Source organism: Ostrinia nubilalis, chromosome 6 (genome assembly GCF_963855985.1).
Source record: "Ostrinia nubilalis chromosome 6, ilOstNubi1.1, whole genome shotgun sequence".
In the NCBI taxonomy this organism is placed as follows: domain Eukaryota; kingdom Metazoa; phylum Arthropoda; class Insecta; order Lepidoptera; family Crambidae; genus Ostrinia; species Ostrinia nubilalis.
Genome location: NC_087093.1, coordinates 5,666,864 through 5,727,268, shown reverse-complemented (window position 1 = coordinate 5,727,268; position 60,405 = coordinate 5,666,864). Strand labels below are relative to the sequence as shown.

General features: G+C 36.8%; 3 protein-coding genes across 4 annotated transcripts; 2 read left to right on the top strand and 1 right to left on the bottom strand.

The window, feature by feature from the left end:
* The first annotated feature begins 1,433 nt into the window (after positions 1-1,433).
* LOC135072462 (acyl-CoA Delta-9 desaturase) lies at positions 1,434-23,377 on the top strand. 2 transcript variants are annotated; one of them, XM_063966373.1, is made up of 8 exons: positions 1,434-1,512; positions 13,493-13,669; positions 14,236-14,366; positions 15,453-15,658; positions 18,486-18,671; positions 18,966-19,072; positions 20,723-20,834; positions 23,240-23,377. In XM_063966373.1, exons 2-8 carry the CDS (start codon positions 13,528-13,530, stop codon positions 23,322-23,324), a joined length of 969 nt encoding a protein of 322 aa, XP_063822443.1. In that variant the 5' UTR covers positions 1,434-1,512; positions 13,493-13,527; the 3' UTR covers positions 23,325-23,377. The 2 variants fall into 2 exon arrangements, with proteins under 2 accessions (XP_063822443.1, XP_063822444.1); XM_063966374.1 differs by lacking the exon at positions 1,434-1,512 and adding an exon at positions 10,130-10,348.
* A 4,055-nt stretch (positions 23,378-27,432) lies between these two features.
* On the bottom strand, positions 27,433-44,282 carry LOC135072741 (uncharacterized). The gene is made up of 11 exons (XM_063966779.1): positions 44,126-44,282; positions 34,379-34,548; positions 33,482-34,055; positions 32,501-32,702; positions 31,316-31,486; positions 30,681-30,901; positions 29,649-29,860; positions 29,415-29,566; positions 28,998-29,117; positions 28,225-28,391; positions 27,433-27,677 (listed from the first exon to the last, which is right to left on the bottom strand). The coding sequence occupies exons 1-11, from the start codon at positions 44,280-44,282 to the stop codon at positions 27,583-27,585; spliced, it is 2,241 nt and encodes a 746-aa protein (XP_063822849.1). The 3' UTR covers positions 27,433-27,582.
* Positions 38,702-52,982, top strand: LOC135072457 (acyl-CoA Delta-9 desaturase-like). The gene is made up of 6 exons (XM_063966365.1): positions 38,702-38,851; positions 45,415-45,759; positions 46,761-46,891; positions 47,329-47,534; positions 48,980-49,162; positions 52,618-52,982. The coding sequence occupies exons 2-6, from the start codon at positions 45,423-45,425 to the stop codon at positions 52,871-52,873; spliced, it is 1,113 nt and encodes a 370-aa protein (XP_063822435.1). The 5' UTR covers positions 38,702-38,851; positions 45,415-45,422; the 3' UTR covers positions 52,874-52,982.
* The last annotated feature ends 7,423 nt before the right edge of the window (positions 52,983-60,405 follow it).

Here is a 60,405-nt window from a genome sequence, read left to right as displayed (position 1 = left end):
ACATGATCGCTTCGTTTATCTGTAAACAAACTTTTGAAAATAATGACTAGATTTCGAGTTTAGAGCAATTTATTTAAAAAAAAAATCCGAACTCAACATTTTTTTTTAGAGCTACCTCCCCTATCAGTTTGATTCACCCATTCTGGGACACCCTGTAGATGAACTACACTGAACTGTCCCATCAAACACATTGACAGGGGGGCGCCACCATCGTTGTACTACATAGTTTCCAGAGTGGCAAAAATCGGAACCAGTGATCCGGTATTGATGGTGGCGCCCCCCTGTCAGTGTCACGGGTGGGACAGTTCTGTGTAGTTCATCTTAACAGCAGTATTTAAACATTGACGTGTATTTTATTTCTTTATTTCGTATCGAAATGGCCTAGTCCGTTAATATAGTTCTTAAAAATCGGTAGACAATGCACGTGGGAAATCGATGCTATAAGTTAATAAATAAGTATTTCACATTAAACAAACTCTTTTATTTCTTTGAAACTATACATATAAATAAATAAATATCTTTGGCCATTTTACACTGCGCCTCTAGTCCCAAACTAAGCAAAGCTTGTACTATGGGCACTAGACAACGGATATAAACATACTTAAATACCTTTTTTTTTAAATACATAAGTACATATTATGTATAGTAACACCCAGACTTTTCACAGAAATTAAAATTCATCATTTCAATTTCTGCCCGGCCGGGAATCGAACCTCTCGGCATAGTAGTCCGTTCATATCAGTACAATTTATCATCGAGGATGGATAAAGGAAGAGGAGTATTATTGAAGATTCAACGGCAGGAAATGTAATGTCGATTTCGATCGATATTTACAGAATTAAAATAAATGATGTAGCGTCGGTGGTTTAAAATTACATAAGGACCGGCTTTTCTTCTCCGGAAAATCCTACATTTTACAGAAAATAGATTTTTCTTGTGGAAAATAGAACCAATCGTCGTACATCTGCCTTAATCCTGTGCGTATCTGTATTTTCGGCTCTGCTATTTCAAGTGTTTGTCTATGCTCAAAGTGTGCCCAAAGGTCCAAAGTTCGACCACTCACATTGGAAGGAAAAAGAAATTATTAAGAGTACTTACATAAATAGAGTAAAGATAACAGCGTAATTTGAATAATATTTTAGCTAAAAACATTTTATAACGTTTATGCTTCATTAATAATGTGTTACTGAAATTAACACGCTTGTATTTTTATACGGGTCAGCTTTTCGTAATTGCGTAATACGAGTACATAGGTATACTTACTGAATAATTTAATAGGAATAAAATGTTATAGATTTAAATTTTGTTATATTTTACTACAATCATGCTCATACTTTCTGTACTCGGTTGCTATTGCTTTACGCACTAACAAAGTCAAGTTAATTACCATTTTAAAATACGACTTGACATCGAGTTCAGCGAATGAATTATTTGGCGCGATTGCTCTGCTGGCGACACTTCGCTGGGCGGCCTGGCCGTGGACATACGGACGGATTCTAAGGAATAGTCAAGGTAAGTGAAAAGTTCAAATAAATACGTCCATTTTTATCTATTTGCATAATTATACGAGTACTCATAGTGATCAGATAAAATCTTATCGATCATTTTAGACAACAAATGTAAATGGGTTTGTCGCGTAAAATCGACAAAATGGCGCGATAAATGGTTATCATTGTGCGCATCCTAGGCCTACTGGGCTAATATTCTGGTGTTTAGAGGCTTCTACACCTAGGTATCTATCATTAAACTCGTATAGGTACGGACGACAGCACATCAAGCTAGACACAGTGGCGTCTTATCTCGTTGTAATGCAGGCTATTTTGTAACAAAAATGAATAGTCTGATGAGCTGTCGCTGTACGTTGCACTTCCTAAAAAATGACACTAGACGATTTAAAGTGTAGTATTTTGAGAATTTTCTGACTTAATTAGTTTACATAGGAATACGCAGACAGTCGTCTGGAAGTTTTCTTAAATAGGTACACTACAATGTGTTTTTTTATTTGAATATTCAAACGAAAACTAAGTAGGTGGGTACTCGTATCCCACCTATGTTTTGAGTATATCAATATCATTGTACTTAATTAGTGTTTGATCTTTTATTTTACCAATTTTGTTTTAGTTTCATTTGGGATAGCAAACATTTGCGCAATAATGCACAGGATCTTTCTGATAACGGGTTCATTGCCCCAACCTAATACCGTCCACAGCTGGACAAAGAACTTCCACGGATTTCCACAACGACCTGTTAAGTTAATAATGGGATCAATTCAAATAAATAAATAAATCAATAAATTTATTCTGTATAAAAATGTATTAACTTTAAGAGATCACGCTCAAAAGCAAATGTAAATGGAAATAATTCAGCTCCAGGCATTAACTTATTACAACCTAAATGAAATATCAATAGCGGAATTATTAGTTCGGTAATGGCTCGGTAGAGGAAGCACTGTCGAGTTATTTATTTATTTATTTATTCATTCATTCAATTCCATAATTTTAGTAGAAACTCGCGGTTTCTCGTATAATAGTTTAGTAGAAACTAGCGGTTTCTCCCATATCAGCAGGTAATATTTTGGTGTTATTTGAGTAATGCGCTTTTTTATTTCTCGGAAAGATAGTTGTGTGTCAGTCTAAATCTAAAGGCATTATAATCGATTTAGTTATACCTTAAAAATATTGAGTAAGATATTACGTAGAATATTATAAGTAGGGCATCCAATGTGCAAGCGTGCACACAATCCTTACTATGTATCAATGATCATAAAATAATCGGATTAATTTGCACGCAACTCATTCAGGTAATAGTTTTATTATTATCTAATACTAGCTTTCCGCCCGCGGCTTCGCCCGCGTGGAATTTCGTTTGTTAAATTTTCCTGAATTTTCTTTGCTATAAACCTCACGGAGCCCGAGACCTTTCCAACGAATGCAAAACCGTGGAAATCGGTTCGTGCGTTCTGGAGTTATAGAGTCAGGGAGGAAAACCCGACTTATTTTTATATAGTAGATGTACCTAAGTATAGCGGATATTAGTAAGTCGGATATTTGATGAAAAAATATTTTCAAAAGTAAGTAAATAAAACTATAAATTATTCAAACACGCCGTTTAATAAATGATCACATTTAACATGGTATTGGGTCAGGTCAGTGGAAATTAAACTCCGTATAACTTTTCAGCACTTTCACAGTATATTTCACACAACACTTTTACAATATTAATATTTCGTCCTTAACTGTTACTCCGCTCAGCGCTCGATCAAGACTGACTCTCGCTCTGCTATCGAATGCCCCGCTCAATCACCCCCACCACAAGTCGGTGTGCTGTGATTGGTCGACGCTTCCGATTGGCTGACGTCTCTGATTGGGCTTTTGTAATTGTAGTCAAATTAACAACTCGTAACAGAAATTGATTGAAAACTAAAGAAAGTGTATAATAATAAAATATTTCTAAAAATAGTTTTATATTTTACCATTATAATCGACAATAAATATTAATAAAATTACCGGTAGTTATTAAAATAATATTTGTTGCAATCCTAGTTAATTGAACCAAAATAAACGGAAATCAAATAAAATACATTAAATAAAATAGGTTAATTATTACTTCATTGTTACAATCAATTTAAAAATTACGAAAATAACAATAGTTATTGTATAAATATAAATATGACGCTAACAGCTCGGCCATCCTACTTAAAGCGAGTCCCATCGCTTATTATTTCATTTAAACAAAAAATATAACATGCAATATAACATAATCGACATTTCATGGAAAAAAAACATCCTAATAGACTTAAAATAAATATTAGAACTAATTCAAATTGGTTTTATCTACAAAACTAATCATAAAGAGTTGGTGTAAATTATAATTACCTATTTCATTTAGATATATTAAAAGCATATAATAAAGTGGATATAAAGTCACCGACATCATACTATTTATTATTACAACAGACAATCAACATGTTACAAGTGTTTCTGAGAGAGGACATTACCCAATTTAAACTTACTATTTACTCATCTTTTGCAATGTCATTTTCAGATGATTCAGACTCAAATTTTTTTTTGAAATTCATCCAAATCTACCCACTTTTTCGAGTAAAAGGTGTGTCCTTAATAACAAACCTGTCAGTATCGAGGACTATACGGTAGGGATCTTGATAGTTTACTACAGGTTTCCATCTTTTTATTTACCATCGTGAGGTAGGTACTTGCCTCTCCACGCGTACCAGGTCTCTATCATTGTACTGTGTGGCCAGTGCTTAAAAATTAATGGCATAAGTACTTTACCTTCTGTTCCACTTTTACAATTCTGAAGGGCTCTTCGGTGTAGTCTTATGTTAGTAATGTACCAATACCAACCTGTATGTTTGTAGGTGCTTATCCTATCATTTGTCGTCGCCGCCATGGATGGATGGGGATAACGCATCTAAAATAGTGCGATAATCTAAAATATTTAACCTGCCCACTAGTCCTGGGCCTTTTGAATATGCTTTATATCGTAGGACACGACAAAGTCTTGAAATACTTTATAATAGGTACATATCGGTTTCTGTGAGACATCTATAATATTTTTATAATTGTAAGATAATATTCCTGACCTCTCAAACCACGTAACGTGACCTTTACATCAATTTTAAAATCTAGCAATTCGCAATCAGCAGAAACTTGGATTGCGCGCATTGTATACATACATGAGAACCTCAAGAGTCAAACTTAATATCGTTAGGGAATTATAAGGATGTCTAGTTTTTCAGTAAAGGGATGACCTTACAAGACGTGGCGAAAAAGAACACAAGTTCATCGCCATTAATAAGAGAAGAAGAAGAAGAAGAAGGAAGACCTTACAAGACAGGACGCGCCAGAACGTCTTCCACTAAGTACGAGATGATATTATCTGATATTATATTGATCTTCTAGGTACCGTGGCAACTACTACTCCAAGCGTAATGACCATATTAGCTCCTACACCACTGAGGGTTGGCAAGGTTGCGTCATCATTTAGATAAACCATTTTTAGGTTCAGAGAATTGGAATCTGAATTAAAGAGCATTTACTCCCTAGATTGATGCGACAAGAAATTATAGACCCATTTACTTTTAAATCCATTACATACCGTTACACACATTTTTTGATACCAGTAACCTCTGTCATTACTTAAGATACAAGTTTCTGTTTTGAAGTATTTTCGGACTCATTAGAAACTGACTTTCCTATGTTTTTATAACAGTTGGAAGTAAGATGACCAACCCGATCACATGTCATGCATTTAGAAGGAGCTTTATCGCACTTATAACTACGGTGACCCACCTCATTACAGTTGTGACATTTCACGGAAGATGCCGTCTTTTCACACTTGAAACTTGGATGCCCGATCTCGTTGCGGTTGAAGCACCTAATTATGGGGTTGGTGTTACCTGATTTCGAAGAATCTGCGCAATCCACGTTGTTTTCAGAACATCTCCTCATCGTATCTTGGTTGTCTCTGCTCTGCCCTATTTTAACTGTTTTGAAATATTTAAGCACCTGTTCTGGCTCTCGAAATTGTGCTGCCTGGGCACCAACTTTTACTGCCCGATCCTCTATACTGTACAAAAGACAATCTACTGCTTGTTTGCCGGTGATTTTACATCTATTTATCAAATTAATTTTTGCATAATAGTAATGCTCTAAAGAATCACCATATTTAGCCTTCTTAGATAACATTTCGGTTAAGAGTTCGGCATAATCTTCTCTACATGGAAAGGATTCAATTAGTTTCCTTTTCCATTCTGACCACGTATGTAATATCGAAGTTAGACCCTGATACCATGTTCTAGCAACGCCGCTTAATTTTGGTAGGGAATAGTGGATAATCTCCCTTTCTTCCCATCCATAAACCTCGGCACATTCCTCTACTTTAGTGATCCATGTCGAGACAGTTTGATCTCTAGATAAAGGGTCGAACTCCGGTATCACACTCGAATTAAAAGTAATTTTCGGCTTATCCGAACTCTTAACTTTTTCTAAAATAGACAGAAATTTATCTACTAACTTGGTATCCCGTTCCTCTTCTCTGTTCTCCACTGGTCTTTTTCTTTTCGGAGATGGCGACTGATTTCTTGATTCTGAAGATGAATAAATGACCCGTGCCCTTTTCCTTGAGTCACCAGTTCCGCGCCTCTTCCTAGAGCTTCTTTTCTCCCTTGGTGGTGGAGAGAGTGGCTCTCCTTCAGTTTCCGACGACGAAGTAGTATGGCGCCGTCTCCGCAATACTGGTCGTGAAGATCGGTTTGTTCTCCCCTTACAAGTAGCATGTCGTACGCCTTCTTGCCTTGAAGGTAGTATAACACTTCCTTCTTCATTAGATGTATTCCCTTCCTTATCCCTTTCCTCAGGTACCCCTTTGTACCTCATCCTCAACCCTCCACCTAGGGCTGTCCTCCTTTTAGACCCTCCACCTAGGGCATCCCTCCTTTCAAACCCTCCACCTAGGGCATCCCTCCTTTCAAACCCTCCACCTAGGGCATCCCTCCTTTCAAACCCTCCACCTAGGGCATCCCTCCTTTCAAACCCTCCACCTAGGGCATCCCTTCTATCAAACCCTCCACCTAGGGCATCATCGCTATCCTCCATCATTTTTCAATTATCTGAAACTTACAGAGACCAGCTTAATATATGTCACATCAGTACCATCTCAATTTTATACTTTAAAGTAGATACCACTGCCTAATAGGAACATCTATGCGTATTATAAATCGAATATTGTATTTTAAAATTACATTTAAACCTCATAGTAATTAGAGCAATGTAACCTTCATAAAATTAGCAAATGCCAGGATAAATTTAATCACCTAGCGGCGTAATAAGTCAAATATTTCCCAGTTGCAAGACAATATATATATTTTTTTTTACTTCTCAATCACTTCACAATTTATCAGAGGAATTAAAAAAAAGTTTGCCCATAAATAGCTTAAAAATAAGTGAAAAACCTTTTCATATTTGTTGATCAAGTCAAATAATAAAAGAACAAGAAGGGAGTGAAAGAAGAAAAAAAAATACTCGTACATTAGGTTAACCATTACAAATTTACTAACGTACTTACGTTTGTTTTCTGGCTCGTGGGCGTAAGAAAATGCAAAATTTTCTTGGTAATCCCACTTCTGACCTATTGGGTCAGGTCAGTGGAAATTAAACTCCGTATAACTTTTCAGCACTTTCACAGTATATTTCACACAACACTTTTACAATATTAATATTTCGTCCTTAACTGTTACTCCGCTCAGCGCTCGATCAAGACTGACTCTCGCTCTGCTATCGAATGCCCCGCTCAATCACCCCCACCACAAGTCGGTGTGCTGTGATTGGTCGACGCTTCCGATTGGCTGACGTCTCTGATTGGGCTTTTGTAATTGTAGTCAAATTAACAACTCGTAACAGAAATTGATTGAAAACTAAAGAAAGTGTATAATAATAAAATATTTCTAAAAATAGTTTTATATTTTACCATTATAATCGACAATAAATATTAATAAAATTACCGGTAGTTATTAAAATAATATTTGTTGCAATCCTAGTTAATTGAACCAAAATAAACGGAAATCAAATAAAATACATTAAATAAAATAGGTTAATTATTACTTCATTGTTACAATCAATTTAAAAATTACGAAAATAACAATAGTTATTGTATAAATATAAATATGACGCTAACAATGGACTCATAAATTCAGTTAAGAGTACATTTAAAGTCAAAAATATGTGTAATAGTATCCTGCGTGTAGGCAACTACTTTACTGAATTTTTTTTGTAGGAAAACTTACAGCTGTTAGCTTTAACAAGTTAACATTACAAGTTTCCCTTACAACAGGACTATTCCCACCTCTCGTTCCCACCGCTGCAACTCCTGTGTAGCCAGGATCTACAGCTTAACCGCCAATAAAAGTTTCTCCTTACAAACGAATTATGATAGAACTCTTCTTCTGCTTACACAATACACATAATATCTGATAAAATTTCCTGAATGTATGTGAATTTCACGACGCAAAAGAATACTATCGTATGTTTTCAGCAGAGTAGGGGATGTTTTTGTTGTTAGTCGTAATCAATAGCTAATTAAAACGATATCTTCGTATCATATTTAATTGAGAAAACATAAATCTTCCGCCGGACATCCGATGTACACTAAGTAGTAGGGTACAAGAGGATCTTTCGTAACAAAATTACTTAAATTCTTAACGCGATAATAAATAAAAAATAATAGGTTTGATTTATATGTAAAAGCTTTCCGCCCGCGGCTTCGCCCGCGTGGAATTTTGTCTGTCACAGAAAAACTTTATCGCGCGCGTCCCTGTTTCAAAAACCGGGATAAAAACTATCCTATGTTCTTTCCCGGGACTCAAACTATCTCTATGCCAAATTTCATCAAAATCGGTTGCGACTTAATTTTTAACACCTGTAATATGTTATTTACCTATGTTCCACAAATAAACGAATTTGATTTGATTTGATTTGATTTGAGGTTTAAGCGGGAAAGCGTAACAGACAGACAGACAGACAGAGTTACTTTCGCATTTATAATATTAGTTGGGATAAACGTATCTGAAGCTTTAATGACTAAGGCTGAGTAACACTATCTTAACTTTAACTTTAACAAACGTCAAAACTATGTCAAATTCCATACAAAAAGCACCGGTTATGGTTATAGTCACGGTTAAAATAAGATGGTGCAACTCAACCTTAAATTTTCTAATGAAGCACTAACTGGTTAGACATATTGAATGAATTTCCCAAAAGCAAAGTCCAATATTTGACCAGTGCAATTCTTGGCATAGTTAGGTAAATATCGCCCCGTTTAAGTCCTTTGCAGATTAATCAGCCAACAAAACTGAAACTCTCAACTCTAAGGCTGGGTTGCACCATCTAACTTTAACTTTGAAGTGTGGAAAACACTTCGTTCGATCCGAATTCGTCAATATACAGTCTTGAAAACTTCTAGAGAAATCGGATGAAAGATATCGGATCTAATGCGTAAACTACCGTTAAAAATAGTTCTACTACGGGCCGTATTGACATGGATACAGATCGGACATAGTACGAAAGTAATACATTACCTACAATTGCAAAAAAAATGATTTGATTTGGATTTGAAACCGCTCTTACGATATAGGACACCGAGTGACCAAGTGACAATCGCCCTATAGCAATATACAACCTAAATAGAGGTAGAGAAACTAACCAGAGTGCGTGTGTGACGCAACACTGAAATGCCTCTAATAAACGCTACATTCGTGTTAATTTCGATATGATCTACCTAAGTACTATTTTTTTCATAACGGTGGATGTGGCGAAGTAATCACGATCTGAAATCGAACTTTAATATTACATTATGTACAGGTGGTCTAGGTACTTAACAACGAAAATAATAATATTGAAAAGTCTCCATGGGTATTGTTTATGGATGAAGTATTCAGAGAGTTATGATTAATTTTATCAATGCAGGATAGCTTTCTTTTAAATATAATAAGTAGAGACGGATGTGGACCGAGAATCTGGTGAAGGTCGAGGGAAGAGCCTGAATGAGGGCAGCGCAGGACCGCTCGTTATGGAAATCCTTAGGGGAGGCCTTTGTCCAGCAGTGGACGTCATTTGGCTGAAAGAACAAAAAAAACGAACGACGTCTTTACTTCGTCGGTTCGTTCGTTCGTTCGTTCGTTCGTTAGCACATAAAACTTAAGCATGCTAAATATATTTAGTCTTTAAGGTGACTCTACATTTGGCTCGCAACACTGCTAAATATTATAACTGGCGGCTATACATCATGGTGAATGACATGAATATTGAATTTTAAGTATGTATTTTAGATTATACAGTTCACATAATAGCAATTGATTTAATTTAAAGATGTGACGTAAGCATACATTACTGTACTTTTTAGGAATCAACTACCCATATTCCAAAATCCTGAAACCATCTTCTAAAGTGACATCTTTAATTTTAATAATCAAAGTTAAACGTTAATTTATATTTCATTGTTCTAATGACGTGACTTGAATGCAATCGCATCATTCAATAGCCGCATTTAATTATAGTAACCTTAGTGATGTAATTGAAACGTAAGGTTAATGCCAGGAAACATGATACTGCACGAATACTAAGCGCAGTCGATGCTACCTACAGCCGGTCGTTAGACGCGTAATATGGCATCAAATAAAATGATTTAACACGTGAACTAATTTCAACTTTCCACGTAAGATTATGTGTTATGTGATACGTCATCAGTGCCATCTTAAGCATTTTCGAAATAGTTACCAACGCATTGTCCAGTGAATAACAATCCAGTGGCCAATAAGTTCAAGGATAATTAGGTAAGATTATTGTTTGTTTTGTTTTCTAGACTACCTGCCACATGCATTCATTCTGTCCATTGCAAGCGCAATAACAACGATAAATATAATAATCCAACGTAATAACCTTGGTAAACAAGTTTAGCTAAAATCGACGGTATTGAGCATTTAGGTTTCATGTTTTCTACAACGCAGCAATTATGGTATATTTAGTAGGATTTTTAACTATTCATGTTAACCAGAATGCATAGAAGAAGAAGTTTTGCTTGCTTAAAGCACTAGCCTCATTTCGTAAACAATTTAAAAACTTAAAAATATAAAACTCACATACTTCTTGATTTCTTCAACCGATTTCGTATCGTATTTGAGAGCATGACGTTTAAATAGCACGCGGGTAGGGGAAATATACAATATTTGGCGGTACCGGATGTAGAGTCTTTCATGTTTTAAACAAAAAGCTTCAATTGTGCAAAATTAAAAGCTTCAGTTATTTCTCCTTGCTGGAGAGAATACCATTTAAAGCATTCTTTTATATGTACTTTGTTTTAATTTCAATAAAGTTTTAAGTAACTAAATCAAAACTGCTATCATAAAATACTTGGAAAATACCAGTAAAAGTAATCTAATCTCTATTACAAAGGGGGAAAAGCTCTCTGATCGACCCCCTGTAGCTTTACAATGATTGGCGAAAATATACAAAAGCACAAAAAGTGTTCGTTGCTATTTTCGGATAGGTTTCAAAGAAATCAATTATTGATAGGTAACTTATAAATACGTTTTCTGCGTGAGCACTGGCGTAGAAAACATCAGGTAAATGAATGAGGATTTGAAAGGTCAAAGTGAACGCAGCCTGTACGAACAACATCATAGGTCTATATGTATTGATGTAATTTGATCGTGCGGGCACGAGCAAAGAACGCAATCCGTGCGGGCTGCGTTCACTTTGACTCAACCGCAAATCCCTTAAACCCAAGTTAATGAGAAAAATCATTTGCGTCGACTTATCGGATCGATGGTGACCTGCCATGGCATTTTGGCGTGAAATATCAAGTTGAAGGTGCTTAAGATTTGGATAAGAGTTCTTCGAAGCGGCAAGAGCCTCTTGTAAGAAGTTCCCAAAATAAATTTCAAACCATTATAAAGATATAGAAAATTTTGACTCTTTTGCACGTTCTAACTATAACTTTTGAATGTACTCAACACTGCTTCTGGTATTATTTGGTAAAATGCTGAGAATAAGCAGAGAAAGCAACTCAGTAAATTGTCCAGACTCCTTTCCAATAACTTCGCAAGTTTTTAATATCTGCAGCGAGGCTGCGAAGCCCCACAATAATAAAATCCACGCGACATCAAGCTACCTACTTACTATTGTATAGTTTCGTTTTTTTTTTTTCAACTCAGATGGCACTTTTATTTTTCTTCTATCAAATACACTTACCTAAACAAAATTAATTTAATTTTCTTGACAAGGTTTCAATGTAGAGTCTATTATTAACTAGCAAGAACTATATGAAAATATTGATTTTAACTGTGCACTTTTACCATTTACATACAGTTCAGCTTTTGTACCATAATATTAAATATTATTATAAGGCAACGCTGCCAAAGGATTATGCTCATTAGGCGCCAATTTTACATATTTTTCTCTTCTAATAATAAGTCATAGGATTTAAAATGGCTCGGTGAACACCTCTTTTTTTGGTTTATAAGCGGAAACTTTAAAAACAAATTTGCGAGAGTGCAGAGAAAAGAACGTGCCGATATTAAATTTTCTTTTGTCTTTATAAAAACAAAGTTCTTGGAATCAATATTATAGATTGCTTTACCAGTGCACCGTGGCAGGCTAAATTCCATAGCTATGAGAAAGCAAGCTTTGTATTCTGCAGAGCTTGAGAGCCCTGTGGAATCCTTTTGAAGTACTTTAAAACTTTTGAAGTACCTACATAGCTTAGCTACATAAAATAATGGAATATGTATATCGGGCCAACTCCTACGCTTTACAACTAAGAGGGGTGAGCATTGTTACAAAAATAAATAAGTAGCGTCTCATGAAACAAAGTCCTAGGGTCCTTGCACACCGCGTTTTTAGGCGCCTTCGACACACATTCCATGCAATTGAAACGCGCTGTATACGCGATTTATGCAGGAAATCAATGTAAAACAACCACGATTCAACAATCACGATTGTAAAACAACCGTCGACTACGCCTAAAAAAGGTGGTGTGCATAGACCCTTAAAGAAGAAAATACCATTACAAAAATAAATGTCACTCCGAGAAGTCTAAGCACTGATAACTTGAAGAAGTGAAAGCTTATTTTAATTTTGTACTGAATTCGATTAATTTCCGATGCAGAATTTTATTTGCGAAAACCTTTGATAACCTAAATGAGCATTTTTTTTTGCATTAGATTGAAAAATTGCCTTTACTTTATTGTTAAATAATGTTTTCAAATTGAACTCATCAAAAGCCTTTTACACATACTTACTTTTCATCGTAATATCCTGATAATGAATTAAATTAATTGACTAATCTTGTGAGAGTAATGATTCCTACCGAACAATACCAATTAGTGGTTTTACGCAAACGCTTGCATACGGAAGGCTCATTGATACAGGTCGTTTGTAGCTTAGTGCATAAACAAGCAATTTTAACTATGTATATGCAACAGAGTATGACGCCGCCTGATTGGCTTAATTGAAGATCGATACAGAGCTCTAATAGATGCCGAGAGCTTCAAAGTGCAGTGCTAATAGAGATTTGGAATTTCGCTAACAAATAGAGGCGAATAACATTGACGATTGGTGTACTCTACTCAATCTCAGTTTGAGTATTATTAACATAGTTTAGTTACAATTTGTTAATACATCGATTGCTGGTCTATTGACCTTATTCCTGATGGTTCTGTTAAGTCCCTAAGATAAAGGTACAAAACAAGTAGATGTACCTATGCAACTTTATCAAAATTAATAATGTATTAAACTTAATCTGGCAACTACAGGCTATCTGCACTTTAAGATAGTACATATAATACATTCTCTCCCATTTATCAGAGTAGCGTAAATCCATGTAATTAAAAATAGAGACTTGAATTCTGTATGTCTATCTATCTACTAATGTAAATTTTTAGCACAAGCAGTAATAACCTGTTATTTTCTATTTGCAGTGTCTTCTCCGTGTTCCGTTCTCCGTGCACATAAAATGGAGTCAGAAGGGACGAGCCTGAGTAAAGTGAGAGAGGCGAACTGGCCAGCGGTTCTGTTCTTCATTCACATCCACCTCCTTTCCTTTTATGGTATATGGCTGGTTATATTCGAAGCTAAATGGATGACTCTATTGTTATGTAAGTAAAGATGTTATTTTCATCAGTTTGGAAACTTTTCTGCCCTTTGAAATAGAGGTTAAATTAAATATACATACATATAGTTATATCATCGTTTCAGAATTGCGTAATTTTGAAATCACATATTGCTTTGCAACCTCTAAACGTACTGTACCGCGATGAGACGTCTGGCAATTATTGGTATTTACTTAAAGCATCCGCTTTAAATTAATTTAAGTTATTGCGTTAAGCTAGTGTTTGACAAACGAGAGATTAGCGTGATGGCAAGCTATAGGCTAAGGCTGAATTGCACAACCTAATTTTGACCGTAACTATGACGATAACTGCTGTGTTTTTGTATGGAATTTGACAGATTTTTGACGTTTGTTAAAGTCAAAGTAAGATGGTGAAACTCAGCCTAAGTTACGTAATTAAGTTGCAACAAATCATGGCCCGTGCCTAAAGCTACACGCTGCTCAAATATTGAGCAAAAGAGGCTGTTCAAAATTTAACTCTGTCGCCAATAGTTAGGGTTTCTTTTTGTATAGGTACCTACCATTGTACTTATAATAACATTTGTATTACAGTGGTAGTGCTATCGTTGGTAGCAGTTCTGGGGGTGACGGCAGGCGCCCACCGACTCTGGGCCCACGGGGCGTACAAGGCCAGCACTGGGCTTCGAATCGCGCTGATGATATTCCAAACATTGGCGGGTCAGGTAAATACAGTACTCTATGAAATCTGTGTGCTTACCATGAGTTTACGTTAGGTGTGCTCGCTAGCGACTGCGTAAAAAAATGTCATTACTTGTATGACATATTGTTCAGCGCCCCTAGCGGCTACTTTCAAGAAACAAAATTTTCATAGAGATTTTTGACGTACTCGCTAGCGAGCACACTTATCGTAAACTCATGGTAGGTACACTGCAGCGCGACTTGCAGCTGATAGAGATTGGCAGTTTGCGGTTGCAGTTTGCGGTCTGCGGCCCGTCTTGGAATTGTACCTTTATTCGTAACAACTAAATCATTTTATTTTTAACCCACTTCAACAAAAGGAGGTTCTCAATTCGGTTGGTATGTTTTTTTTTTCTATAAATACTTACATTACAATTTTGATTTTCCAATTTCATTCTATTCAACATTGCGGAAAGAGATTTTGAAGCCCGGCGGACTCATTAAATCCAAAGTGAACGACAATGATATTTGATTGCGTCAAAATTACGGAAAGAGGGTTGTTAGCCTACAAGACGAAGAATATATATAATAAATAAATTAAAACTGTACTTTTTATATTCATCTGAAATTCTGTAGGCAGATAATTGATGACATCTGACTTGATTTGATTTTAAATAAAGCTGCAGACTGATTCCTACATCAAAAGTTTTAGATGTTAGTGTAGTTCCTAGCCCTAGCTGTACCTACATTAGAACATAGTTTGTGAAACGCTTTGTTAACTACAATTCTTGTCAGCCGAAAGTCGTTTACTGCTGGAATGGTCTCCCCAAAACTTTTCCTGCCAACCGTTCACGCAATGCGAACCCTTCGTTACTTTGTTACCTTAGATTAATAACGCGTTTAATTCTATGTTCGTTACACTACACAGTTAGGGACTGGAATTCACTGCCTCTTCTGTCTTTCCAGAACACCATAATCCTTTTTAAGGCGAAAGTAAATAGGCACTTACAGGGCAGATAATTATGTAGCATCCTAGACTGCATCTCACTTAACACCAGGTGCGATTGCGGTCAAATACCTGCCTTGTTATCCTTAAAAATAAAAAATAAAAAAATATTCCTGTTGCTTAGGGCACAATCTATGACTGGGTGCAGTACCACCGTCTGCACCACGCCACGTTCGCAACAGACGCGGACCCGTTCGACTACCGGCGAGGCTTCGGGTACGCGCACGTCATCGCGCGCCTGCGCAAGCTGAGCCCGCTCCAGGAGAAGCTCAAGAGTGAGATCGACATGTCGGATCTTGACAATGACCCTGTTGTGGTCTTCCAGAGCAAGTGAGTTTTATATCCCGTGCGACAGAAGAAGGCTGACTGAAAATCGTAGTTCCCTCTTTACTTCTCTCGCCTTCTTTAGGCTTGAAATTCTTTACATGACGTCGTTACGTCATCGCGCGCCTGCGCAAGCTGAGTCCGCTCCAGGAGAAGCTCAAGAGTGAGATTGACATGTCAGACCTGGATAACGACCCGGTCGTGGTCTTCCAGAGCAAGTGAGTTTTATGCCCCGTCTAACATTGAGACAAATGAAGGCTAATAGCTAAAGAGGATTTTCTGCTTCTGCCTTCTTTTGGTTTGAAGCTTAAGACGGCGAATTCTGCACAATTATTGCTACAAATCACACAAAGCGCGAAGGCAGACCCATAATCAAATTTCAAAGCCTACTAAGGTTTTTTTTTTTCACGTGATTCATGTGTGATGTGAAAAAACTCGTTATTAATTTAAAAGCTCTCCGAGATAGAATTAAAGCCATGTAAAGTTCGATCTGTATGCTAATTCAAATTACAGCGCAATTGAAACCCTTTGTGCGTGCATTCGACCAAAAAATCTAGATAAGGTTCACGTTCGTAGTCTACACGCAGCGGCAGACGACATCTGGTATGTACTCGTACGTGTGTACATATTTCAATGAAATAACTTCAGGCGACGTGTCGCTAGCCACGGAACTAAGAAATTTCCATTTCCATTTCGTTCTTCGCAGAAACAAGTTTCTGCAACATGGAATGGAAACGGCTACGAAATCATACCTATAACTTATTTTATTTCAAATTATGTTATAACCAACTAATGCGCTGAGTTCGAAACTCAGTGTCGCATTAGAAATTCACACACACAAAGTAATCAAAATATGTGCCCATTATTCACTGCGGTACCTATTAGTAGGGTCAGATGTTCAACAATGAAACAATGGTACACAATAAAACACTGCAATATTTCTTAAATGCTGCGTTGCCATATCGTGCACTATATCGCGTAAGGATACTTTCGACAATACCCCGCCGCACCTCAGTTCGTGTCGGCGCCACGTGTGAGAAGACGTGTCTGTGGAGCATTATTTATTTTTTTCACCAAAAGGTAAGTATTTTTGTCGTTCTTTAAAGATTTTTGATAAAAATATGGTTGATAAATTTGTATTTTTCATGATTACCTAGCATTACACATATATCATAGACTAAGTGGATGGAACTAAATTATATGTTAAAAGTGTTACAAATTAGTGATTTTTTTTGGGGTTATTAAAACAAACCCTATGTAGTCAACAATGAAACAGTTGCATGATGGACACAATGAAACAATTTTTCATTGTGTACCATCTTGTTCCATTGTATAATACCATATACCAAACAAAATCTACTGTCCGTGCAAATAATCATTTTTAAGGTTATCCTAAAATTTGATGTTTATTTTTCATCTAAGATGGCGCGAACTAAATCTCTAAAGAGGAAGAAAGGTGATCATTTAGGAGATAATATAAAAAAATATAATAGTAAATAGTAAGGAGTTATCTTAACTACAATCGGCATCAAATAAATCGCACCTCCCGCGACAAGCACTTATGAAACGTATGCATCCCCACTTCCCACCAACATTGGTACCATTTGAAAGCCTAGTTCTAAACTTCATTTCATTAAAGGAAAGGTTTTTACCCCAAAAATGTGTCTTTACAAGGATCCAGAGTCACTTCTTCAAAAAATAGGTAGTTACGCTATAGCCATTTTTTCGCTATCCATCTGTTAAAGAGGACACGTGAGATCTTTATTTGGTTTTATAACCATAAAAATTGGTCTAATTGATCCCAGAGGTGAGCCCAAAGTGAGGTCTATTTTCAAGTCACATTTATGGTATATGTTTATCATTTTTTATTTAGAAATGAAATGTATTTTTCTTTAAGAATATTTATTGGGCTTTTAAATAACACCAATATTGTTGGGGTACCATGATTGTGTCAGAAGAAAATCTTTAAAGTTCGCGTCGCGGAAGGTGCGGTATTTGATGTTGAGTGTAGTTATAGGTAATCTGATGAGTCTGATTAAATTTCAATTATTAATAAAACCTTTTGATTGGACTCGGGCATTTTTTATTATTCACTTACTTCATAAATTCAATAAATATGAATCAATCACTCAATTATAATGTCTCATTGTTGAAATTGTAGTGTTTCATTGTGCACATCAGAACGGACACAATGAAACATTTCCAATATGTTTGTTTTTATTGTTTTGCTAATTGATTACAAATTTATTAAAAAAAACATAAATGACATCCGATAACTACCCAACTAAGTTAACTATGTAGCTTCAAAAAATTAGACTATCTGTAAAAACAAAAGGTGTACGAGATATTGAATTGTTAGTGTTTCATTGTTGACACACAATTAATTATTATGTTTCATTGTTGAATTTGAGGTGTTTCATTGTGTACACAGCAGTGGACACAATGAAACATTTCCAATTTATGTGAATTTATTTTTTTGCTGATTGATTAAACATCAATTAAAAAAAACATTAATGCCATCCTATACCCAATAAAATTGCCTACATACCTGTCAAAAATTAGACTTCTATCTATGAAAATAAGAGTTTTATGATACTTTGAAATTTTAGTGTTTCATTGTTGAACACATGACCCTACTCATCGTTCGAATAATCTTGAGTACCTACTACGCAAGCAATGTAAACTGTTTACATTATGACGTCGCCGCTGTCATCATTGCTTTCACGAGCAATGTGTTCTGTTTTTGGGCATATTGCTGTGACACCGGCCCCGCTCCTTTGTCACATCTCCCTTTAGTTTCTGTAATCTGTAGTTATAAACCACTATTTTTCAGAGCATACTGGATCATGTACGGGATATTGTTCGTGCTGCTGCCACTGAACGCTCCGCTCGAGTACTGGAATGACTCCATCCTGAGCGCAGTATTCGTGATCGGGTTCGTGCGGTACCTCGTCATCCTACACGCCTCCTGGCTCGTGGAAAGCGGCATCTGCGTTTGGGGACTCCAACCGGGGGAAAAGTAAGCAAGTTCTTACCCATTATAGTATAGTATTAAAGCCAGCAGCTGGCGCTAACTATCTTTGAATTCGATAAGCAGCTTTGATTTTCAGTAAATAAAATTATGAATTGGATATTTTGCGCTATTTACAAAGTTGAATCTTAAAGCGTGGTAGTTATCGATAGATTCGAGTGGCACTTCGTCCACCTTCATTAACTTTTAGCAATCTTTTAGCGTCAGGTTTTAGGGTGGCTCCACATAATCCTTCATCGCCTTGTGTTATACCTTTTTTTTTTATTGTTTTCTATTTTTTAGATGCCCACCAGATTCCAACTGGCTGTTCATACTAACCAAGACATTCTGGCCTCACTACCACTACATGATGCCTTATGACTACAAATCAGACGAATATGGCACTTATGGTAAGGACCTACACATAATTAAGTTTAATTTAGTTAACTTAATTAATTAATGTGGTATCCGTATTAGCTATGTACAGGCGATAGTAGGTACATCAGTCTACCTACTATTTTCTTCCAAAATCGAGTGCAGAGCTTACCTACACAAAAATTAATTAATAATAATAAAATCTTACGAGCATGTATTAATTAAATATTTATGTGGTTTTCTAATGTTCTATTGTTAAAAAAACGACGCTGAAAAAGTATGAAACAAGATTTTCAGAATACTGAACTGAACAAAGTTGCTAATGTAGTTGCATAGTAATTTTCATGATTGGAAAACCGCAGTCACACGTTGTCAAAGTGCTAGGGTAGGGTCCTTTCCAAACATGAAAATTACTATGCAACTACATTAGCAACTTTGTTCAGTTCAGTATTCTGAAAATCTTGTTTTATACTTTTTCAGCGTCGTTTTTTGTCGTAGTTGGGTTTTAGTTTTTTTACTTTTTATTATTTGTACTATTTTGGTGATAAAGTGTATTTGTGGCGCATAATATTAACAAAAGTTAAATTGATGAACTAATAAGTAATAAAGAAGCTACGAACGAAAAGATGTGAATTATATGCAATCAGCCCATGAATACAGGTAAAGTCACAAGCAAATGCTAGTAATATATACAGGGTGTTAGGTAAATGGGTATATGAGACGACACTAGCCCATGTTAACATGGTCATATAAATGGTATGGTGAAGTCAGAAAACTGATATCTTCATTTTAATTACTTTAATTTTCATACAAATCGGATTTTATAAAATTTATTTTGTATGAAAATTAAAAAAATTAAAATTTCTGACTTCACCATACCATTTATATGACCATGTTAACAAGGGCTAGTGTCGGCTCATATACCCATTTACCTAACACCCTGTATATATTCAAAATGTACAAGTAAAGCACTTTCAAATGATACCAAACACGGCATATTTATCTTAACTTTATTTTTTTACTCTGTATGTTTTGTCCGCTAGAGGGCGCCACATTAGATTTTGTGAAACCCCATATAGCCTAAAACCAGCGGACAATTAAGACGCTTCTAATGATATGTCATTTGTCGAATTCTGATAAGTAGTTTAGAAGTTACGAGGGAACACATGAACATACATACATACATACATAGCCTGTCAAAATCATAACCCTCCTTTTGCTTTGCCGTAGTCGGGTAAAAATAGACAATCATATTTCATGCTACGAGTACACACAGAACCTAATAACTTTGTTATTATACAAACTGAACTAAAATTAATTAATAGTTTGATCTTCCGCCAGATTTCACAAATTTAACATCAAATCTGACTATTACTATGGGTATAAACAAACTTGACCCTACAACGTAGAGCTTAAATTAATTAAATAGACCTCACACCAATTTTAACTTTAAGCTGTGAAGATAAGTTTGAAAACCAATAAATATAATTTTCTCTTAAGTCTGGTTAAGAGCTAAACACAATTATTTTGTTGTACTAGTGGTGACTGGAGTTTGTTCCGTAGGGCCCAAAAGATAAGGAGACATGTAAAGCGCCTCACAAGGGCTACCTTTTTTTTTAACTGTATTTGACGTTCATAAGTGCCACCAGTGGTCTAAATTGAATAAAATATGTTTGTTTTTTTAGATTCCGGGTGCACCACAGCTTTCATCCGGGTATGGGCGGCCTTGAACCTGGCCACAGACTTGAAGACTATAGACACACCGGTACTCCAAAAAGCTCTCGCTGAAGCAGCTAAGTAAGTCACAATTTTGACATTATTATGATATTTTCAACCGACTTCAAAAAAAGGAGGAGGTTCTCAATTCGACCCGTATGTTTTTTTTTTTTTTTTTTTCTATGTTTGTTACGCGATAACTCCGCCAATTATGAACCGATTTGAACAAATCTTTTTTCAGCGTATAGGTAATACCTCAAGGGTGGTCCCATTTATATTTAATAATAAAAAAAACATCCCCCAAGGGTGGAAAATTGGGGATGAACTTTTTTATACGCAATATCTCCGCCGATTATAAATCAATTAGAACGATTACTTTTTTGTTGAATAGGTATTATCAAAAGGGTGGTTTCATGCGAATTTGAAGAAAATATTTCACCCCCAAGGGTGGAAAATTGGGGATGAACTTTTTTATAATATACATTAAGAATATGGTCTCAATGTACTGCCTACCTTCAGTGGTAACATCAAGGTAATAATTAGTTAACTAAAAAGTAAGAAATAAGTAAAATTTTATAAAAAAAATAAAACCGACTTCAAAAAACCTACACTAAAAAGTAGAAAAATAATTACTAATTACCTACTTATTTATTAGGACGAATTATTAATATTTATGTAGGTATACCATGATTGATACTTTTGGAGTCGGTGCAGGCAAACTTTACATGTTTCATAATCTTGGCACCGACTCCAGAAGTATCAATCATGGTATACCTACATAAATATTAATAATTCGTCCTAATAAATAAGTAGGTAATTAGTAATTATTTTTCTTTTTAGTGTAGGTTTTTTGAAGTCGGTTTTATTTTTTTAATAATTTTAATTACATAACAAAAGAAAGAAGGTTATAATGCCCTAACGAAGCCTGAGACTCAGACAGCATATCAGACTACACATTTTTATTGCAAAATGGAATGTATTACAACGTATTATTATAATGAGTATAGTTCGTAAATAAATTACGATCATTGTACAAAAATTATACTTGTTGTTTGATAACTGCTTTTCTTAACATTCTAAACGTTCTCTAATGTAAGTTGAGAAAAAAAAATTCTAATGTAATAAAATACGCGGCCAAATACAAATTCATGTTTTCGATATTTATTAACTTAACTTAATTTTCCGCTCGACGAAACGCAAGCATAATAAAACTCTACAGGAATAAGACGGTACATCAGTTACTTTGTTCGAGTTATTATTTTTAAAAAAAGCTAGTTAAAATTATTTGTAAACTATGCCGGGTTTTTTTTTCTAATTAGTCTGTTAGTATAGGTGTACCAGAATCTCATGGCAAATAGGGAAAATAAACTTTGTTGAGAGCAATACTGGGGAAATTGGAATAAACGATCTTGATACTGTTTAATTTTTTACTTTTATGACTAATATTAATGAACATGAAGTACGAATATACATTTTAGGTAGGTGTGTATGAAGAATGTTGTTATACATCAGGTTTTTAACATAGGAAAATGTCTTGGAAATTAAATAAATCGTCTGTGAGAAAAGAAATGTCTGAGAAATTAATTATTTAAATTACCTACATATTTTCGCGTGGAACTGAAACATAGGCGGTGCCGTTCTTTTTGTATATGGCCAGGTCTGGGTTATTTAAAAAAAAAGGTTACAAAATTTTACTAAGAAAGAATCTTGAGTGACCCTAGCTGAAAAATTAAAAACTGAACTGAAAAAAAAAATGAAATTGCTGGATCAGGGGTGATTTACTGTTTGTACTCCGAATGACTGTGTGAATACACCGATCAAAATGGCGTGAATAGTTATGCGCAACTTTAGGGCCCTGTAACTTATTTATTTGTAGAGATATTTTCATGATTATTTCACAACTATTATTAGTTCTACTTATATTTATTTCAAGTTTATTTCAAAGAAAAAAATTGGAAACTTCTCCATTTTCAATCTTGCTTTATGAAATCTTTTTCAATTTTCTTTACATGGTCATAACATCTGCACCAATTTGTGAGATATACCTGAAAACCCCGATAAAGCAGCTATTAAGTAAGAATAATATAAAAAAACACAACCCTCCTTCTGATACAGTTGGGTAATAAACTAAATGTATCAAAACATTTCAGTCCAACTTACTGTCAACTCGACGCGCGCTTTAGAAACAAAGATCGACTTTGAATTATGCCTTATTTTACAATTCACATTGAAAACAATATGCCTTGCTTGAACTTTTTCGACTTTTTCACAAAAATAACAAATAGTCAAGAAGAGATTACAAAAATTTTGCAGCGGCTGACAGATTTCATAATTTTCTTTGACAGGTGACAATTAAACCATAGACAATTGCCATATGAAAAACACATTTTTCCAATATTTTTGTTTGCCATGAGATTCTGGTACACCTATACTAAGTTTAGTTTCGACTAATATTTAACAAATAAATTAATTAACAAACTTTTCAGGTCGAAACGTCCTATCCAGACGTGTCTAGACGAAGCTGTGTCGAAACAGAGCCTTCCCGCGGGCCATTATCTACAACGAGGTTGATGCTTGCTGATACTTAGATACAATTATTAATATCCAGTAAAGTATAAACTAAAGTGTAAAGTTTCATTTATACTTCAACCACACCAACGCGTGCAGATCGCCATAGATCAATGACAGGTCGCGTGGACTGTCATGGGTCGCGCGACCTGTCATTGGCCTATGCTCGCGCTGGCGATGGCGATCTGCACGCGAGTGTAGTTGAAGCTTTATTTTGACAGATATAACATCATCATTTAAAGAAAATAAATAAATCTCCTGACACAACTATTTACCCGACTGCGCCAGAAGGAGGGTTATGTTTTTAGCATGAAAACAATTTTATTTTCAACTAGCGGCCGCCCGCGACTTCGTACGCGTGGATCCCGTTTTACCCCCTTCATCTATCTTACGCGGTTTAGATTTTTTCATACAAATGTTTTTTCCCGCTAACTCCCGTTCCCGTGGGAATTTTGCAATATCCTGTTGTAACTAAGCTTTAAGTTTACTAAGGTACCTGCAAGCCAAATTTCGAGCGTCTAACTTAAGCGGTTTAGATTTTTCACACAAAAGGATTTTCCTGCGAATTCCCGTTCCCGTGGGAATTTCGGGAATTCCTTGTTGTAACTAAGCTTTAAGTTTACTAAGGTAACTACATACCAAATTTCAAGCGTCTAACTTAAGCGGTTTAGATTTTTCATAAAAAATTATTTTCCCGATAATTCCTGTTCCCGTGGGAATTCCTAAGTATACTATAACCTGCCCAGGAGTATAAAGAATAATTGTACCAAGTTTCGTTAAAATCCGTCGAGTAGTTTTTGATTCTATAAGGAACATACAGGCGGACAGACAGACAGATAGACAGACAGACAGACAAAAATTTTACTGATTGCATTTTTGGCATCAGTATCGATCAGTAATCACCCCCTGATAGTTATTTTGAAAATATATTTCATGTACAGAATTGACCTCTCTACAGATTTATTATAAGTATAGATATAGATTATACTTTTTTAACTTAATCAATACAAAATAATCATATCACACTTTTGTCAAGAAATATGCCAAGTTCTTAATGTGAGTGTAAAACTGTAAACGTGTATAATTTCTAATTAGGATATTAATGTAACAGTCAAATGTATAAACATTCACAAATTCTATTTTATTATATTTAATTAAAGTAATTACAAACAAATCTAATATTACTAATGAAGTGTTTTAGACAATTACTCAATTCTACAATTACTCGTGCAGTGAATTTTAAGTACTTATTCAACAAGAAAAGACAATTAAGGATACATTTCTACCGACCATTTGGTAAAAACGATTTTACTCTAGGAACACACTCATTACCTACTCGTTTCGTAAAATGAGTTTTCAGCAAAAACGGAGTCAAGAACTTTCTAATGAGCTCATTAAAACACCATTACATATATTAATTATTCTTCCAAACGCCCGGGGTTATAGGTAATTATCTTCAGGAAAAACTTCTCATGAAAGTCATACTCGTAGATAAGGAAGGATTTTGACAATTTAAAGTATGACGTTATAATAGTACGTTTTCATGAATATGGGTAAACAACCAGAATACATTATTTTACTCTATCTTTCTTGATAAAACCAGCAAAAGAATAAGATCTTCCATAATAGGTACAGTCAGAGTCAAGTAGTTCGTGACACAAGTAACCAAAAATTTCGCCAGTCATTTGGTAGTTTTACCTGGTTTATCTGGAGTTCTGAAAATTGATGATTTTATATGTAGCTTTCAATGTACGACCTCGTATGGATTCCGCGTGAGCCGAAATATCGAAAAAATAGCGCCTTTTAGAAAACTTTCCAGGTAAAAGGTTTCCATTATTTTGAACCAAATAACTGGATGTTTTCCAATTTGTTTTTGGCCACGTTGGGTGTCACGAACCATTTTACGCTGACTATACCAGTATTTTCAATGAACACTTTTCTTTTGAAGTTTAAAGCCTACCAGTCATTATCTACTCAGTGATTTCAGTTAGATACACTTTCCGAAAATAAAATTCCCCCACCGAAGGGCACCGATAAAGCGACGAAACCTCAGATCATAGAAGGGAATAGATGTGAAACGGGGGCGTGGCGCGTGTCTCCGCGATATGCCCAGAAACGAACATCGGCCGCGAAGCCAGGTTAGTCGCGATTCAGTCGTACTGAGGTAATGTTCTCCAATATTTTTGGATAATGCGTTGTTACGTGCAATAACACAAGTGAAACGAAGAACTAGAGGAACAATGGAGTCATTTACCACATGTAAGTATTGCAAATCCATTGGTTTTTAGCTTATTAATAAAAAAAACTAAACATTTTTACGAACAAATTCAGTGCCGTAACAGTTACTGCGATATCGCAATTAGTGGTGTAAAAATTCAAATACGTTGTACATTGACGATTTAGTTAGCAACCACTTTATGTCATGCTTAACTACTGCGCAATGTATTTTATTGCTTCCGATATCCACTGTCGCGTGAAAATACACAGTACGGCCGCATGTGCCGGTCGTAACATAGTGCAGGGCTCGTGTTCTAATGCGGTTTCCTATTATCGATAAATAGAAGTAAATTATTATTTTCTATTTTCTAATTTTGAATGAAAAAATCATGAGTTGCTTGCGATTTAAGTTTTTAAAAAAACAATAATAATAGTAGAAGTGATTAGTAAATGTCAACTATGTAATTGCTATAAGAGCTAGTTGAAAGCCTAATATAGGCATTATTTTTAATAAACATAGGCGGTACGAAGTTCACCATAATTAAAAAGTTAATGCGCAATAGTAGTTAATAATAACTAAGTATAGTGATCCTGTCGACATTGAGCTTTGGTTGGGGTAAAATGTGAATTATAAGGAAACTACATTTAGTCCCAATTGATTCTGAGTTTTTCGTCCATACAAAATGGAACTGACTCCTTTATGCAAAAATTATTAAAGAACACAATAATAATGTATTAATTAAAAGGTTTTCATACATAAGTATTTTTTAAACCAGTTTCGAGTCTTGCCTCGAAGGATTTAAAGTATCGATATCTTATCGACTCCATTTGATCTTTCTTCTCTCTAATTGCTTTTTTCAAAGTGTGCGTGACGTGCCTTAACCAATCACAACACTTTTAAGCCTTTTGCACATGTTGTCGTAGACTCTCAGTCGCTTTGTTTTTACACAGTTGAATGTGTGTGTGGGAGCTGTGGTGGGGGAAATGTGGGGACACTGGTTCTCGTTGTAGTTACGCGCGACTTCATATCTATTCCTTTCTATGATCTGAGGACGAAACGGAATATTACAGGTTTTATGAAAATAATGACTACATTTTCAGCTTTGTAATTGTGATGCCTCTATTTCTAGAGCCTTTTCAAATTTTCCAGTTGATTTCTTTCGTACAAATCCAATGCCTGCCAAATACAGGGTGCTATTTTACAAGCTTTATATTGACTTCACTTGTTAATATGTGTGGGACAAATCTTGCAACTGAATTTAAGAACACTTCTCCTCAACCGATTGAGCTGAAATTTGGTATACTTATGTAAGTACGATGACAATGCAATGTTATGGTACCATTGAGCTGGTCTGATGATGGAGTCAAGAGGTGGCCATAGGAACTCCTAAACCAAACGGCGGAATCGCATCGAGTTTGGGTTCGTTGGATTTGTCTTTTCGAGCAGTTTAGTGCTAGATGATGTCCAGGGTCCTGATAATGGATTAGGGAGGTGGCCACCATAGGAACTCCTAAACGAAACGGCGGAATCTTATCGAGTTTGGGTTCGTTGGATTGGATTCGACTTCTGGAGCACTTTGGTGCTAAATAATCACCCAGAGATTGAGATACAACTAAAAAGTGTAAAATAAAATTATAATTTAAAAAAACTTTTTTAAAAACAAGCTTTATCCTGAAATGCAGTTGTACTAAAACTAAAAATAATTATATGCTTGGTTCAAAGAATTTCAAAAGCTTGTATCGCGCATGGAATTTATTCCTCTTTTTTTCTGTTTGCGCTACAAGCTTTCGAAATTCTTTGAACCAAGCATATAATTATTTTTTTTCGTTTTAGTACAACTGCATTTCAGGATAAAGCTTGTTTTTAAAAAAGTTTTTTTTTATTATATTTTTTTATACTACATCAAACAAAAAGGCTTTATTGTATTGTATTGCTCAAATACAACAACTTTGATCAACTCTTTGACTGATCAACTATAACAATCACTACGTGAATCATGTTGGATTGAACAAGGACTAGTAATGAAGGCCTACATTATTATACTTAATTTAACTTAGCAAAATTAACAAGCCGCCTCCAATATGTCAACAACGCAATTTGCAATGCTTTCCGATTCTTCCAACAGTATTCTGCAAGACCTTTAAAATATAAAGGAAGTCAAATTAATACATTGCATTGTCATAATAAGGGGTCATCCATAAAGTACGTCACACGTAAAGACGGGGGGAGGGGGTTGACAAAGTGTGACATGGTGTGACAAGGGGTGGGAGGGGTCCTAAGTTTCGTGACATCACATTTCAATTGTTTCAAATATTTAATATAATGTTGATTTCATATAAAAAAAATACTTAATTTAAATGGAAATAAAACTAATTTCGGAACTGCTGTTAATTTAATAATTTTTCGATGTGAAATTGCAAAACATGTGACGTCACACTAGGGAGGGGGGGGTCTCAGAAATGTGACCACCTGTGACAATGACGGAGGGGGGGTCAAAAAATCATGAAATTCGTGTGACGTACTTTATGGATGGCCCCTAATATGTAGGTACCTACTTATTATTTCGGGCTCAGGCAATCAGTGACTTGAATCTACGCTAGTTTATGAACCTTACCGCATCAATTTATATTCTAGGCCCTATACAGTAGAGCTCAATACACAAATCGTACTTTAAATCTCACTTACCTATCACAAAAGCAGCTACCAGCCCTCCAACGACCAGTATGAGTGCGGATCGAACGTCATTAATGCGAGCTGAAGCGAAGCCAGATGGCGAGGAACATTCCGGCATGGACGGCACCAGCGCGGCTTTCAACCTGCCCAAGGCTCCTGTGTTGTGCAACTGAAGGAGACTGGAAATAACATTATCTTCTTATGTAGGTATCGTATTATTTGCTGCTTCCAAGAAGATATTCCCAGACTAGATAACCTTCACTGGTTGAGTAGGTATCATTGGCTATAAGCTGTCTTGCCTTTGCAAGAACTGCAGCCGTTTAAACGAGAGGTACGATTAGTCACTGGCATATTTAATTTTAGTAATTTAATAAGTCGACTTATATCTATTAGGGACCTAGGAAACCAATGAATTTTTCCAGGAAATTCACGAGATTTTCGTCCTGTAATTTAATTTCTACGTTTACTTCCATTAATTTAGTTTCGTTCAAAACTTTCCTTCCATACTTTATTATATCGTTTGTCCTATCAATTCAAGATAATGATATCGTCGCTCGGTATATTGATGTTCTTAATGCCCAGAGCAGAATTAAAACTCTTCACATATTTTAAAGCCGATGCCGCGATGAACTAAAGAAAGCACCCAAAACCCTCTAGTTTCGGAAGTGCATGACCGGTTATGGCTTGAAGATATTTTTATTTTAATTCTCAACAAAAGGATGACAAAAGTGACTACACTTATTCCGTGTTTAAGTGGTGATAGGGTTCAAAAAAGTTACATTTACCATATCAGGGTAGGTCTGGCGTAAGGCGATCGGTGTGGCAGAGGGAACGCAAGCTGGGCCCGCGTGGAATGGACGGGCAGTTCTCTCACTGCGCATCTGCCTCTCGCCTGGCTCAGGTTCCTTGGCAAAAAATATAATACAGTTATAAGTAGTTCGTTTCATCCACGAAGACGCGCCCTACCAATTTTTAATAGATCCGAGCAATCCGAGCGTCATTAATATAGTGTGCGTGTGCACTCATGGATAATTTAGCATATACCGATAACACTCAAACATTAGCGGAAGAATGGTGGGACGCGTCTTCGTGGATGAAACGATCTATACTTAATTTAATCTGCCAATGTAAAATAATAATCTGCTTTCCCGATATTAACCAACATTCCATCTAAACTCTTTGTGAATGAAACTCTAACATACCGCAAAGTGGCTCTTGCAGCTCGTTGGCCAGCAAAAAAGGCGTAGTTTTGTTTTGCAGCGCGCGCGAGGCCCTCTTCGGCTGAAGACACCAGGTTTTCGGAGTCCGAGTACCCTCGAATGTAGAAGGCATTGAGTTGGACATCTTTTGTGGACTGAAGGAATTCAATAATAATTATTATTACCAGAAAACTTTATATTCAAACTCAAATGCAAAGTAAATAATGTCCAACCTACCATCAGGTACAACTGATCAGCTCCATTCTTAATGTACCCTATCTTCAAGTCTGGTGATTGAAGAACAGCCGCAACAGTGTCAAGAGACGCTACTCTCACTGACAGCACCGATGTTATGAACGCTGCGTACGCGTTGTACGTCACCACGGCGAACAAAAGACAAACGATGAGGAGGATGCTGGCTGCAGGGTTCGGAGGAGTCCATGAACCACCTAAAAATATCAGTGATATTATTTAAAACTTTCATGGTCACTAACAGAATTATTATTATTGACGGAATTGCTACTATGTCCTACCCGATATTTCAGTTGCAAGCGCCATGATCACGGAGTAACTGAGGAACTAACTGGCGGGTGAGAAATTAAGGTAGGTACATGGTAGCAATCCCGTCAACCTATAAAATTGTTCAGTGATATAAGGTACCTACTAGGCAAATCTAAACAAACCTATATTTTTATTCAAGTTATTGAACGAAGATATATCAGGAATACGTAATAAATAAATAATTATTAAATTTCAGCGTCATGTTTTATAGCATCTGGCAACATCACCTGCCGTGAATATAAAGTAGACGTGTTTCCTTACAAAATCACGCGTCTTGGCATCACTAAAATGAAATTAAACGTGTCGTTCATGTTTATTTGTCGGCCGTTTGGTGTAGTAGTTCAGAACGGACTACTATGCCGAGAGGTCCCGGGTTCGATTCCCGGCCGGGCAGAAATTGAAATGATGAATTTTAATTTCTGTGACGGGTCTGGGTTTTACTATGTATAATATGTATGTATTTAAAAAAAAAGTATGTAAGTAGTATATCCGTTAAGCTAGCACCCATAACACAAGCATATTAATTGCTTACTTTGGGGCTAGATGGCGCTGTGTGAGATTGTCCAAAGATATTTATAGATATTTATTTATTTATTTTATTTATTTGTCGCTTGTAGGCTGATTTACTTGACGTGACACACAATAAACGTTGACATAACCGAATTACGTTAGGTTACATAACTGTTTTTGTGCTATTTTGGTCTTTACCTTGCTGGCAGAGTATCCCAGTGGACCATATTAGGGCCTCGGCATACTCCATAGGGCGTGCCTTATTATGCACTGAAGGAGCCAGTCTGCTGATCAGCACGACAGCAGAGGCTGCCAAAAAGGCCACAGCCACCACACAAGCCACCAGCCGGGCGCTGAATGGGGCCATGAAGATGTCCCGGACCGTGGATGTCTCTTGCTGGCGAATATAAATATTACACCTACAAGAAAACAACCCAAAAATAGCGCCTTAAATTACATGGTTATTTTAGGGATAAATGAGAGACTTAAATTACGGCGAGTAGCGGCTGAAATAAGGCGTATTAAAATCTACTTTGTGTTGTAACGAAGACAAAGTGTCTAGAATATTTTATTTCCTAGACAGAACACATCCACATGGGCTTGAAACATGTTTAATATAGGCGACGATTCCTAAACCTCAAATCTCTTACCATTAATATACATATTTATTACATAATTTTACTTTAACGAAAGTAGCTTAGGTCCTAAACTTTAAAGTTATTAGACTGACAAAATCAATGATTATGTAAATACTTAGTTGTACAGCAGGCGCTATAACTTCTATTAATCAAACCCATCAATAACAACTCAATTTGTTAGTCCTCAAGCCTCACATAGTCTCAGCGATAGGGAAGATGAAGTCCATGTCGTTATGCAGCGACGGGTGCGCAGTGACCGGCTCCAACGCCAAGTCCACCGACTGGTCCATCAGAGCCCCCAGGAGGCCAGTCCAGGAACCTTCGTACGTGCGGAACCCCAGCTTCGCGTAATATCGGGTTACAGGACTGGAAAGAGTCAGTTTGTACATAAATACTAATAAAAAGTTTAAGAGATGACTCTACATTGATTGGATTGGATAAAAAGGAAAAATAGTGTCTAGGTTTTATTTGGTATTTTTATAATTCTTGTAGATTTCTTTTCAAAATTATAGGAATGTTTTCTTTGAGTAATATTTCTATCTACAGTAATTTTTTTTTTTTTGTGTGACAGGAGGCAAACGAGTGATTACCGTCGCCCATAGACACCCGCAGACCCAGGGGCGTTACATTAAATTAATTATTAATTAGAATACTTTTCCTCCAGGTGGCATTACAAAATTCCACCCTGTATACAGAACACGCAAGCAGCTCGCGCGATTTGACCAGCAAGATAAGTACGCAACTCAGCTGACTGAGCATTCTCCAATATGGAACCTGGCACCGCTATACTTATTGTGGAAATATCTGTCAATTTCTTCTACCTACATTTTTAAGATCTCAAACTACGAGTACAGCAATTTCGGCTCACATCATTTCTTTTCTATATTCCCAATAAAAAAAGAACTATTTTCGGAGTAGGTACCTACTACGTTCATGACCTCAAACTTTATAATAGATTTTGTTGCAAAACCAAACATTACTTCTTCAATACTTTCATGAAAATTCCAAATATGGTACAAATTGTAGGCAAGGAATGACGAAACAACCCATCAAACTATATCCGTCCATACACAAGTGTCCTCCATCTGGCTATCAACAATGCATTCTGCTGGACTCTAGTGCTCTATAACAAGCAACCTCAGTTTATTTTCGGGCCAGATACTCTACGTAAAAGGAAAACTTAAAATAGGAGTATAAATCGGCGAAAGGAAATACCTAGTTCAAAAAGCTAACACTTTTCGTCTTCTGAATTCAGCAGTACTTCGGCATTATACCTAACTTAGCGAATTCAATTAGTTTCGTTGATTCATTGATCAAACTGTTTTTTATTGATCTGCTTTTTAAAGCTAACTGGTAAACAATTCTCCCTTTTTTACTCACGTAGCATTTAGCTTGTTGGTTAAAAAATAGAGTACGTCATCAAGTAGAGCCGGAGCCGAAGGACCTTCATCGTCCGGAGTCGGAGTCCTATCAGTGGAAGCGTTCCTTCTTCCCACCACGATCTCCTCACCCAGAAAGTTCCGCACGTCATCTGGGAATGGGGTGTCTACCCCTGACATCGAAGTATCCCTGCTCCAGAAACCTAGAGCAAAATTCTAAGTTAATAAATGATCCATATGAGCTTGGCTGTCTCCGATCGACGATAAAATGAGTGTCATGGATGCACTAAACTAAGTACAGTTTTATTCTTATTTACCAAAATAACTTACAGTATTCCGAGGTAAGTTTCACAAATCGTTATTTGCGCCACGCAACTGATTCACTTTGTGCCCGCCTCAGATCATATGATCTGAGGTGCCCGCATTTGCAAGGTTCAACTATATCCATGTCACACGAGTTGAATCCCCTTGGGTATTTCAATAAAACCACAGATAAAACTCAGTAAAAGCCTACAAAATATCCTAGACGAGTCGTAATACTTTAGCGCTTTACAATGTGACCTTCTGATAAAAAGCTTTTAAGGTGAGCTGGGATTTGTGTGGGTAGACATTACTAACTAGGTTCGTAATTCATCACCATCTTATTTCACCACTTATTCAAGCTAAGTTGGTATACTTAAATTAATTAATCCATAACTGATAGTCATCAGTACAGCTTTTTAGCTTCGGCTTATTTTTATTTATGAGTTCTATTTTTATCATTATTTATGAGTTCTAAGTTCTAGTAAGGAGTAGTAAAATATCAAATTTTTGGAATCTAGCTGGCATAAAGTTCTTAGTTCGAAATGAAACCGTTATTCTAATGGATTTTGATTTATGTTTTACGTAAAACTTGTCTGTCATTAGAAGAAGCAAAATTAAAATATAGTACTCAGATAAAGCATAGATGAGTAAAATATGTACCTACTGGATAAAGGCTTACCTAAATAGCAAGCATACAGAGTAGAGTTAGATCGCACTTTGAAGTATTGTACAATGTGCACGCCGCCTTTGTTTCTGTCGACTCTATTAAATCTGTTCCATCTGTTAAAATGATACTTCAGAGAAAACCGGCTAATATTTGTCATTTCGAAGGGTCTTGAATTATTAAAGTTCAATTCTCCCGAGTGAAACAGATTCAGTATTCTCCCGAAGCTTTTGTACGTTTTGTTTACAGTCAGGTTTTTGAATCGAATTGTGGAGCGGTAGTAGCTGATTTCTCTCACGTACTGTTGACAGGCTCGCTGTTTGTGATTCCCGCACTTGTTTTCTCGGCTGTAAAAAGTGTTGCGGGACTTCCCCTCATATCTAGAGTATTTTTTGTATACGAAGTTCATATCGCACAATCCGACACGTGTTTCTGGATTACGGCCGATGGAAGGATAACCGACAGCGATGTTCTGATCGAACCGCAATGAAGTAACGTTCAATAAAGCGTTCATTCGATCAAAATCCCCATCGGATCTTACTGTCAATAGCCAATCGTATGGCGCTGTGTTCATTTCGAATTCGTGGAGCTGAAATGATAATATAATTTTGAATAAATAAGGATATTAGATATACATTTACATTTACAGATACTCACGAAATCAAACATTTTCATAACCTTTATACGTTGTCGTTGTACTTCTGAATGGAGAGACCTATATTAAGGCTTGTATTCATAAGAAATTATTCTTGCAAAACGTATATTATAAGTAGAATGGGGGGGGTGTCATACTTGCTATCGAACGTCGAAGTATCTATTGTCTAGAGGGTGTAACTGAATGATGGGGATGAATATATTAAACTTAAGGCTTTCTAAAATTAATGAACTTTTAAAATCTACATAATTATATACCCTTTTCAGCAGCTCTATAATGGTGGTAGAAGCGTTTCCCTTCAGCCGCGGCATCAGCACCAGAACACCAAGGCGCGTGCGCACCCGGGGTTGCTGCGCGGGGTCGAAGGCAGAAGCCACGCCGTTCACGCTCAAGCACTTCGCCAGTCTTATCTTTGCCCATTGACAACCTGAAAATAAAGGACTGTTGAAAAAAAAATCTAGTCATTGTCTGGTGCAGAGACTGATCACGGGGCCTTATCCACCCCCATGATGGTCCGTCTCTGGACCACAGGGTACAATTTTCCTTTGTTTATGTTTATTACGAACCCGCATAATATGGACTTTTTTAAATTGTCTGAAATAAAGAATAATAATTTTTAATTTCATTTAATTGAGTACGATACCACCTATGATCCACCTGCCACAAAATACGATATTCCCCAATGGTTTTTAAAGTTAATTGAGGATATGTGGTGATTTGGTGAAGATCGAGGTCGAGGGAGATCATAAATAAATCTTTCAAAAACAAGCATTTTTTATGACATATAGAAGTATTAAAAAAAGTAAAAGATGTAGTTTAAATGATAAGTTGAAATAGGTATCATTTATTATTTGATATAGGCGAGGTAGCTAAATGGCGTAATTCAACGGCGCCGTCGAGACCTATCAAAATGGAAAGATAAAATAATTTCGAAAAGAAAAGCTCGTATGGCAAAAACCATTTTAGCGGTGGGTTTGGCGTGTACGGTTTTTCAAAAATGTTAAAAAAAACAGTTACTTGGGCATTCTCGAGCGCGTCAGATATTCATACTTCGTATGCCCCGAGTGCCTCTGATAACAACGGTATACTAATCTGCCGGTTTGCGTGGTGGGGGTAGGCATATAAAGTAGTCAAAAATGAGTAAAAAAAAAATTTACTCGAGCGCGTCAAATTTTCGGAAGGGGTGTTAAGTAGGCCCCAAGGAAGGCTCCCTTTAAAAAAACTGACGATTTCGGCGTGACGATAAGTTACGATGAATTTTTGAAAATGCAAAAAATTCAAGTTTTTTTTAAATACTCGAGCGCGTCAGATTTTCATAGGGGAGGTTTATCTCGGTATCCTGAAAGCATATTTTTTTAATCTGACAAAAATGTTGGTGGGTTCTCTTAATCTGACCGAAAAAGGTTTTTTGGTTTCTTTTTTTTCCTTTCTTTCTCCTTGATAAAATGGGGAATTTAAGAATGTTAATAAAGCGATAGATACAACCAACGTAAATGTAGATTTAAACTTTTTTTTTTGTAAAATGTATCGCTTGCGACTTATATGCCGTAACGCGTTCTTAGGAAGACGAAATGGCTTCTCCACACTTCCGGTCATGCGGAAACCGGCAGATTTTGTATTTTTAGTAAGTTTTAGATTATATTCTTCGAAATAAAAAATAAAAAAATCGCGCTCGAGAATGCCGGATTAACGTTTTTTTTTTACATGTTCGCGACCCTATAACTCGGCGGCGTCAAGGACTTATCGTCAGATTAGTTAAATTTAGTCTTTAAACACTAAAATCAACCCCCAATATCTTAATCTGACGCGCTCGAGTATTTCAGACTATCCATTTTTTTTACTAATCTGATCGTCTATCCTAGGCGCGCGTCACTACATATAGAGCTAAATACTTTACAAGGTTGTTTTATTAGGTCTAAGGTATCTCTCATATCTTAAACTGCCCCGCTCGAGTATTGCCGAAAATTCCCCTATTCGCCTCCCTAACCAATATGCATGCATGTAGCTTCCAAGTCTTTATATTAATAAGGTATTTTATCAACACGAAATTTTGAAGAGCTGAGTTAGGAAATCGGTGACTTCTTTCCCTAAACTGGATTAGGTTAATTGAATCGCTTATCTGATACACAATTTAAAAAGGTACGTATAACTTTTATCAGTCTATTTTCATCTCAATCATCTTAAGTCCTTATTTGAAGACGAGCGAGGTTTGACCTAGAAGGGACAAAGGGAGGTTGGTTGGCTACTGGAAACTGAAAATGCCTGTAGTACCTGAAAGATCATACCGACGGTTGCATTGTTAGATTCTTGGAAATGAATTAAATATTTGTCCATTTCTTCAAGTAAAATGTTTTTAAAAACATGTTGTCCAGAAAATGTTTTTCATTGGACATTTGGAATTGGAAATCGTACTCGTATGTCACAGATGAGTCGAACTGTACTCGTAGGTGGATTCCCCTTTATATTTCTCGGGTGTCATACTTGCTATCGAACGTTGAAGTATCTATTGTCTAGATATCGACAACTATGCATCAACGGGTCGCTACATCTACGGTACTCCATATTAAAAGTCATGAAATCAACAGGTCGCTACATCTACGGTACTCCATATTAAAAGTCATGAAATCAATCGGTTGTTTAATCAGTGTCATGACATCAAAAGTCGCGGTGGGTAAATAACGAACTTTAAAATTATTCATGGAAAACATTGGTTTTAGGCTTTACTTGCTAACATTATCAAGTAATGAGTGCCATTACTGTGGCAGTACTAAATGTATGGAAGCTAGTAACATTGAATTTTCGGATATTATCCAGTCTGTAACCTATTACTGATATCGTTTGAAAGAGCTCGTGAAGCACTTTCAGGATCAGTAATCAGTTTTTCGGTATCTTGTGTAGTTTAGAAATAATCGAGTTAGATGACTTATCGTTTCCACCCTGTATAGGTAGGTACTTAATATTTGAAATGTATTACTAATTATTGCTATAAGAATTTTGACCGAATAAAACTTTCAATTCTATTAGAACTTTAGACATTTCTCTCACTTTAAGCGGCATTGGATTTTTAATCGGATTTTGAAACTGTTACAGATATATTAAAGATAGCTTTCCGCCCGCGGCTTCACCCGCGTGGAATTTTGTCTGTCACAGAAAAACTTTATCGCGCGCGTCCCTGTTTCAAAAACCGGGATAAAAACTATCATAATTATGTCCTTTCCCGGGACTCAAACTATAACAAAGCAAGACAGACAGACAGAGTTACTTTCGCATTTATAATATTAGTATCTAGATGATCCCATATTGCTGTCAACGGAACGGGGCAACAACGACTAGGCGCTGCGGAGACATTTGAGTACATACGGGTGCGTGTGTGTGACGAAGTCCTTGCGAGCAAATCCGTGGGTTGCGGGCGTACGTTAAAAAACCCATGCCAAAGCGGGAATACAAATAGATACAGCAACATTCATTGTAACGTACCTACTAATTATTATGGAGTACTGTAGATGTAGCGACCCGTTGATGCATAGTTGTCGATATCTAGACAATAAATACATCGACGTTCGATAACAAAACATTCATTGTAACGTACTAATTAATATAGAGTACCGTAGATGTAGCGACCCGTTGATGCATAGTTGTCAATATCTAGACAATAGATACTTCGACGTTCGATAGCAAGTATGACACCCATATTTCTCGAATGTAAGTTCTCTATTATACTCGAAGAGTCTGTTAGCACGCTTTTCAATTTGTGTTGCATTAAAAAACGTAGGTAATAATAACATGTTTTAATATCGTGTCTAAACACCTAATCCAATTATGTTTTAATATTATAACACATGCTATAATTTTAATTGAAATAAATAATCGACAGCTAAAAATAAGTATTGTAACGAGAAACCATATTTATCTACATACTATAAATAGCTAAGCAATAATTGGCTTAACCATTAGCTGAATAATGGTGTAATCAGATCTTCAATCTTCGTCACAATCTCAGCCCACATCCATCAACAACTGATAATACGAAAGCCAATCTCTAGCACCGTTTGTGAAGTTTCATTATACTCGTATGCCCCATTGAATGAAAATTTTATGCGAAATTTTTTAATCAAGATATTTTTGGTATGAATGAAATCAACTCAAAAATTCATTTTGTATGATTATGACGAATGTAAATCCTAATTCCTAATGCTTGTGTTATCATGAGTTAAAAGAAAACCCTGAAGATGAAGAGTTAAAAAAGGCTCATGCTATTTCATCTGAATATTCAGGATTTCACAACTGTTCATCAGACGTTTGATAAAAAAAGGCATAGCTAGGGGAAATCCTTGTAATTCATCACTAGCCTTGTCCATCTATTTTCAGGATTCAATTAAGCAGGGGTGACGATGACACCAAGATTACTGGGGCATTGTACGGCGACCCTTTATCTCAGACAAGAAAATAAATCCAATATCGGATAATCAATCGAGTCTTCTTCTCTTTTGTGAGTCATTAATCAAATTGCAAAATGTTATCAGTTTCCGAATGGCACTGAGATTTATTTGTTAATAAACTGGTATAGTACGTGACGAATAGACGTTTTGAACACGTTTGAGCTGGACGTGAGAGCTCGCGCTGCGACAGCATTTTGCGCGGGCGCATCAATGCATCAGTTGCAATAGAACCGAACCTTGGAGTGCTGTGTTTCTTATGAAGTGCATAATATTTCGCCTGTTCAGTTCAAGGTGAGTTTTTTAACTGTTTTTCTAAAACTATAGCCATGAAAGTACCTGCTGGTCCAAATTGAACTTTAACTAAAATTAAGGAACTGGAATCTTGAGCCAGATTTTGATTAAGTTAAAAAATAATGTAAATAAATAAATAAATAAAGTTGTTTATTCAGTACATAGATAGGGCTCTAGGGCAATTATACACGTCCCAATTATAGCTTGCCCTACCACCACATCGGGAAAACATGGTGCTGAGAAGAAATGGCGGAAGAAACTCAGTCATCTTGTCACATAGAGTTTTTGAGTGATTAATTATGATTATTTTTAGTAATTTTAAGGAAATATAAGATATTTCATTACAAGTTAATATCTAGTCTAACGGAAAATTAAACATAACGTACACGTCATATTCACAAAGTAAACGTTATGTAATCAGAAAACTTCTAGGAACGATTTTAGTTGACAGTTTACAATGTAGGTAGGTATGTTATCAATGCGATTATCTTTGAAAATAGTGGGAACTGATTACTAAAAGCCCAAGCCACACAGATAGAGGCACTGGTTCATGAAATTAAGACAGTTGATTGACATCTTGTTTAAGTGGGTGAACAATTAAGTTTAATTATTTGTAGCATAAGATAAGAAAATACATTTTAGCAAGATAAGTAGATATCATTTCATTACACAATACCTATACTAGCAAATTCATAAATAAAAGGTATATCATAATTAAATTAAGCACGTAATAATATCTGCAAAACGCACGTCGTGTTGATATTCATCTAGGTACTTACGAGTAGGAAAATTAAGAGCATCTGTGGGCGATGTTTTGTGATAATCTTTCTTTCTTTCAGAGCAAAGGTTGCCATAGTGATTTCGAAACATCTGCTTTAGTAACTCATCAAATCTGAGTAACTATAGCAATAGTTAGGTTTACCAATTTTTCACAATAAAATTAAATATTTAGGCTGGGTTGCACCAACTTACTTTAACCGTAACTATAACAATAATAATCACTTTTTGTATGGAGTTTGACAGATTTTTGACGTTTGTTAAGCCTTAATTATTTCAGTTTTTGTCTGTGTGACTCGGGCCTTATTAAGATCTCAAGACAATAACTTACATTAGGTACTATCGGCAACAGTTTTAACTACCCATTGCCGGTCATGTAGTCTCGTTCTATCGCAAAGAATCACCATTTGATGAGAGCGAGAGCAAAAACGGAAATGGATAGTTAACAGTGTGGCCGTGTGTACCTACCGGAACCAAAATTTATGTAAGTAAACAGTTTTGAACTGCCTATCCGAAGTAGGTACCTAACTTCGATTACACACGAGCCGAAGTAATTCCACATTTTTCTTATTCCATAGCATTTTGCATACCAAATTGCTACCCAATTTGTCGAAAACAACTTTCGACTGAATCCTCGCAAGTTTCAAAGGCACTAAGTAGAGAGTCTGTGCCGATAGAAACTGACAATTTTGCAAATAAAAGCCAAACAACATTAATACTGTCTGTAGGTCTTTATTGATTGGAACAAACTTTTGATTGTAAAGTTAATTAATATTGAGGATACTGGAACAGTTAAATCTCTGTTTGAGCCGTATTTATCTTACTATGTAAATACCGGAGTTTCATCATAGCGGATTAAACTTTAAAATAAATTTTCCGATTGCGGTGTGTGAAGAGACATTAGGTATCAATAAAAGTCTTTTATTTTCTACAAATAGGCTTTAAAAAGTGTTATTACACGTCCCAGTATTACCACTACTTCGGGACAAGAAAAGAGCGAGTGCTGAGAAAAAGCAACGCAAGAAACTCTTTTCTAGGACCATTACTTACCAAATGGACTGCTTTGCAAATTTAATAGCTTTTTTACAAGAAGGCGGAGTACAATAGAAAACGTTTTTAGTTAAGTATTTTGAGTAAGTCAAAAGTAAGCTATAACTTCCGTCAAGAACTTATCGAAGATAGAATCGTTTTGTAATCAAACAGTAGGTAAGCTTAATTTCTAGTAATTAAGACACACCTAGAAAAACTCATATTATAAGTATTTCTTATTTACAAAATTAATGCCTAGGCATGGAAACTGAATACAGTAAACGACCACATCTTATTGACATTAAACAAGCAACTAATTTATTCATTTGTTAATCGGTAATTATGACAACAAATCAACAATACTGCCTCTCACGTCAAGTACATAGCCATTAAGTTAAGCACTTCGATCAATATTGTACCATTTAACTTGTCGCTATTTGTTAAAGTAATAGTACTTATTACATAATAAGTAAGTTGTCTGAAAATAAATTATTTTCAATTAATACTATTATTCATTTAATTTAATATTTTTACGAGTATTATTAGGAAAACACACAGTGAAACAATAACAGACAAATAACAACTGCCTAAGAAACTATAGGTACACCATTTAACATATTGTTTTGGCACAATTTATAACAATAAAATTAATCAACAAAAGCCAATTCGCTAAAAAGAGAGAGATAAGATCAATCCACTAAGTTGATGAACCGACGAACCAAGATTTAGCCAATGTGTCCCTAAAGAAATTTGGTTTCGAGTTAAACATATCGAGTTCAGGAATATAAAATTAAACGAATACCTACTTACTTATTCTGGTTCTGGAAAAGTAATCCATTTCATTGCAACTTTGTTTGATTTCAAATTTAGTTTCCACATCATCAAGAAAAGAGGAAAAAACGAGCCTATACTTATCAAACTCAGATAGAAAACTTTTTTGTCAAACACGCTCTTTTTTCTTTTTTGTGCTCTTTGTGTTACCATTTCCTTTTAATTCACGTTTAAAGTATCTAAAGGCACAGAATAATAATAAGTACTACCACAGAATAATAATAAGTACTTCGTACAGAAGTTTTACTTCGCGAAGGTATTTAAAAAAATGTATGCTCAATGTCATTAACAATATGGTGTAATTTAGCCTGTCTCAAGATTCAAGCACCATTTTGTTGACAAACGTCAGTGATCGGCACTGCGCCGAAGCTATAGGGCTGACTTTGGTAAAATGATGTGACGTGAGGTGCCAAATTGCGGAAAATGGCGGAGGAAATACATGATTTAGCATGAATTATCATGAATAATATTAACTACTTATTTACCTCTCAGTTTCTTGAGGCAACTTAAAAAAGTACATTCTGTGTTTTTATTATTATTTAGGCAGTTAAATACTGCACAGTATTTAGTACACCATTTTCTTTATTTTCTTCCATCATACACAAGAATACGCGTGCGTGAGTCAATGTTCGCTCGTATGTGAGGCCTTGTCGAATAGTATCCTGTAGGTGGGCCATCGTGCGTGTTTTGTTTTCGATGTAAACTCGCGGAGATGAACAGGCCTGGTACTACGTACAGAAGTTTTACTTCGCGAAGGTATTTAAAAAAATGTATGCTCAATATCATTAACAATATGGTGTAATTTAGCCTGTCTCAAGAGTCAAGCACCATTTTGTTGACAAACGTCAGTGATCGGCACTGCGCCGAAGCTATAGGGCTGACTTCGGTAAAATGTTGTGACGTGAGGTGCCAAACTGCGGAAAATGGCGGAGGAAATACATGATTTAGCATGAATTATAATGAATAATATTAACTACTTATTTGCCTCTCAGTGTCTTGAGGCAACTTAAAAAAGTACATTCTATGTTTTTATTATTATTTAGGCAGTTAAATACTGCACAGTATTTAGTACACCATTTTCTTCCATCATACACAAGAATACGCGTGCGTGAGTCAATGTTCGCTCGTATGTGAGGCCTTGTCGAATAGTATCATGTAGGTGGGCCATTGTGCGTGTTTTGTTTTCGATGTAAACTCGCGGAGATGAACAGGCCTGCTAAAGGTAAGGAATAAGAGAGACGTCAATAAGAAAACAAGGTATTATCACAAACAATAAGGTTGTAATAAAGAGGCAGTTGCCAGAATGATGTGGAGTTTCATTCGGAAACTGTATATGTTGTCTATAACAAATATAAATAGGTTTAATTGGTTAAGAGCACCACTAAATATTTGTATTAATACTAATAGTAACTGCGTATTTTTGGCTCTATTTTTTGCTCATTCTTCATTCATTGTTCACTGTAAGTGCATTTTTTGCTCATATAGTTCATTAATTGGTTGTTTGCATGTGCTTAACCTAAAGGATAGTGCCAGGGTCTGGACCAAGTGCTGCCCAGAATCAACCCATAGTGCATTTTGTTCCTCAGGCCAATACTAATGTGTAAACCGAAGCGCACTGCAATCTATCCCTGGAGTTATGAGAAAAAAAGAGTTTTGTTTTGAAATATTTACATACACAATATCATCGATATATACGTACTACGCATAAGATTTCGTGATTTTGGCATTAAATAACACTCGCTATGTTGAATTTACCCATACTGCATCCGTACACCTTACTTTAGTGCGTCTTAGAAATTCTTTTTTAAGCGATCTAGCGCTGTTGCAATAGTTTGGTTAGTTGACAGAAATCATTATAATTTCCAAAATGAAGCAAGAAGTTTTAGTTCTCTATCCTTGCGTAAAATCAATTTATTGGTGTATTACAATCGATTATTGAAGTTATTGTAAGCTAAAACTTCTTAATTCGACTTCTTAAATTAATTTCTCAACTAACCAAACTACTGCAACAGCGCTTGATCGCTTATAAATAATGTCGAAGTCGTACTAAATTAAGGTGTACGGATGCAATATGGTTAAGTTCAACATAGCGAGTGTTATTTAATGCTAAAATCGCGAAATCTTATGCGTAGTAGGTATACATCGATGATATTTTGTATGTAAATAATTCCAAACAAAACTCTTTTTTTCTCTTAACTCCAGGGATAGATTTCAGTGCGCTCCGGTTTACAAATTAGTATTGGCCTGAGGAACAAAATGCACTATAGTTTCATTCTGGGCAGCACTTGGTCCAACTTCCATACATGGATTGGCACTGTCCTTTAAAGACAACCCCACTCCATGTTGTTTTATATTATGTGCTCTACCTACTTAATTACTTCATTTTTCCCCATCAAAAGAAAATTTTTATGGCAATGGGCACCACGATGATTCGGCCCTAGGCGTCGGTTACATGAACTAAGATGTTGAAGATTACGCCCGTATTCATAAACATTACTACGAGGTCTCACACTGCGTGAGGACGCACAGGGTGACACACGATGACACGAAACAATCACAGAGCTGTATTCAACGCTGTACGTTTGATTTGCTGCTTCTCGTTTGTGAATACGGGCGTTAGTTATCTTATTAACTCACCTCTTTCTAAGTCAGGGGTGTAGACGATGGCTTGCCGCCACCCGCGCCACAGAACGAACTCTAGCGCGAAGGGCAGCGGCGCCAACGCATCGGGCGGGCAGCGCGCGCGCACCCCGCCCAAGCATAGAGAAAACATGAAGAGTACTGGATACTTCATGTTGACTGTATTTAGAACAATTTATCAAATGAATACCTTCTGAAACATAATTTAAACTTGGCATAATTCTTATGACTTAACCATAATTACGAATAAGAAAGAAAAGAAAGAAAAATTATTATAAGAAATGTTTATTATGGAGTACGTATACTGACCAAAGACTACTGAATTCTACGAGTAATGAACGTAATCCAAAACTAATGAATACTTGATGAATAGAGAGCGTTGAAAGTGTAGAGATATTTTTGCATAAAGTTGTTGTCATTTAAGCGGCTTGAAAAAAATCTCTTACATCGTGTCACATTGTGATAATAAAAATAGCAAATTTAAACTGCCCATCATATTTTAAAACTTGTAGGTATACCTACATAGAAGAAGGAATGACTAACTATAATAGGTAGGTATTTTACCTTAGCAAATTTCTGCTTTCCAGGTTGCGACTAATTTTACTGGGTGAGTAGTAGAGTGGTTATTGGTGACGCCTATTTCCAAACTGACCGAACTTTACGAACGGCAGTAACTTGCGTGACTGAGTTCATCACTCAGCCTACCGGCAGTAAAGGGTGTTACGCTGTTTTAATTGTTCTGTGGTATTGAGAATTAGTCACAAAGATCTAACATGACACAATTCTCAATTTATCATTCAATTCAAACGATACGATCATTGTAATGTTGTCAGATTTACAAATTATTCCGAAAACCTTTGCAGCATTCATTCATCGTGAGCATTGATTCATGAATAGAAAATATTAATAATTCTACTTTTAGATAAATATTATTGATAAATGGTTAATGTATTTTATACCACAAGGTCTAGGTAGAAAAATACTTTTTAAATATATTTTTTACTGTCGAATGTTAAACGCTAATTCGCTGAAACTTCTTCACCTTTATTTAAGTCTTAGTTATTAAATCCTTCGAAATAATTCTAACACCATCGACAAAGACTTGTAATTCGAATTAAATATTCATTAAAAGTGATTAAATCCATTTCAAGTTTAAACCAATGTCTTCAGAGAAGCCCTGGAAAATCGGCTCAAGATTCTAGATAGGTACTTTTATTACAAAAAGTCAATTACAAAAAGTATTATTCTATTATTTATTAAATTGACATGATACCATTTATATTCAGCTGAAGCCATGGCCCACAAAACGGTGACAGAGACGACAACAATAGAAGAAAAAGAAACCAACTTGCAGTACCAGCTGAGCCCGAGAGAAAAAAGGAAAACACCCTCACAAATTACTGACAACGGATTTCAGTCTATCAGCTGCTATGACCAGGTCAGGTCAAAGAACGAGGGAGAGATAATGTGTGCAGTCAGGGAGTGGGAGAAAAGAGTTGGCTTTGAAACACCAATCCGCTGGTTCGACGCTGCCGTCATCATACTCTTCCATTTCATAGTCGCTATAGTAGCGCCAATATATCTCCTGTTCTTCCAGGGAACTTACCCGTCATGGCAAACCTGTATTTTTTGTAAGTATTTCTGTTCTGAATAGTACTGAATTACTAAAAATTTGGTTTAAGTTTTCAATTTCCATGGTAGAGTCTTAAATGAATTGTTATTGCTTCTTTGAAATATTTTGAGAGGCCAACAAAATTGTTCCATGAATAGGTAATTGTTTTGTATTACTTCGCATTTATACGAATTTGAGTTTTAATAATTCGTATTATCTACTTTATATTTCCATAACGACCGTGTCATCGTAATGGATTTGCCCTGAATAAAAAAAATGAGATACATTATTGAACATAAATACTATTTGAGTTTTCATCCGCTTTATCTAAGCAAATGTAAAATAAATATTCATATTAGAGAATAAATACTCATTACAATAAAGTCGAGGAGCAATTCTGCCACTGCACTGTCTATCTAATCTAAACCAAAGGCATTGTTAATTCCCGTCAACGACAATAATTAAGTCCCGTCGCTGCACGCTATGCGCCTGGTGCCTATTATGGACCACTGCCCAGATAACCTAATTGCTAGTCCCCTGCACGTGCACCTGTTGACATCCGACGCACAAAGGACCTACATGTACTTAATGTATCAGTCAGTAATTAGGTAACATACTGCATTTAATTTTGTATTTTACTTAAAATGGACCTGTGATGATGATTAATTTGGTAACTAGCTAGAATTAGAATGAACTCGTAGTTCCATTCTATTTCTATTCGGCTTCCTTAGAATGTGTGTCTATAAATTACTATAAGCCATTTTACAATATTTCTATGCGTTATCACAAAACCCATTTATCTTAGATTCTTCTTGAAACACTCAAGTTTTTCATGCTTTTCCCTATATTTGAAATTGGCTTCCTTTATCATATCATTTGGTGCACCATATGTGACAGCATTAAATTCTACCGACTGAATCTTACCTAAAAATATTTTGACTGGGATCTAACTTTTAGTGATGTCATATGGATCTTAAGTAGAAAATTTTCCTTTTTATTTATCCCGTTTTAATTTTTCAGCGCTAGTGATGGGCCAGTTAGCCGGTTTTGGAGTGACCGGTGGTGCGCACCGGTACTGGTGCCACCGCTCTTACAAAGCAAAGTGGCCTTTACAAATCATATTGCTTTTATGCTACTCTTTGGCTGGACAAGTAAGTTTATTTTGTACTAGATTGGGCCGAGTTGGCAAAAACAAAAAAACTCAAACTAGGAGTACGAGTAGAAGCCGTAGACAAAGCCTCTGAGATTTGATTTCCGAGAAAATTTACAAATCATAATCATTCACAATCATTACAAGAGGATTCACAATTATTTGAAGAATGGTTACGGTGGTAGAGACAGGGGTAGAGTTTTGTTGATTAATACCTCATAAATCAAAAGTGCGATTTATATTGTTTACTTATTGCCAGCTCTACATCCTTAATTGTTTCAGTCATGTCTACTCATTTGTTTAGAGAAGCCCATTCTAAGGCTCTGCGTACTTACCCCTCATCATTATCTCTGTAGTTTCAGTCAATTTGTAGCTTACCTTCCCTCAAGGAGCTCGTATCCTACTATTAAGTACTAATTTAATTTCTTCCACCAACAGAACGATCTCTACCAATGGGTGCGCGACCACAGAGTGCACCACAAGTTCTCGGAAACGTCCGCTGACCCGCACAACGCGAACCGTGGCTTTTTCTTCTCCCACGTCGGCTGGCTGATGATGAAGAAGCACCCCGACGTGCTGCGAGAGGGCAGCAAGATCGACATGAGTGATATCGACAACGACCCGCTAGTGCGGTTCCATATAAAGTGAGTTTATTTAATAGTAACTTAAGCCCGTGGTTCCACCCGCGTGAATCTGAACGCGAACCGCGGCTTCTTCTCGCACGTCGGTGACATTAAATGACCAATATACTATTTTTAAGTACCTAGTTTAATAAGAAATAGGCCAAATATACAGGGCGTTAGGTAAATGGGTATATGAGCCGACACTATCCCATGTTAACATGGTTATGGTATGGTGAAGTCAGAAAATTGATATCTTCATTTTAATTATTTTAATTTTCATACAAATCGGTTTTATAAAATTTATTTTGTATGAAAAAAAAAATGATGATATCAAATTTCTGACTTCACCATACCATTTATATGCCCATGTTAACATGGGCTAGTGTCGGCTCATATACCCATTTACCTAACACCCTGTATATATTTGGCCTATTCCTTACTCTTACGTAAGGAATCCTTATTCCTATCTATCTGTAGAATCAATTACCTACAACAACTCGTTTCATAGATGTACGAGTATTATTAGTACGGTCGCTGTATTGTGTAGAAAAATATTTTTTTGCCGCAGTGCCTCTTTTCCTGGCCAAAAATATTCATCCATCGCGGCATCGTTCCATTGATCCATTCTCCCAATAGGCTAATCGTAATGAATACTAGTTGGATCTATGTAGGTAGGTGGACTAACTCTGTTCTACTCATATTCGGCAATAATGACTTCCTGATAATTTGGCCCAATCGACAACTAAATATCTTTTGAGTCCTATAGAACTAAATATTTTACTATTAATTTCCTGTAACATTTTCTCGTTGAACATTTTGGTAAATAGAAACGTCGTCGTACATTGAGTCTCTTTCAGCAACAACTAACTGCCTTTCACTGAAATCTGTCAGCCTAAAACGTTTTCTTCCCCTTTGCAATAATGCCCAGATAAAGTAATTTGTCAATTTATATACTAGCTGACCCGGCGAACTTTGTTCCGCCTTAATGGCAATAAATAAGCAGACTTTTTATCATACAAACAGACATACAAATCTGATTTTATAAATTTTATTTTGTATGAAAATTAAACAAATTAAAATGATATCACTGACTTCACCATACCATTTAATTATATGCATAATATGTTAACATGTGCTAGTGTTAGCTTATAAACCTATTTACCTAACACCCTGTATAAATAGGTAGTTGTAATTATTTTTATAAAAAAGAGCGCTTACTGTTTCAAAAACAACACATCATCCGTTTATTACCGTGGCACATTCGCGACACCCCCGACTTTTGCATGTCGAGCGCATACCGAGATTTGAATTTCGAAGGAAAGTTCGCGTTTCATCCGTTTATAATAATATGAAGTTACAATACTGTATGATAGTATTACCGTGATTGGGGGAAGCCTATGTTCAGCAGAGGACATCCTGCCTGTGGCTAAATTGATGATAATGATAATGATGAATTGAATTTTCAGGTACTTCTTAGTGTTCAAGCTGTTGTTATGCTTCATCATACCGTTCCTCATCCCTATAGTCTTCTGGAACGAAACTCCATCAGTGGCGCTGATCTCCCAAGCGCTCCGGTACATGCTGAGCCTAAACTTCACGTGGTCTGTAAACAGCTTCGCCCATTTGTGGGGCAACAAGCCATACGACCGGTAAGTTGGTTCTTTTGTGTCCAATTTAATAATAGAATCCACGAGTATTTATAGGATGGCGGACTGAATAAAAAATTCTAATTACGGAAAATTATTTAAAAACCGATTCTTAATAGGTACACTTAGCACAGTGGCGGATTTACAAATTTGCCGCTAGTAGGCCATTCAATTTTTGCCGCCCCTACTGACTTTTGAAATTCAATACGTTAGTTTAATCCCGTTATTAGTATGATTGTGAACTTAATGATATTTTTCTGTAAGTTAATAGATTATCATTGCAATCCGCTATGTACTGAAGAGTTTAATGTTGACTTATAAACAGCAGTATGTACTAATCCTAAGATGGGGAAACGAAAACTGTACCTACATTTTTATAGAACTTTAACTATTGCAATTTAAAGAAAATTTTATGCAATTTATTTTTAAATTTATTTTTATTAAATTACATCGCCCAGGAGATTTCCTTGACGCTTACAACATTCGATCAACATACATCAAAATCTTGGAATGCGTTCATCAGAATTACTTACCTCGAAACCTATTTTCAATTTTTTGTCGAATGCTCAGCTTCAGTTGCTGCATGGTTGTTGGATTATAAAAGTATACTCTATTCTTAATGTAACACCACAAAAAATAAATTTCTGGAGTGAGATCAGGGCTTCCTGGTGGCCAGGAGATGTCACCCCTGCCTGAAATTATTTTTTTGTGGGAACATGTCTCTTACTATCTAAATGTTCTCAGTTGAAGTGTGACACGTAGCCCCATCTTGATGAAACCAAGCGCTCCGGTTATAACCTTGCGAATCTTGCAGCTTTGAAATCAAAAAGCTTTTCAGCCTACCAGTATAGCGCTCTCAAAAATTAATCATTCTTTCAATGCAACAAACCAATTAAGCAGTGGTGAAATCTCACTGCCTCTAAGAAGCGCTAATCTCATTCCAGCAGACTTCTTTTTGTGGGGTTACCTTATGAGCAGAGTATACTCTAATAATCCAAAAACTCTGCAGCATTCATCCATCCTGAATCCATTTTGAGGTAACTCTAAGGCCTCAGCCTCGACTTTAGCGGGCAGCGGCGCGGGAGCGGCGGCGGCGCGGGAGCGGCAGGATCTTATGCGTAAAATAAAATCAAATAGACCGGAACGGCAGCTCGCGCGGCGCTTTAGCGGCGAAGTGTTGTGTTCGGGGTTGTGTTGTCGAGATATTTGTTTTTATTCGCGAACGAAATGTCTGAACAACGGCGACAATTTTATTTCGATTCAAATTTATTCCTTACGCTCGATTTATTGTGGGCAAAAGAAGGAGTGCGCTGCCCGCTCGTTGCCCGCTCCCTCGCCGCTGCCCGCTCGTTGCCCGCTCCGGCGCCGCTGCCGCGCCGCTGTGTTCGAGAACCGGTCTATTTGATTTTACGCATAAGATCCTGCCGCTCCCGCGCCGCTACTGCCGCCGCCCCGCTGCCCGCTAAATTCGAGGCTGAGGCCTTAGGCCTCAGCCTCGTAAAATCAAATATACCGGTTCTCGAAAACAGCGGCGCGGGAGCGGGCAACGAGCGGGCAGCGGCGCAGGAGCGGGCAACGAGCGGGTAGCGCACTCCTTCTTTTTCCCACAATAAATCGAACGTTAGGAATAAATTTGAATCGAAATAAAATTGTTGCCGTTGTTCAGACATTTCGTTTGCGAATAAAAACAAATATCTCGACAACACAACCCCGAACACAACACTTCGCCGCTAAAGCGCCGCGCGAGCTGCCCGCTTGTTTCGAGAACGGGCCTACCAGTATAGCGCTCTCAAAAATTAATCATCCTTTCAATGCAACAAACCAATTAAGCAGTGGTGAAATCTCACTGCCTCTAAGAAGCGCTAATCTCATTCCAGCAGACTTCTTTTTGTGGGGTTACCTTATGAGCAGAGTATACTCTAATAATCCAAAAACTCTGCAGCATTCATCCATCCTGAATCCATTTTGAGGTAACTCTAAGGCCTCAGCCTCGAATTTAGCGGGCAGCGGCGCGGGAGCGGCGGCGGCGCGGGAGCGGGGCGGGTAACGCAGACCCGTTCTCGAAACAAGCGGGCAGCTCGCGCGGCGAAGTGTTGTGTTCGGGGTTGTGTTGTCGAGATATTTGTTTTTATTCGCAAACGAAATGTCTGAACAACGGCGACAATTTTATTTCGATTCAAATTTATTCCTAACGCTCGATTTATTGTAGGCAAAAGAAGGAGTGCGCTGCCCGCTCCGGCGCCGCTGCCGCGCCGCTGTTTTCGAGAACCGGTCTATTTGGTTTCACGCATAAGATCCTGCCGCTGCTGCGCCGCCGCCGCTCCCGCCCCGCTGCCCGCTAAACTCGAGGCTGAGGCCTAAGGGCTCCTGCACACGACGCCGCCACCGCGCCGCTGCCGCGCCGCTACACTGTTCATAAGCACCGAGTAAAACCGCCGCCGCGCCGTCACCGCGCCATCAAAGTGAAATTTCGCGCGCGGCGCGGCGGCTGCGCGGCAGCGGTGTTCATGCGGCGCGTATAAACAGTGCAAAGGCGCGGCGACGGCGCGGCGGCGGCGCGGTAGCGGCGTCGTGTGCAGGAGCGCTTACGAAAGTTTTCCAAAATGTTGATGTATGTTGACCGAATGTTGTAAACGTCAAGGGAATCACATGTACGATAAAATTTATAAAAGAAAGTAAATTTTAAAATAAATTGCACTAAATTTCCTTTAAATTGCAATAGCTAAAGTTCTACAAAAATGTACAGTTTTCGTTTCCTTGAATTTTCAAAAGTGAATTTTCTTCTGGGCCACCCTGTAAAACAATATACACGAAGTTGTGGAGAGATGGTGCTCACTGCTCGTGCTAGGCTCCGGAGATCCTGTGTTACTAGTTTTTTATTTTATTTTTATTGAAACGCTATTGGAATATTTTAAAATTCATGATCACATAAGTACCTAAGTATATATTACAGTGCGTTTATTAATCGTTTATTTATATATGGATTGTGTAGGTAAACGTATAATTATATATTTTTTCCTGTGAAAAAAAATTAGCTAAATTTGCCGCCCCTCTAAATCTGCCGCCCTAGGCACTGGCCTACTTGGCCTATTGGTAAATCCGCCACTGACTTAGCAGCTTCTTGCAAAATTACTTAATTAATTCATAAGAATGGCGAGATCGGAATAAATCTCAAACTTTTATTTAGGGAAATTATTCAAAGTAGGAAGTACAGCTATAAGAATTCAATGGTTTCCCTTACATAACTAGGATAAGTTTCTTAATCGGTTTAATAACTGTAATCGCAGTGTGACGAATAAGTGTGGTCTACATTTTCCTAGCTATTGAGGCACTTCGTGACACGTGTATCTTACCTTCCTTATTTCGAGACCTTGATGTATGTGTAACGTACCAGACATTAATCATTTTAACTAATGAACCACTAGCATTTCCAAATGAAACACGAATTACTATTTCAGGAACATAATGCCCAGTGAAAACTGGGGCGTGTCGATTGTGGCCATAGGGGAAGGCTGGCACAACTACCACCACACTTTCCCCTGGGACTACAAGGCGGCTGAACTGGGCATGCCCTACAACTTGACCACGACTGTATTGGACAAGTTCGCCAGTATCGGCTGGGCATACGACTTGAAGGCTGCGTCACCAACACTCGTGGAAACCGTCGCGAGGAACAGGGGAGATCCACACCATCGCAAATCTCATCACCATTAGTTTAAAACTTTATTCAGACAGGTTTAGATATAGGTTCTCGAATACATACTCGTAGGTATTGTTATGTAAGATTAGACTTATTTGTATGAAATTATATTGTTTTGACTTTTGGTGTGATTATTATTTTATGAATTCCTCGTTAGTATAAACAACCTAGATACCTTTTGTCACAAGTTTACCTTTGTCGCGATCGCTTAGTTAGGTAGATCCTACTGTTCATACCTAAGTGAATAATTTAGAATGATTCATTATTTCAAAGCACTTTTTGACCTAATTTAGGGAAACGAAACACGAAAATCTGACACGAATAAAGCACCAACCATGTCTAAAGAGCCAGGTCCACTCAAAAGAGTTAGGTAGATACGATCCGATTGTTGTACAACCGCATTCCCTCGTTATTTTACCCTTTTCACATCCACTCACTGTTATTGCTACCCAGACGGGGTACTCCGTTGTTCCGGGAAGATCTCCACAATTGAAATGATCCATTCATCAGGCAGGTAATCGTCCCGTCCAGTGACCGCAAGTTAATCGCAATCATCGAATCCACGAAGGGTTTTGGGCGCATATTGCCATTGATCAGGGGATTTATTTGACAATACGGTTTAAAAGCGGTGTGTTCGTTACTTCAGATCAGCCGGATTGGCTTTGTTGGAATGATCACGTTGCAATTAAAACAGCAGGAGAAAGCGATCAGCTATCTGATAGGTAGGTATAAAGTACGGCCAACGAGAAGCGATACCAAATGTAAACAAACCCAATGTCATGGTCATTTGGAATAGCAGGGGTGCATAACTTTTTAATAGTTAGATTACCTACATACTTTTGTAGAAAAGTACCTATATGTTTTATTGAAATTTGTTTTTTTTATAATTTGAATTATTGGATAATGTAGATTTAAATTAAATAACGAGAATAAAGAGAGAGAGAGGACCGTTCATTGTGGAAAACCTTGGGGGAGGCCTTTGTCCAGCAGTGGACGTCATTTGGCTGAATCGAACGAGAATAAAATAACATTTCTGCCTCACAATGTGCCCGGTGTACGGCAACAGGCCTACCCCTTTTCTTTTTCATAGAGACTTAAATATATCGGAATAATAAGATAAGAACCAACAAGTAACAGATTCGCCCCTCGTGAATTGGAACAGCTAAAGTCTGTTCGCCGAGAGTTGATAAAAAAATTAAATATCAGATGTTCTAAACTCATTATAAATTGCGGCCCGCTAATTATTTTTGTCGATATAATGAAAAAGTTGGTAGATTATCCTTATTATCTCTATTAAATTTACGGGAATTATTCCGGTTAGGGCATACGTGGGGATACGGATCAAACACGTGGCGTCCATGTGTTGGATAAAAAGTATTTCATTATTATCAAGTGGCTTATAGTGTATCCCAATGTTGGGCAAAGCCCTACTCACTGTCATACCATTCATTTCGGTCTTATGTAAAATAAATCTATTCCGTTTCACACATTGCGTTTCATACATTGCGGCCCGCCGGCCGGGGCGCTTGACGACAGCTGTGTGGCTCGTACCATGGTACTCAGTGCGCGTTGTGACAAACGACGCCCGCTATACAGAATGCGATAATTAAGCGACAGTCGCTATTGCAAGACATTTCATAATATTTATCAACTCTCGGCGAACAGACTTTAAGTAGATATGTATACCAAAATGGATGTCCGAATGTTGACGAACCTGTCTAACTTTGGCGGGAGAACGAGACATTACGACAAATACACAAGATGGGAAGAGACAGAACAGATTGTCAACTCGACTGTCTTATCGACCTTTTGTATCGCTGCTAGATGGCCGTACTTTAGTTAGGTAAATAGCAGATCGATATCTGCACACTTGAGGCACGCTGAATCGTCGAGTTAGGTTACAGGTTCGAATCCTGAATAATCCTGATTGAGTGTAGGAAGGTTAGACAAACTTCGTGGGTGTATAGGTAAGGTCATTTGAAGAATACAAGTTCGCCCATTTGACCCTAAGTGAGCTACTTTTTTTTAGTTGATATTTTTGTTTTTATTTAACTTTTTCCAAAAATAGGGATGTTTCCTGGGTCAAAAAGCAAGAGTTTTAATTAGTCCGTCAGTTAACTTATCAAAAAATACTCTACACGTATTTTTCACTTTTTCAAACTAATGAAAATTGAAAGAGATAAAGCGCGCCAAAGTTCATAAGAAGAGGCCCGTGGCGTCAATGCGTGCATAAAAGTGCCGCACGTTGTGACGTCGTGCGGAACTTCAACTCACCATAACTATGTAATTATTTGTTAGATTGACAAATAAAAATAATAAAAATACACCACTAAATTTTTATCACCGAAAAAATTTTAACAGGTTATGTAGAAACGTGTGGAATATTGAAAGCAAAAGAAAAAGAAATGGTTTTCATAAAGTTAATTTTTTTATTAAATTTTCGTTAGTCCGTATTTTACGCGTCACAGCTTTGTCACTCCGCTGCTCGCTAGAGTAGTCGTACACGCTCGCACGTTGCATCGATCTGTCTGTCTCGCTCACGCCTCGACCACGCTTCCAGTGTTATTATTACATACTCAGCTAACTTAGACCATTTTGAATTCTAATAAGTGTTACATTATCGTACTTAAATAGTGCTAGCGACGCGTGTGTCCATAAATTACCAATTTTAGGAGGACATTTTGAGTCGCTTTATTTAACTTCTTTTTTTGCACAAATGGGATCAGTATCAATAACTCATTACCCAGAATTTTTTTTTCGGTGATAAAAATTTAGTGGTGTATATGTGTCCAATATTTTTTGATATGATGGACTAAAAAAATTTTTTTGGGAAACTAGCCTATTGACCTAAAAACTGCTTCAATTTTTTTTTCTCTCGTGTTTTCAACTGCTTTTTTCCGTATGGATATTTTTTGTATTATTATTCCATTTTCTTCCAAAACCATGAAAGGACAATGACCAAAAATGTATGGAGTGTGGTCCAAATGTCCACCACTAACGAGACCTATGTAGTAAAATAGTCTACTAAATACTGATTCATTATTCGCTGGGTGCGAAGTACTAGGTGGGGGTAACATAATCTATCGCAGCGCTCATGGTGGTCAAAAGTAGAAATAATGTAAGCTCTGTCATCAGATGTATCTGTCAATGGCAAAGCGACTCTACTTAATACATTTTAATATCATTAATTAATCGCATGAAAAGGGTCCTACTGGGAACTTAAATAAAAGAGTGGACTGTATTTCGATAGGGCTTGTAGGTACACATTAATCAGAGTAGGTAATAAATTAACTCCATGAATGAACAGAGCGTATTGAGTAGAGTCCTGCGTTCCCACATCATTGCCCAATACAATCAACAATAGAAAACAATAAATAGTTATACTGTTCCTTGTATCAGGGCCGCGCCGCCCCTGTGTGCGGCCTATTTTTCCGCGCCGCCCCTATGATGATGATGTTTCTTTCATCGCCTGGGATCAGGTTTTAAAAAAACTACCTTTTTTTACGGGGAAAAAATGCTTTGAACCCTAACTTAAAACTGCAGTTAAACGGAAAAACTCTTCCTTTCTCAAGCGAAACCAAGTATCTAGGGGTAACTTTTGACCAAAAGCTTACTTGGAATTCGCACCTAAACAACATCATTCAAAAAGCCAAAATGGCTCTGTGGAGTTGTTGTCGAATGGCAGGGTCAAGATGGGGACTAAAACCCGCAATCGCCCTATGGCTGTACACAGCGGTCGTGAGACCGATAATAACCTATGCCTCTGCCGTCTGGTGCAGCAAGGTCAACCAAATGACAGCAATACAGAAACTGAGCAGCCTACAACGGCTAGCCTGCAGCTGCATCACAGCAACCGGAGCACTATCAACGACACCAGGGGCTGCATTAAATGCTCTGCTTGATCTTATACCACTGCATATGCATGTGCAAAAAGAAGCCAAGCAGAGCACATATAGAATCTGCACCCGCACGAAAGTCAGATGGGCTTCTCAAAATCTGATAAGACTCAAGGAATCAGTACTTGAAAACAAACTTCTGTGCATGCCCAGTGACGACATGCATACGGAATGTAACTTCACCAAACTATATTCCGTAAACATACCTCCTAGAGACAAATGGCTAGAAGGCCAAATGTCATTTAAGGCCGGGTAGCAGAGAAAATGGCGAAAATGAGGTTTTCATTTTTCATTTTTGAGGTACTAAACAGTAAAATTAAAGGCTAAGATTTTTATTGGGCATAGTTGAGGATATTTTCTAGGGCTATTAACGGATGGAAACACGATTTGATGAAGTTGACTCGATAGAATATATTCCCAAAGTTACCTCTATTCGTTTTCTATTTATGGTTTTATTTTTAAAATAAGCGATTTGAGGTTCTAAATCTTTTACTAAACTAAAGTTCAGAAATAACTTGAGGGCTTTTAACGGATGAAATTTTTATATTGCGTCTTATTTAGTTACAATGTTAAAAAATGTGGAAAAAATCGTCCATGACGGCTTGGACAATCTCAATCAGTCGCGCGGTGGCGCTTACGGAGGACGGACGCGTGTCAGTTTTTTGGCCGTGACAGTTCGCGATTTGTCAATATTTTTGACAATAATGACTTTGATGAGTCACAGTATAATAATATCAGTGTTACTGGAGAAAGCTTAAATTTTTGATAATTAAGAATTATCAATTTTGTCTACCTATTGAAATTTAAATCGTTCGCATCCTTTTAAACGAAGACTCTACTCATGATACATAGTACATTCCTCAAATGAGACAAAACCAATGAGTTAAAATTACATTTTAATAGTACCTACATACAATCGTCTTACACTCTTTAGAAGAGCACACTGACACAAATAAATAATAAAAAATACTGTCTAAGGTCTGTAGCTAAAGGTCTAAGCTGTAAGATAGAAGAATCTTCTAGCCAAAAAGATGGCAGACAGATGCAGAAGATGTCAACGGATTTAAAACTGGAGTTCATATGACTCCTTGTAGACTTGAGTCTCTAGAGCGTCCCTTCCTCCACCATGCGTAAGAATGTTTCAAAAATACTGTCTAAGGTCTTTAGCTAAAGGTCTAAGCTGCAAGATAGAAGAATCTTCTAGCCAAAAAGATGGCAGATGCAGCAGATGTCAACGGATTTAAAACTGGAGTTCATGTGACTCCTTGTAGACTTGAGTGTCTAGAGCGTCCCTTCCTCCACCATGCGTAAGAATTTTCAAAAAAATACTGTCTAAGGTCTGTAGCTAAAGGTCTACGCTGCAAGATGGAAGAATCTTCTACCCAAAAAGATGGCAGATGCAGCAGATGTCAACGGATTTAAAACTGGAGTTGATGTGACTCCTTGTAGACTTGAGTGTCTAGAGCGTCCCTTCCTCCACCATGCGTAAGAATTTTCACAAAAATACTGTCTAAGGTCTGTAGCTAAAGGTCTAAGCCGTAAGATAGAAGAATCTTATAGTCAAAAACATGACAGATGCAGCAGATATCAACGGATTTAAAACTGGAGTTCATGTGTATCCTTGTAGTTTTGAGTCTCTAGAGCAGTGGTTCTTAACCTTTAAGTCATGAGGGACCATTTTACCAAATTAATTTCTGTCTTGTCAGGGACCACCTCATAATCGGTCAAAACCAGTTTGACTGCAAAAATCAGTTAAAAGTGGTTTTGACCAAGGTGTGCAAGTGCACATCGTGGACTACTTGGAATGCCTCCAGGGACCACCAGTGGTCCGCGGACCACCGGTTAAGAACCACTGCTCTAGAGCGTCCCTTCCTCCTAGTACGAGAGCCCACGACCAAAATTTTTGTCTCATAGCAATACGGCCAAAACCGCATCAAATCGATAGATACGATTATCCTGAACTCGAAAATACCAATATCAGACATTTTCCGCGTAGCGTTTGATCTGACCGAATTTTCAAAATTGTCAAAGAATTTTACCGAACTGCATCATAGCAATATGTCTGATTTGCAGACTGTAGTTGAATGATAGTTCTGAGATACCGGAAACATTATTTTCAGACGTTAGTGGTGTAGCGCAAACCCGTAAAATCACTTAAAAAAATTAAAAATGAGACAAAAAAAATGTCTCATAGCAATACGTCTGAAAATCTTTTTTATTAGTAAATTTTGGTTATTTGATGCGAACAAAACAATTTTCAGACGGAAATGTGAACGCATTAAATTTTGAGACCGTTTTGAAAATGTTAACAAATTTTACCGATCGGTATCATAGCAATATGTCTGAAAATTGTTGGACATGATAAAATAAGTTGTCCACATGTGCAAAAAATTTATATCAGACAAATTAAGTGTAGCACCTTCTCTATCATACAACTTTTTGATACACCTAAAGTGTCTGAAAACAGGTTTTTGGTAATCATGGCAGCAATACGAAAAGTTAAAAAAAATAATTATCCGTATTGCTATGATACAGGTCGGCTAAATTTGTTGACATTTTCAAAAATGCGCACAGGCTATATGCTACGCGCAAAATGTCTGAAAACAAACTTTTTCGTAATACAATTATAAAATCTATGTACATTTTCACTATCAGACGTATTGCTATAATACCGACTGTCTTTTTTTTTTGACACAGCAGAAATGGCCTCCCACTCAGTTGCTACACTTTCGACCGTTACTACACACCTAGTCGGGTTCAGAATCATACAATCTAACGATTTTATAGGGTTTTTGCCGTATTGCTATGACACATGGTTTTGGTCGTGGGCTCTCGTACTATCCACCATGCGTAAGAATGTTTCAAAAATACTGTCTAAGGTCTGTAGCTAAAGGTCTAAGCTGCAAGATAAAAGAATCTTCTAGCCAATAACTTTAAAACTATAATTTGAACGAATTTTGCTATTAGTGGACAAATTTCTGCTCACGATGGACTAATTATCTGCTATACTCTCGACTCTCTAAAGCACAACATTTATAAAAATTTTGCTGCGGTAATGCACTCCAGGTAACAGTGTGTGATGCTTATTGCTCATAGTGATTTTCGATACAGAGCCCCGTACATCGTTATACATAAATTGTGGAAAGAAAACACCCAGACCAATACAAACAAATTATGTATGCAATTTTAGTGTGATATTTTTATAATAAACAAAAAGACTAAACAAAATTGATCCGTGTACTGATTAATGTAATTAACCACATGCAAAGCTTTGTGAATTGCAACAACTATATTTTATTATCCAAGCTCTAAATAATCGCTACTACGAGTAACTGATCATAAAATGTTTTTCCAATCGCTCAAGCTCCCGAGGATCTACCGATAGGTCGGGTGACGTAATCTTGAAATTCTTTTAGCCGGCGCGGAACTTCCGGAAGGTCGGGTGACGCCACGCCTCTTTGAACCGTGTTTACTTTGGCAGTTATATTCTATATTTATTCGATTCTAAAATATATTCCCAAAAATTTTGAAAGTTGTTTTAATTTGTATCACTTGGATATGATTTGTATTAGAAAGTCCTGTGAGTGTGACGCTTGAACGGAAGGAAGTCAACCTAAGCTAACCAACTGCGTATTTCTAAACTGCGTATT

Coding starts and splice junctions, on each gene's coding strand:
- LOC135072462 (XM_063966373.1), top strand. CDS start 13,528: ATGGAGTCAGAAGGGACGAGCCTGAGTAAAGTGAGAGAGGCGAACTGG. Junction 15,659..18,485: donor GTTGTGGTCTTCCAGAGCAA/GTGAGTTTTATA, acceptor ACTATTTTTCAG/AGCATACTGGATCATGTACG. Junction 19,073..20,722: donor AGACGAATATGGCACTTATG/GTAAGGACCTAC, acceptor TTGTTTTTTTAG/ATTCCGGGTGCACCACAGCT.
- LOC135072741 (XM_063966779.1), bottom strand. CDS start 44,282: ATGAAGTATCCAGTACTCTTCATGTTTTCTCTATGCTTGGGCGGGGTG. Junction 31,487..32,500: donor ACCAACAAGCTAAATGCTAC/GTGAGTAAAAAA, acceptor GACTCTTTCCAG/TCCTGTAACCCGATATTACG. Junction 30,902..31,315: donor TTCCCTATCGCTGAGACTAT/GTGAGGCTTGAG, acceptor GTTTTCTTGTAG/GTGTAATATTTATATTCGCC.
- LOC135072457 (XM_063966365.1), top strand. CDS start 45,423: ATGGCCCACAAAACGGTGACAGAGACGACAACAATAGAAGAAAAAGAA. Junction 45,760..46,760: donor ATGGCAAACCTGTATTTTTT/GTAAGTATTTCT, acceptor TTAATTTTTCAG/CGCTAGTGATGGGCCAGTTA. Junction 47,535..48,979: donor CTAGTGCGGTTCCATATAAA/GTGAGTTTATTT, acceptor TTGAATTTTCAG/GTACTTCTTAGTGTTCAAGC.